The following is a 71,883-nucleotide window of genomic DNA, read 5'->3' on the forward strand; positions in this document are numbered from 1 at the left end:
AAAATTATTTAAACTAGGGACCATGAATTTCTATATGAAGGGTGGATTAGACAAAAAATGGGGAGTGGTCTTCATTCTATTTCTGTCATTTATTCATCTATTATAATATGTATATGTTGTTGCTGAATCCTGATGTGAACTGGTATTTCAAGAATGGCGTTAAATATTAGTTTGTTTTAGATGTAAGTGACACTTTCTATCTATTGGTGATTTGTTTCTAAATTTAAGCCATTGGAGTAAACTACTCTAATTTGTAAATTGACTTTTAGTTATCTTTAAGACATTAAGCTCCAGTTTTTGTGCGCAGCGGTGGTTTGGATCGCGTCGGTATCTCATCTGCTGTATGTTTGCTGTGGTATTGTCGCGACAATGTTTACTGGGCAGGTTTATCTCATCACGTTTTACATATTATATCTACCTTTCAAATTTGAAGGAGCTTGGTACTAACTTTTAAGTACTCTTTTATATGTTTATTTTGATATTTTTTGGGTTAATAATACTATGGATTTACTGAATAGGCTATTCAACTATGGCATTGGAATTCACCTGCTAGAGTCAAATAAAGTCGCAGTGAAAAAAGAGAGATCATATGTCTTTCAACTTACTGCATGATAACAATCAAGGTGACTATGGCTTAAAGTTGGAGAAGCTCGGTGGAAGTATTGCAGTTCAATTTTTTAGAATGGGACCCCTTTATGACAAAAACCCCACGCTGGCTGAAACAAAGGCAAATGGGAAATAAAGTCAACCTACAAAACGTTAAATACCAAGGGTGGAGAGGTTGTATCCATGTAGGCAAACTGATAAAAACAAATTGTAACAGAACCGAAGTAACCACAAGTTAAGTTGGAATTGTGTCAGTGATTGGACAGGTCACTGTATTGATAAGTGAGTAACAGGTCTGAATAACTTTCACCAAGATTAATTGTTGTACTTGCAAAGTATGAAAAGATACAGGAAAACCTTATTTGCATTAGCACGGACCTCGAAGCCAGGCTGTAGGTTACTTTAGAAGTAGGATGTGTTGAATAAAGTCACTGTTATTATGGAAGAAAGTAGTATTTGTAGGATGTGTTGAAGAAAGTTGATATTATTAAGCAAGAAAGTTGATATTACTATTAAGCAAGAAAGTAGTACTTGTCAGGTTTAGAAGTACATTTAAACTGCAAAGCAACTTTTTGATAGTATAAAAATCATAATTTTTAGGTGTATAAGGTACATAAGTAAATCAATAAAGGTACATACATATCAGGTTTAAAAGCTAAAATTGTGAAAGTTAATGTTTGGACTGCACAGGTAAAAGTTGATAGTTTAAAAATTTTAAAAACTTTAAAATTCTGAAATAACTGATATGAAACTGTTGATTTGCTCATAGTTTGAACTGTCATAACTGTGAAAACTTTGGCCGATTTATACTAATGTGAAATAATTGATTTACTTAACTTCCTCTAATGCACTAACTTTAAATTCTGTTATCATGAACCTATTATACCTGTGAATACTTTGACAAATTTTACTAATGTGAAATAATCAATTTAATTAACTTACTCTAATTTTAGCTTTTTTTATTGATACTCCTATTCTCAAGTGCTAACTCTTGCTGTACTATTTTGTTTTATGACTATCTTGGTGTTAGCTTGAACAACTTGGCTATAATTCACAATGATTCTACAATTTTTCCAACTGTCACTTCCACTAATCCTGTTATCATAATCAACTTAATGCAAATGTGAAAGTCTAACACACAAAAAATAGTTGCAAATCAAAGCCTGTTCTATAATATGAGACATGCAAATGTAAAGAACCTAGAATGTTTGGTCCTTGAATTTCTTAGGATATTTAGTAACCATATTTGCTAACTATTTAATTTTTGGTTTTTTATTCTTTTCAGATTACATTAATACAAATGAATATACGGTATACTATTGAAGAGCTTTTGAATATACTATTTGACTATTCCATTACTATTTTAATATTGTCTTTTTTTATCTCTATTGTATTATGCGAACTTTTAAATTTCTTAAAATGACGTTTCTAATACATTATTCATCTTAGGAATTGAGTTACCCGTGCGGACGCACGGGTCTTCTACTAGTAGCTAATATAACTCATTATTCTACTAATGGTCTAATTAAATCAAATTAGCACAAACACCAAATTAAATAATTATCGCACTAAATAATAATTAAATAATTATACCAATGCTAAAATAACCATTAAATAATAAAATATAAAAATTGGGATGTTACAGGAAACATTGAAGGAAGCATCCCTCTAATAGTATATGTAGGGGTGTACATGGGTCGGTTTGGGTTGAATTTATCCAAAATCATAACCCAATCCGTACATGATGTACCGGTGTGGGTGAGTTAAAATAACCACCCACAATATCATTGGGTCGGTTTAGGTAAACCGCAAATTTACGGGTTAAATCAGGTTGGATAGTGGGTTACCCATTTTGTCTTTCTTATATAATTATTAATGATGTGTCACATTTTTTTCTTAATAAATAGTTTAACATATTTACGCTATTTGTTTTAAACATCAAATATCTAAATGCACGATAAAATTCATCATAAACATATTTGCAAACACCAAAGTTACATTGCAGCAATTCTTTAGAATTGCATAAAATACTTGCAACTAATAAGAATTAGCATCAAAATAATCAAAGTGAGACATCCTAAATAAGTTAAAATCATTACTTAAAAAATAAAAAGATGTTCAAAAGATTGAAATTGAAGCAACTAAGATTAAAAACGTCAAAGTTATCACTTATCAAATTACAAAAAAAACCAAAAAGTAGTCATTCAATAACCCATGGGTTTTATGGGTTGGGTGTAGGTTTACCCATAACCCTGTTATTTTAAATGGTTTTGCATTTTTGAAAACCGTTGTAATACCCCAAAATTTGCCCACCATATTTTCATACTTAAACTCACTTGAATATCAAAGTCTAAATACTTGACTGGATGCGCACTCTCCTAAACAACAACTCCCTCACACTAGGGTTTCGATCTTTTCAAAGTAAAATCAACTTCTGATACTTCAAGTGGACTTCATGGTCTCTCATATGCCTCAAAGGATCCTCATGCCAAGTTTCGAGCTCTGATTCCAAAGAATGCTCAGTTGGTCGCTCAGATAGTCAACAGTCAATTGGTTTGACCTAAAAGTCAACTGTGATCAAAGTACAATCAAAATTCTTGATTTTTGGTCAACATCCTCATTTTGAAGTATCATTCATCATTTTATCAAGGATTGATCATGATTCATCAAGGAAAGTTTAGAAATCAACAAAACCAAAAGTTTCTAAATTAGGGTTTTTTGACCTAAAAGTCAACTGAACTTTGACCAGCCATAACTTTCACATGGAACAACAGAAATTTCCCATCCAAATCTCATTTTGAAGGAAATTGAATCCCCTACAATTTTGTCTCACACATGCCAAGGCCAAAAATGCACCATTTGAGAGATATGGATCAAAACATTACAGGTCCTTCTAGGAGATCGCAAAAAGTTGTTTTTTGTCAGGAGCAATATCAGCAAGATAAAATCTCCAAATGAAAAATATGCTCCAAAGTGGCTTTTAGAGGACATCTTGGGCTTTACAAAAAGTCCTAGAACATCTTCATATGACAAATATTGAGAGAGTTATGGCTTGCACAAGTTGGGCGATTTTGAGAAAATGCATGGAACTCAAATGGACAAAATTCATACTTTTGAACATTGGGCTTGGACTTTTGGCTCTCCCACGTGATGTCAAGCATATAAGAGGCCCATAAACTCATTTATCTTTATTTTAAGATTTTTATTTCTTTTATTTTGAGTTTATTCATTTAAATTCAAATAAAACCAAATAAAATCACAAATTAAATGATAAAAGATTATGAGTTTATTTTCAATCTAAAATTATCTTGGGACCCATAATTTAATCTCACATAATTATTTTTTATTTTTATTCTTTTATTTTGAGTTTATTCATTTAAATTCAAAATTAAATCAATAAAATTATAATTTAATTGGAAAAATTCTGTGATTGATTTTATTGATCCTAATTGATTCAATAACACATGAAAGGCAAGATTGGAGAGAGATTGAACAATTTTAGTAAGGTTTCATATTGGTTTTCAATCAAATATTTTCCAAAAATTTTCTCTCATTAATCTCTTGATTTGATTCCAATTTTATTAACCTGATTCAATTCCTATATATACCTAAGTACAATCAAATGCTAGAGGACGAAATTGGGTGAAGAGCATAAGGGTTTGAAGCTTCCAAAATTTCTCAAAAAACTAGGGCGAGGGAAATTTCTTTTCACGGCCAGCATCAATACGCTTCAGCCATTCCATTCCATTCCCAAGGTGGTGAAGAGTAAGTCCATGTCAATGGTTGAGCCCTAAAGCATCCAAAACGTTACATCATGTTGTTCATACTTTCACATATTTTTTGAATTTCGTTTTGTAAGTATTACTATATATTAATGTATTTCGATGATTGTTTTGAGTTTGTGAGACGTTTTAGAGCAGATTCGAACCCTTACTCATGAGCTTTGAAGCCTAACACGAAGAATGCCATTGATAGGGCAAGGAAGGTCTCCTCCTTCGGTTTCAGATATGAAGGCTATTTCAGACGCTACAAACAGCGCCATTGAACTCGGAAGTTTATAATTAGGGGTTCTGGGCGCTTTTTACTGACCACTTAACATGTATCATGTGAGTTTCAGTTTTGCAGGAAATCGAAGGTTTTTCTGCAAGTAAATCCGCAGGAAATTCCCAAGAGGAATCCGCAGGAAATTCGTGGGAGGAGATGACCAACGTGAAGACTGGTTGGCCGCTCCTGATTGGTTGGTCCACACGATGACTTTCTCTCCCTCGTCGTGATTGGTTCACGCTAGCCCAGGGGCCCCACGCGCCATTCATGTTTGACCTTTCCATTTATATTTTGTTTTTTGTATATATATTTTTTATCAAGTATATATTTAACAAATAACAATTGCAGCTCACTTGGCCACATGATGCGCTTTCCACGGTTCGATCCCTGGTGTGTTCCTTTATTTTTAACATACTAATTTCTACACGATCCAGCGCATCCTGGCTTCTCACGCTTACAATGCACCCCCACATCTCGTCCACTGGATACAGCAACCAGCATAACAGACGCACACGATCTTGCAGGCTTACGATACACCCTCAAGGAAGTGCCACACCTAACCAAAGCTGAGTTGTTTTCTTTTTAATCTTTTTTTATTTATTTTTTCTTTAACTACATAAATTCTTTTTATTTCTTTCTTTTATTTATTAAATTTTTATTAAACTATTTTACATCTTATTTTTATAATTGTATAACCATTTATTTATATTTAATCGAGAATTCGATTGTCTTTATTATTCTTTAATTTTAAATTTTTATATACTTAATTAATTAAATGTTAGGTTTTACCCTATAATTATTAATTTCTTGTTTTGGTTTATCTATTTAGTCGAACTGTCGATTTCATTAACCCTTTGGGGTTTCTGTAACATCATTTATTTTTTATTTGCCTTTTTGGGTTAAAAATAGGACTTGTACCAATAGTCAAGGAATCTTTAATGCACTAACATTTCTCTTCTTTGTGCCTAATTTTCAGGATTAATCAAAGATCCTTCAGCCACGCGCCATACCAGTTCAAAAAAGCTAAGTTTCCATTACTTATTCAAAAATCATTTTATTCTTATTTTTATTTCGCCTTTTGAATTAAAATAGGGTTTGCCTCACTAGTTAATGAATCTGTTCTACACTCACCCTATTATTATTTTTCTTTTAATTTTCAGAGTCAATCGAGGGTTCGAGGAAGATCAAAGCGTTCAAAGATGTTTATACTGATTATTGATCCCTCTTATTTTCTGCCTTTACTTTCCGCCTTTTAATTTCCGCATTCCCCTACAGGTTTTTATTGTAATCCCCGTCCCCGCAGGTGTTTATTGTAATAGCATAGGACATTTAAACTGCTTTACTTTTCTGCTGTGGTTAGTAATTTAGGGAGTGATAACCATGAATTGAACGTAGATCACCTAATTACAAGATAAATGTCATCGAAGTTAACCACATGATTGTGCACCCACACACCTTTAGGGTAACCCTTCTTGTTGCTTGTTGCCTTATATTGTTGCCTTGTTGCCTCTAAGTGTACTAAACAGTCAAGTCCCTCGATTCCGAGGATACCTAAAGCAAGGTTGCCTTAAAGAGTCCATCGATGCTGCCTCGGAAAAATAAGATGATTGTCCCAATTGCTAAGGTATCCTCGCATGATGCCTAAAAACATAATGAGTATTATATCCTTCCCTTAACTACCTGCCCTCTTTATGGCAAGGGACAGTCTTACGGCGAACGATATCTCGATAACCCTTCAAACATCCAATTGAAAGACTTCCTGCCTTCTCATGGTATGGATAGACCCTTTCGCCCGAAAGACTAAAAGAACAATTTTTCTAACTTAGGGTAGTTGCTACTAATTGCTCGCTCTAAATTCAAAAATCCTTTTTACACCTCCTTTTCAAATCAAACTCAAAAAGACTACGCTTATTTACAAGCTAAAGTTCTTATTCAAACTTATTCAAAAAAAATTCAAACAAACAAACAAGTGAGCTAAGCAATTAAGAGCCCATGGAAAACCATGGATGCAAAGGGTGCCTTACACCTTCCCTTTGCATAACTTACCCCTCGAACTCAAAATCTTTTTAAAAGGTCTTTTTCTGTTCTTTTAGCCTTTCTTATTGGATAAAATAAAAGTCGGTGGCGACTCTTGCTTACCGCGACATTTCTTTAAAAGTCATTTCACCGTATTACAACCGTATTCACCCAATAACTCGACCCAACCTATTTTTTGGGTCGGTTTGGGTGGGTTTTGTTGGGTTTATTGGGTTTACCCAACCGATGCACACCTCTAAGTATATGAGCCTCCCGAGGATTTCCATAACCAGCTACCAAGATATGACGAGGAAAATGATCCACCAATTCTCATCCAGTAAACACATAAAGGTTTCCACCTTAAGCCTTTTCAATGTCCTCCAAGGCTATTTTGAGTCACTACAGGATTACTTGGCTCACTTCAATGAAGAAACCATCAAGGTTTACCATCCAAATCAAGAGATGTTTATAGGGGCTTTTCAGAATAGCCTTAAGGCTAGACACTTCAACTAGTTTTTAATGCAGAAGCCCTCATCCTCGATGAAGAAGATTACACACAGGTGGAATTTTACATAAAAGGGGAGGATAGTAACATAGAGAAAAAAAACAAGGGACACTAAAAAGAGCAAGGAGTTAGGAAGTATAATCTAGTCGGACAATAAATGCATCAAAATGTAATATCTGCTTGTAAAAAAGTAGTTTTCAAGACCGTACGGAAACCATTAGAGTGTTTCACCCCATTGAAAATGAGAAGGGAGTAGGTCCTACAAGATGTCTAACATGCCAAAATCATCCCCAAGCCCCATGCGCCTAAAGGAGGCTCCATGGATAATGATCTAAATAAATGGTGCAAGTATCATAGGATACGAGGCCACAATACTAACAATTGTCACCATTTGAAGCACGAGATTGAGAAGTTAGTCCAATGAGGTCGCCTGCAAAGGCATGTCCATTGAAATACCCATAATTCAGAGGTGAGGAGTTTGTCACGGAGAGAAAACAAAGAAATAACTCTATATCCTCAAAGAGGACAATATATTGAGAAGGGTCACAAGCTCGACCGAATGCATTATACTTTGAACATAGTTGGAGGAGGGGAGGATTTGTATAGGGTAGAGAATCTAGCTCATCCAGAAAGAAGTATGCCCTACATGTAATGCCCATTGCTAGTGCTCTGCCTTTAGAGAAATGGCTCCAGTACTATAGATCACTTTCTCCCATAGAGATGCATAGGGTATAATCCCCCACAAGGATGATCCAATGGTGATCAACCTTCAAATTCATTATTGGAACGTCAAAAAAGTATCGTTTGACGTTAAAAAGTATTGGTTGACATCCTTTATTGGGATGAAATTCAGCTAGTATCCTCTGTTGGGATGCTTTCAAAGGTCTCAAGATATATTCTGAAATCCTTCAACCTTTCAAGGGCCCATCGGTTGGTTTTTTAGGAGAACGTGTTCAATTTCGAGGATATGTTGCCATTATGACCATATTTGAAAAAGGGGGGCATAAAGACTATAAAAAGTACAATATATGGTGGTGAAGGCTTTGTCCACATACAACATTATCATTGGATGATCAGCTTTCAGTGTATTAGAGGACCTATTGTCAACTATATACCAGATAATGAAGTACCCTTTAAGAAATGGGCGAGTAGGAGTACTAAAAGGTGACCAAGAGTTGGTGAGAAAGTCTTATCGAGAAAGTTTGAAGTTGGAGAAAAAGAGTAATGTGATATCCAGTTATTCATCGAGTTCACACAAGGTCAATCACTTTGATCTAGACCCCATGAGCTGAGCCTTTGGGAGGGCTAGTTGACGCCTATGGAAGAGTTGAATACCATCCAAATAGGTCCTAAAAGTCACCAAACTACATATTGGAATTATGATGTCTGAAGAAGAGGAAGCCAAGGTTGTACAGTTACTACAGAGGAACATAGATTTTTTTGCATGGGCACTAGCTAATATGTCCAGAATAGATCCTAATATTGTATGTCACCATTTGTCTATCAAGCTTAGATTCAAGCGTATCACTCAAATGAAGTGTAAAGAATGATAACAGAAGAGAGCGGTCATATTAGAATAAGTGAAAAAAATTTAGAGGTCAAATTCATTTAAGAGATCGAGTAACATCGTGATGGTAAAAAAGAACTCGAGAAAATGGTGTATGTGTGTGGATTTTACTAACCACAACAAAGCATGTCCCAAAGATCCATACCCACTACCGATCAATGACAGGTTGATTGATGGTGCCTTTAGATTCCAAGTTTTAAGTTTATTGGATGCATGCTCAGGTTACAATCAAACAAGGATGAACCCAAGTGATGAGCCAAAAATAGTGTTAATGATCAATCACAATAATTACTACTATGAGGTCATGTCATTCGGTTTGATGAATGCCAAAGCAATGTATTAAAGTTTAATAAATATTGTCTTTTCCGAAAAGATAGGTTGGAATTTATAAGTATACATTGACGACATTGTCAATAAGACCTTGGATGAAGGGAAACATGATGAAGATTTAAGGGAAACCTTGGCATCTGGGAGAAGATTTAATATGCGAGTGAACTTGAACAAGTGATTTTTCGGGGTTCAGGACGAAATATTTCTAGGATTTATGCTAACAAGGAGAGGAATTGAATTAAATCTGGGTAAATTTCGGGAAATCATAGATATGATGAGCCAGATTTTTGTAAAGGAGGTTCAACAACTGACCATAAGAATTGCACTAGTATCCAGGTTTTTATCTTTGGTTGGAAAAAAATACATCCATTTCTTTGCAACATTAAAGAAATCAGCAAGTTTCCAATAGACGGAAGAATGCGAGAAGGCTTTCTATAAGTTGAAGAACTTTTTGGCAACTCCACCCATACTCACCTTCCGGGAGGAAGGAGTTCTTACGTACCTGTATCTATCAGTTACTACCAACACCATAAGTTTAGTTGTGGTCTAAGAAGAAGAAAGGTCGATCTACTTCGTTAACAATGTATTAAAGGGGGTCGAGCTATGCTATCATAAGTTAGAGTGTTTGGCCTCTAATGGTCATGGTTACTACTTGGAAATTAAGGCATTATTTCCAGGACCACCCAATCATCATAAAATCAAACTACCCAATCAAGCAAGTACTGAAGAAGTTGAACCTAGTTGAAAGAATGATTTCTTGGTCTCTCAAGCTCTCAAAAATGCGATATTTCCTTTGTGTCTCGAAGAAGCATCAAATCCGATGCTTTGTAAAATTTCTTGGTTGAGTTTATCTCATTAGTTGAAACAAAAACCCCACACATACTGACTTTATAGGTAGATGGATCTTTGAATTTAAAAGTAAGAGGAGCCAGGATTGTATTAGAAGGGCCTGTCAAGGTATTGTTAGAACTATCATTATGCTTTGGTGTCCAAGCTACTAACAGTCAAGAAGAGTACAAACCTTTAATTTTAGGAATAATCTTAGTACGAGAAGTATAAGCCACCAACCTCCAAGCGAGGAGTGACTCCCAGTTGGTCAATAACTAGATCAGGGGAGATTAGCAAACCAAAGAATTCATGTCCTCAAAATATTTGTAGAAGGTCTTAGAGATGACCAAGGGTTTATAATCGTTTGATATAGTTCATTCCCCCCCCCCCCCCCCCCGAGAATAAAATATCCATGCCAATCTACTGTTGAAGCTCACAAGTACGAATAAACCCGACCTCACTAAAAGTATAATTCAAGAGAATTTAGAGTATCTTAGCATAGGCCACCCTGATGATGGGGGTAAACATCAATAATAGTTGGATGTCACCCATCATCAATTACTTCACTAATGAAAAACTATAAGAGGACAAGATGGAAGTTTGAAAGATAAGAAGACTTACAACCATATATATCATGGTGGCAGGTAAGCTTTACAAAATAGGACAAGCCTTTACCCATGTTGAGATGCTTAATGGAAGAGGATGTGATTTTTTTTAAGAAAGTACATGAAGGCATTTGTGGAAGTCATATAGAGGGAGGATCGTTGGCGAGTAAGCTTCTAAAATCCGAGTATTATTGAGCGGAGATATTAAGAAACAACATCGATTTTCATTAATCGACGTGACAAATTCCAGAGATTCTCAAACTTCATCTATTCCCTTGATGAGGCCTTACACTCTGTAATATCAATGTGGGCTCTCTATTAGTAGGGGTGGACAAATTATGGCCATCCTGATTCGCCCTTGGAAAACTGAAAGGATCCCCAAGCAGGAACCCACCAGGATATCCTTATATAAAAATAAGACTCCAAAGGAACACCAAGCAGGAACCTGTCAAGCTCTCCTTGCATTAAAACAAGAATCTTCAAAGAGTGCCAAGTAAGAACCCATTTGGATCTCCTTGCATAAAAATAAGACTCCAAAGGAGGACCAAGAAAGAACCCATTATGCTATCGACTCCAAAGAGGCACCAAGAAGGAACCTATTGGGCTCACATTGCATAAAAATAAGACTCTAAAGGAGCATCAAGTAAGAACCCACTAGACTATCCTTTTATAAAAATAAGATTCTTAAAAGAGTGCAAATCAGGAATCCACCAGGCTTTCCTTGCATCAATCTAAGGCTCATAAGGAGCTCTAAGTAGAAATCCATAAGGCTTTTATTTGCATAGACAAATGTCATCAGGTAACTAATTCTTCTTGTACACCTTAAATAGTACATGAAGCTCTCCTATCTTTCGATTTTAATCTTGCTAAGGGAGTGTCGAGATGTAGTTCCCTTAGAGATATCTTCATTTACATTCAGAATGGGATGGTCTTTAATGGTCCTCCATTTATAAAATAGACATTGGTTCTCTAAGTTGACTTCTTCAATTTGAATTTCTCCATTTGGACTTCAGACTTTCTATTGTCTTTGATATTTTTTTCTTTTCCTTGATCATCATTGTAGTAATATATTTGTGATGGCCCCATTTAAGGGCGACATATATTATTCATAGGGTACCCGTCCCATGAATTGTCTTCTAGGGGCGCGACCTTTACTTGGCATGAGGGTTCTCCCTTAAGGAAGACGTGTATACTAACTACTATTATCCACCCACTAACCGCACGAACAAAGTCATACCATGACTCCCTAGGAGATAGGAAGTCAACAGTTACCCCCAATCAAGGGAGAGCTATTACCATCTCTATAAATACCTCAACTTAGGGTTGAGGGGACAAATCATAAAATACTCACAACTACACCTAAACACAGAGCTTCTCACCTCACGTGACCTTGCTCTCTCCATAGCGAAAACACCATCTAACACCACTGTGAGCAAGCCCTACACCAACATCAATTACTAAGGCTTTTGGTTATCCTCTATCCGTGTAAGGATACCACACACTCCTATACTTTTGACAAGTACATTCATCTTCCAAGGATGCTCGTTCAAGGATACTTGCAAAATTAACAACCTCTACTTATACATACTAGGGGTTAGTTCACAAAATGTAATATGTATGAGTTATTCTATTGTCATAGTCTTTTTGAAAAAAGTTAAAAATATTTATATTAACGTTTTTAAAGACCGTACATAAAGAAGAATTAAACATACTCTATTACCTTTGTTACATAACTTAATTAATACTAAGTAACTTATGCAATAAAGTTTTAATCAATTAGAACAACTAAAGAGTAAGATTAGGAATCTTACTAAAAATCAAAGATTTTATGATTTTGTTTTGTTGTTATCATGTAAATAGATTTCTTTTCTTGTAGGAGTGGAACAATAGAACATACTTATCTTTACAATTGTGTGACTTGTAGGACAGTTGTTGATATCAGCATCTGCATCATAATTTAAATTTTCTACCTTTAGTACCCAGATCATTTTAGGTCCTTGGATGTTAATGGAGTAAATATTATGATCAATATTCTTTCTCTTTTTACGTACACATTGCTCTTTATAAAAGTATGAAGGAGGATGTCCTTCTTTACTCTAATGACTTTTCTTAATAAAACATCACATAACAATATGACCATCTTTATTACATCAATTGTATTTTCAGAATTTGCATTTAAATGTTGGATGGGCGTTGCAAATATTACTAAAACTTGTACTATTGTTCTTAGGTTCATAATAAAAACCAGTCATAATTAATGTACGACGTTATTTAGTTTTCTAATAGAAGATTCAAGTTGTCTATTCCTTTAGTGAATTTATCAAGTATGTTTTGAAGATCATCAATTTTAATTTTTAAGATGTCACATTGATCACACTTAATAGATTCATCTAAGACTTCGTGAGAGAAGGAAGAGTTTTGAATTAGATCATCCTGTCTTTCTCAAAGACTTTCTATTTCTTCCAACATTTTTTATTTTTCAATTCAAGGGAAGAGATAATATCCTTGGATGAAGAGATTATTTTTTAAACTTTTTTTTATTCAAAGACATTTCCATTAACAAGGAGAAAAGTATACAATAGATACCTCAGAGGAGGGTTTGCCTAGCCAAGTCCTAGAACCCATTTTGTGGCCAATACCAACAAGATTGTGGGCATCCATGTTACAAGTTCTACTGATATACAAACAAACTGCAGCAGAAAAAGATTCAAGCAATTCTAAGCAATCAACTATTATAGGCTCCAGAACAGCATCGAAAGATATACGGTTAATACAATCCACCACTGACATCGCATCCGAGTGAAAAACAGCTTTAGTGATCTTGAGATCCACGACAGTTTTTAAAGCCCAACAAAGCGCCAAAGCTTCCGCCATAGTAGGATCCACTTCCATCGCTTGCTTCCTTGTAGCTGATAGGAAAACTCCTTTGCTAGCCTCCTTCATCACACACCCCATAGCAATTGTTCCATCTTCAAAACAACCCGTGTCCACATGTACCATCATTGTCTCATTGTTCACACCTTCGAAGCCTTCCACCGTCACTGCCGTTCTGTGCCCTCCTTTTCCAAGATTTGAAGTGTTGTAATCATGGATCCACTCAATTGCTTCATTGACCACTTGTTGTGGGTTGAAAGCCTCCTTATTAAAAACCACCCGGTTCCTCCAGCTCCACATTTTCCACAAAATGACACTAAAAAGTTGGGAGCCGTAGGAGTCCCCAACATTCAGCATCTTGTCAATCCAGTAATCAATCCCGGTAGAGGGAGGTATTCGTAAGCCAAGAGGAGAAAGAAACCAAACCTGCTTGCTGACATTATAGTGAAGGAATAAATGGTCAGAAGTCTCCACCTGATTTTGGCATAAAGGGAAGTCCGGGGCCAATTTAACCTTCTTGCTCAAATTTATTTTTGTAGGGAGAATATCCTTTGAAGCACGCCAAAGAAAGTTTCTAACTCTATTATGAACAGGGGCCTTCCAGATACGCTTCCACAACAAAACGCTTAGCCCGCAGAAGATGGTAGGCAGATTTGACTGAAAATTCTCCATCTTTCTCAGGAATCCAAATTAGCTTATCCTCCATATTGTTCCATGCCAGCGGAATGCTCAGAATTTGGGAGCACACCAAGGGAGATAAACACTCTTTTATGACATCCTGCTTCCAACATCGAAGGTCCTCATCAATAAGGGAACTGACAGTTGCATCTGCGCAAATACCATGGACCGGGCCAAAGACTTTCGAATATGGGGCAGTAGGAATCCACCTGTCACAAAGAATATTAATATGTTCCCTAGAGCCAATTCTCCATCTAGATCCCATTGCAACTAGGTCCTTTGCTCCAAGAATGCTCTGCCATGCATAACTCGGCGCGTAGCCCAACTTTGCATCAACAATAGAAGTGCAAGGATAATACCTACTTTTAAAAACCTTTTCAAACAAAGAGGAGCTACCCACCTGCAATCTCCAGAAATGCTTCCCTAACAAGCTGACATTGAAGTCCTCGATCCCCCTAAAACCCATTCCACCCGCTCCCTTGGCTTTTGTCATCTTTGACCAACTCAACCAATGGATTTTCTTTTCATCCGTCGAGGACCCCCACCAAAACCTGGCCATTAGTGTTTCAATTTTTTACAGCACTCCTCTGGAAGCTTGAAACACCCCATGACATACGTAGGAATAGCTTGGGCCACTGCCTTAATCAAAATCTCCTTCCCCGCTCGAGACATGGTTTTCTCTTTCCACGCTTTCACCTTTTTCCAGACTCTACTAATGACTTGAGAAAAAACCAGCTTTTTCGATCTACCAAACAAAGCTGGCAGCCCTAGGTATCTTGAACGAGCTTCCACAGTCTTAACCCCCATCCTGCTACAGATCATCTGTCTTTCACTTTCTACCATATTTCGACTAAAGGAAACTTCAGATTTATCAAGATTGACCATCTTCCCCAAAGAGGCCTCGTATTTTTTGAGGATGTCCAGAATCTTGGCAACCTCATTACACGAAGCTCTAGCGAAGAGCAAGCTGCCGTCCGCAAATAGGAGATGAGAAATAACCGGAGCCTTCCTAGCCACCTCAATACCATGGATTTTAGAGTCCCGCGTCTCCTTCTTAATCATTCCGGACAGAACATTCACGCATAACACAAATAAATACGGTGAAAGAGGGTCTCCTTGACGGAGCCCCCTCTCTGGTTTGATAATACCCGAGGCCTTACCATTCAGCAGAACTTGGTATGAAACAGTCGATAAGCACCTGGAAATTAGATTCACCAAGTTTACGGGAAAACCCATAGAGAGCAAAACCTCCGCCACAAAACCTCATTCCATCCTATCATAAGCTTTGGACATATCAAGCTTTAGTGCCATCACACCATTCTTTCCTCTCTTTTTCTTCTTCATCCAATGAAAACATTCGAGAGCGATCAAAGCGTTATCGGTAATCAATCTCCCTTTGACAAAAGCACTTTGCTCCTCATTGATGATCTCGGGTAGCACTTGCTTCACTCTATTCGCAATCGTTTTGGTAATCAACTTCATAACCATGTTACACAGGCTTATAGGTCTGAACTCGTTCGGTGATGACGGATTTTTGACTTTTTGGATGAGCAATGAACGTTCTGTTGATCTCCTCAACTGCATGATTATTGTTAAGGACACCCAGTACAAGCTGCTTCACGTCTTTCCCAACCACATGCCAAAAATTTTGATAGAAAATAGCTAGTAAACCATCCGGCCCAGGAGCTTTTAAAGGGTGCATTTGATGAAGAGCCATCTCCACTTCCTCACCTGAAAATTGTTTCGCGCAAAAGGCAGCCTGGTCAGCCTGCAACTTTCCTCCCACAACCTCACAAATAGATTCCCTGTTATCTTGCAGTGAGCTTGTAAAAATGTCGGTGAAATACTCTTTGAGCGGCCGTTCACATGTTTCTCACCACTCCACCACACCTAGGGGTGGCAAAGCGGACGGCCCGCCTCGTTTAGGCCTGCCCCATTTAAGTTCGTCCAAAAGCGGGGTGGGGCGGGACGGGCCTACTTAGGTGTCCGAGCTCAAAAAACATGCCCGCCCCGTTTACTAACGAGTTGGCGGGTTGGCGGGCCGGCCCGTCAATTTTTATTAATTTTTTTATTTTACAATTTGATTTACCACATAATTTACAAAAAAATTGATTATAACCAAAAAGGTCGATAAAACATTTTTTTAGCGACGCACAATAGAACTTTAACATATCTTAAGTCCAAACAGTTCAAAAAATAAAACAAATAAAGATCAATTATAACAAAAAAAACGAAATAAACTCAACCACAATAAAAAAGCGTATCAAAATAAATAAATAAATAATACATATCACTCTAATCCTATTTAAAAACTAACTACTAAGAAACCCAATTAAGAATTTACATAAGACAGACAGTGATAACAATTACACCGCATAATACATCACAATGCATAAAATAGTAGTGCATAAAATATCAACAGTTCAACACCTAACTTTCTCACTAATTACTTCATATAAACTTTTATATTAACCGATTCCTTAATTGTTAAATCCAAAATTTGTCACACTTATAACTCAATAAATCCCTCCTTTTCTTAAAAGCAACATCTATTTCTAAAGAAAACATGTGAGTTAATGTATTAACAACTTAATAATTATGCATGTTATACAACTGTTCTTTTATTTCAAACTTTTCCAATCAACACGTGTATTAGAAAATTATAGAAAGAACGTTATAATTATAATTCAATTTGTATGTATAATAATTTAGAATACAATTCAATCAACATAATTCTAAGAGAAGAGTGTTGTTTTTATAGTTAAAGTTGTTTTAATTCTAAATAAAAAATAAATTTTTTTAACAAAAAGCCCGCGGGCAAAACCCGCCCGCCCCGCCTCGGCCCGCTTTTTTAAGCGGGTTAGGCGGGGCAGGCCAACTTAAGGTACCGAGCTGAAAACCTCAGCCCAGCCCGCCTAAAATGGCGGGTCAAACAGGCCGACCCGGCGGACTTGACCCGTTTTGCCACCCCTAACCTCACCCCTCGGCTATCCTTCAGTTTTTGGATACAATTTGATTTACGCCTTTGAGACGCTTTCCCATGAAAAAACTTAGTGTTCCTGTCGCCGGCATTGAGCCAGACCGCACGACTCCTTTGACGCCATATAATCTCCTCAGTCTTTTGAATAAAATCTCTTTGCTTCTCGAGCACTTTATAGGTCCTTATATCATTGACCCCGGATCCCAAGTGCCAGCTTCTCTAAGTCTCTCTTCAATTCTATTGAGTTCCCTCTTCACCGCCCCCGAACAATACTCTTTGAAAGTCTCTCCCAAGCCTTGGAGAGATTTAATTTTCTGAACGCCACCATTACCCCAATATCCCAACATGATTTGACAGCATTCTCACAAATTTCGTTAGCTACTTATAAATGGGAAATAAATTTTAATAAACAAAATGAGAGGTTACCTCATCGGCTTGATGATTTTTCATGAGATAAATATTTGCTTCTTTCTTATTTGATAATTCCATATCATAGTTATATATATATATATATATATATATATATATATATATATATATATATCTTTTCTTCTCTTTAGAATTTTTTGAACTTTCATTTTAATTCTTACTATAGTTTCGAGGGCAGCTTGATCTCATATACCGTTTCTTTCAACATCGATGATGTGTACGAATTGACAAGAAACTTTCTTTATTTTTATTTAATTTTTGGGGCCTTAAAATTTGTTTTTGTGTACTTAAACGTGTTGAGCCTTTATTACACTAGTACGGAATTACAATAAACTTAACCACAACGATAAACAAAAATAAAAAATAAAAAATCATAAACAAATTAATAATTAGGTGCAAAAGAAAACGTGAATTAGAGAAGAAAAAAAAATCTCACCATCCCAAAACCCAACCCAGAAATTTCTTCAAAATCCGAAGCTATGTGTTGTGGCCAACATCCCTTCTTTCCAAGAGACGCCGGCACCGATCAATCTCCGTCGGCGCTCGAAAACCTCCGCGTCCGCCTCGCCGACACCGAAGCTCGCCTCGCACGCGCCAGAGCGCGTGAAGCCCAGCTCACGCTCCGTCTTCACGAGATGAAGCGTTTTCTATCTGTTATGGAAATTCTTGAAGGCTATCTCAAACGCCGGTACCGTCTTCAACAACAACGTCTCGCTCGCCTCCTTTCTGTTCCGCCTACTGTATAACCGTCACCGTCACCGTCACCGGGAACCCTGTCTATATGATGTTGTTACATAATTGTGGATGTTTGTTGTAAAATTTGGGATGCTTTAGTCTTTAATTTTAGCGGATTCGTGGAAATTCGTTCGGATTCGTTGTTGTTAGGGTTTTTATTGTTTAGGTTCAAGAACTGGTGTTGTTTTTTTTATAGATTTTGTGAATTTGATTGATGATATAAGATGGAAATCGTTACTTTGTTGTTTTTCGTGTTGTTTGTAGATTGAATTGAAGCTGTGATGTGCTATTTTCTCAGGTAATTTGTTGTTGTGTTAGGTTGAAACTTGAAAAGGTGAATTGAATTCATGTTAGGTATATCAATAATTTGATTCATATTCATGTGCAAATAGCTGTTGATGCTTATGTGAATAGTCGTGTCGTGTCAAGATTGCTAAATGTGCCAGAAGTTTAGAAAGGATCAAGTTAGTCAGGATACATTGATTTCACACGATTAGCACATTGATGAGTGTTGGATCATGATCAAACAGTCGGTGTTTTGGATTTTCAGGAAAAAATTAACATCAGCATATTTGGCGAATTGTGCGATCTGAATGCAATAGTTCCGCAGTGCGTTGATTGTGTGAATGCAGGGAATCTGTTTTCATTTAGAAGAGTTTATTAGTTGAGAGTTTTATTACATAGTTGTGTTTGAGTGGTTAGGACTTAGAAGAGGTTATGAAAATAGAATGGCTTATAGAAATAGGTCATGCAGAGTTATCCCTCGATTTTTCTTTGATTGTACAATCTGTTTAATTGCGAACACTTAGATGATAATTGATAAGGGAAGAGGAACCTTTAGTTGGGATATTGTCACATTGCATTGTTACTTTATGCTACTTTGTGGTCTAGTTACCTGCTTAGAATTAGAAAAAGGAAAGTAAGAGGGGTAGAGAAGTTAAGGGGAGAGAACTTAATTTTGTCAAAATATGTTCAGAAAGTTTGTATATTTTAGGAAATAGTTCTTCTCATTCTTATTGTAGGGAAATCTCATTGTTGTTTGGTATCTTTGTCTTATTTAATTTCTTTGTTAACCATTTTGTAGAGATGAGATTTTTTTATAGCCTAATCGGAAGAACATATGTATCACATTTTTTTTGCTTTCTTGCCCTTCCCTTTTGTCCTGCCGTGTGTTGAATCTTCATCCACCCCTTTGCATTTCCTTGCTTTTATCTTTCTAATCAGGTAAGGTGAAATTTCTTGATCATCTATAGTGAATTTGTTATGAAAATTGGGCAGCATGAATTCAGTCATGAGTTGGTGAAACTGTGTTAATGATCACCTTAACCAACAAAAAATGAAAAGGTAATGAATGCATCAAATGCAGTTCATCCATCAGGTGATATATGGCATGCCTTTTGTACTCCAGCAGATCACATATTACTTTGAAGTTTTACTTTGGTAAATTAGCATGGATCAGTGTTTCTATGATCTATCTAATATGAACTGTTTTGTTGTAGAGTGTTTTATGCAATCATGCTTGATTAGCATTACTCAGTTTGGTATTCTGTTGTCTCAGGATTGAACAACATCATGAAAAATGTAGTTGTTCAGAGCATTTTGAATATCATGGTCTGGGTTGATTTTATTTACTTTGATCTTGTCTAAAGGAATACATTATTTGACTGTGGCTGCCATAGAAAACCAGAGTTGATATGGATGGAAGAGCCATTGGTCATAAGATATCACTTTTTTTTTTTTGCATTAGTTGAAAATAATTGAAATGTGGTTTTAGTTCTGTTCCTGTTATAGATGATTATAGAAGACTATAATAATCAGGTAGGCATTACCAAGCTAGCATCATTAACTAATCATGAGCCCTGAAAGAAAATTAGGAAAGTCCATTTGATCATAAGCCAAGGCTTAGACCTTAATTTTGCAGAAGGGTCTTATCAATCTGAGAAGGTTATGTGTAAAATGAAGAGTTATTCTCAGCATTTTTGGCTGGAGTGAGGTTTATCTAAACAGTGAGGAGTTTGCCTAGATGATAATTCATTGATTTGCTTAGTATTTGACTGGTGCTGTCCTTTCTTAAGTTGCATTTTTTCTGCTATTATGTATTGTGCATTTGTTTGTTTGAATTTGAAGTAGATACATTACAATATCTAGTTTATAATATTGGTTTGCTTAATCCTGTTGTAGACCTTATCTTTATTTGATGCTGCCAAAAGTAACGGACAACCACATATACATTACAATTCTTGTTCCGCATTTGCCATTCATCATCTTGGATCAACTTCATTAATTAAAGTGTTTCTTCTTCTTCTAGGTTCAACTTGAAGTTGGTATGTTTGTTAATTTTGTCCAAAAGTTTGTTTAGCCTCTTTAGTCTTTATCTCCTCATTGATTATTCTTGATCTTCTAAGTACTTCATGGAAATTGATTATCTCACGCCCATGTGTTCAACCATCCAACAACGTAATTTGTTACTCCTAACTATGACGGTTCTTTTTATTGATGAATCTCTCTGATGGTTATGATATTAGTTTGTTTGGTTAAATGTTGCATAATAAGGAGAGTTAATTTGTAACAAGCTTAAAGATTAATAAATTGTAACTTCATGGGGAGTGTTAGAATATTATAAATATATTATAATATCTATTATTATTTGTTTGTGCAAAACCAATCTTAAAACTTGTGTGTGAATATAACAATTTATTCCTTTCATTATTTGATCGATGTTTGAATTCAGAGTTCGTATCATTCAGCTTTATTATATTACGGTTTGGTGACTTACAAAAGGGGAAAAAATCATGAAAAGTTTTAAACAATTGAAGAGTGATATCTTATATTATACTCATCTTAACTTGTTATTATGACTATTATTTCCATTTTGATTCTTAAAACTCAAGTCAAGTAACTAATGAAGCACAAAGTAAGTGGTTGTCGACTTGCTCATACCGTCCTTTTGAAAAGATTAGATTCCCATAATCGCACAAATAATTTTTGTTCTAAAAAATAGTTACTAGTTGAAAAAAAGTTTAGAACTCTAACAAATTCAAACGTAATCACAAAGTCATTTGTTTATTTTAAATAAAAAAAAACAGTCATAATTATGGTATGATATGACCGAGGTTAAATGTAGCCTAATAATAAGATTGCGGAATATGAAAAAAATTTTGTCAAATAGTTTAGTGACTGAAGTACATTCTTTGAAGTACATTCTTTAAAGATGAACAAGTAGGATGTCGCTGGTTCGAATCCGCACAATCTAAATCTAATGTCTCTACACAATTACCAATTGAATTGGTTTAACGGGACGAGTCATGAAGTTAGTAAACATATAGTTAGGGAAAACAAATCATGAGCTTAAGTTTTATGTGTAAAATTTGCTAGATAAACATCATCCTTAGACCTTAATTACATTGTGACAAACAAATTAAACTACTTTCTCATTAGAATAAAAACAATGAAACTTCAGTTACAAGTAAAGAGTCCCACGTTGTTGTAGTATCAATTTCCACTTTCCACCAATAAAGAAAACAAAAAACAACAAAATTAAGATTCAGACACTTTCCATCTCATAATTCACCTCCTAAAAATTAGTTTGTTACACTGTCAACATCAAACATGTCAAAAACTCTCACTCACACATCTTATGATAGAAACATGTAAGCTGCATTGAGTTAAACTTGTCGCCATTTCACTGTACCTTTGCTTCTACTCCCTGTCTCTTCATCTGGAGTTTGTTTTTTCCCTTGCTGTAGTGTGAAGCCTCATGCTTCTCTTCTTGTCATTGTAAAGTTACTATCTTTTTTCTTTGCATTATATTGGGTTGAATTTATTCGAGTTTTCAACGGAGTTTTCCAAGGAAAAAGCTAAAATGGAAACTGGGTTAAGCTCGAAAAATTTAGATAAGGGGAGGATTAAGAAGGGTGGCAATAGCAAAAAGAAGGAACTTTCTAGTAATGGTATCAAAATTGAACCTTTTGTTCCTAGAAGAGATCATAATCCTAAAGAGTTGAAGACTTGGGCAAAGAGAACTGGGTTTGTGTCTGATTACTCGGGTGAAGTAGGTACTAGTGCAAGTGGGAATTTTGATAGTGATGTTGTTGATTATGATCATAAAGAAGTAGGAGGGTCTTCTCCTAAGATAGAGATTGATCCGGTTCTCGGGGTAGCGAGGCCAAGCCAGGACGACGAGATTGAGCTGGATTCTGAGTCTAAGCATGGAGGTAGAAGGAGTGAGAAAGATAGGTTTTTGAGGCCAAACTATGCTTTGAATAGGATTATAGGGAACCAAAATCAGAAGAGGAAAAATGGGGCTGAACTTGTTTTGGATTATGGTGAAAAGAAAATTGATTTGAGAGGGAATGGTGAGACTAATGGATCAACGGAGAATTTGATTAGGGATATCAATTGTCATGGACTTGGAGTCTCTGCGGTTGTTCCACTTCCAGAACAAAAGAGGGAAGAGGAAGGTGTAAATGAAGGAGAAGTTAAGGTGAATCTGTATGCTGAAGGAGAGGAACCTGCGGAAAGAGGGTGGGATAGACCTTCTGAAATGAAGTATGGACTTACCGAAAATCCTGGTTTTGGTTAGTTATTAAAACAGTATGGTTGGTTTAACTTGAATTTGTATGGAAAAATTGATATCTTACATTATAGCATCTTTAACTGCAGTACTTCTTATCTACTATGGCCTGCAGCACTACCTATCATTGATTGGCTCATTAGTGTTTATTCCGTTAGTAATGGTTCCGACAATGGGTGGAACAGACGTAAGCATACGTGCTTTTATGTAATGGTTAATGCTTTGATTATGCAAAAGAAAAATTGACAGTTTTCCATACTGATGTGTTCACTTTTGCGTCAATGATTACAGAACGATACTGCTAATGTAATTTCTACGATGCTGTTTCTTTCTGGCGCCACAACGATACTACATTTGTACTTTGGAACTCGACTTCCTTTAGTTCAAGGGAGCTCATTTGTGTATTTGGCTCCGGCATTAGTTATCATAAATTCTGAAGAGTTTCGAAATCTTACACACCATGTAAGTCACATTTAACTTTTGGTTTTTCTTCTTATTGTTTACTGTTTCTGTTTCTGTTTCTGTTTTTTTTTTTTTTATATTAATAATGTATTGTTTTAACTGCAGAAATTTAGACACATAATGAGGGAACTTCAAGGAGCTATAATTGTTGGTTCGATATTCCAATGTATTCTTGGATTTAGTGGTTTGATGTCTATTCTTCTCAGGTAACAAGAAGCTGCATTGCATGTGATATTTTCTTTAATTCCTGGTAGCTTGATAAATTGACGATATTTAATATTTGGTGAATGAAACGATTATAAAAGCGACTGAACTTCATCGAATAAAGTTATCAAGACTTAGCACTCAACTATTTGTGTTCATTCGTTGCAATTTTACTACTAATTTGTTGTAGGGTGATCAACCCAATTGTGGTGGCTCCAACTGTTGCTGCTATAGGTTTAGCATTCTTCAGCTATGGATTTCCACAAGCTGGCACTTGCATCGAAATCAGCATTCCACTAATAGTATTGGTTCTTATATTCACTCTGGTGAGTTCTCGTTACCCGATCGACCACTTCATTTCTTTTTGTCTTTCATTAAACGATTTCATCAGTTGTTTTGAAACTCATATCAATGTTTCCTATTTTTCTTATTTGAAGCATCTTCGCGGAATATCTATCTTTGGACACCACTTGTTTCGAATTTATGCTGTAAGTATATAAAGTAATATGTGACTTGTTTTGTGCCTACGTCTCCGACTGCATAGTGGCTGCATTACCTATATATATATTAACAATTTCTGTCGACACACTTTAATATTTGCAGGTTCCTTTAAGTGTTACGATAACTTGGATATATGCATCGTTTTTAACGGCCGGGGGAGCATATAACTACAAAGGATGCGATCCGAACATCCCTAGTTCAAACATTCTGATCGATGCATGCAAAAAACATGCTTACACAATGAAGCATTGCAGGGCTGATGTATCAAATGCATTGTCAACTTCTTCATGGCTCAGAATTCCATACCCTTTACAATGGGGTTTTCCGATTTTCCATTTTAGGACTTGCATAATCATGGTCATAGTCTCGCTGGTTGCCTCCGTGGATTCTGTAAGTACATAAAGAGAGTAAACATCGATTTCGGTCTTTGAAAAATCACGTTTAAACTTTCAAATGAATTCATGTGAATGGTATGTTCATTTTGTAGATTGGAACATATCATAGTGCGTCTCTGAGAATTAATTTGACGCCTCCAACCTCAGGAGTTGTGAGCCGTGGAATTGCATTGGAGGGTTTCTGTAGTATCTTGGCCGGTCTTTGGGGTTCAGGAACTGGTTCAACTACCTTGACAGAAAATGTTCACACAATCGACATAACAAAGGTGGCGAGTCGGAGGGTAGTGGAACTCGGAGCAGCCTTCATGATCCTCTTCTCATTTATCGGTATAGCAACAAAACTCAAGACATGATATCATAACTTTATGTCAAAATTGTTAAACAAATAATAAGCTCTCTCTCATTGTAGGAAAGATAGGTGCTCTTCTAGCTTCTATTCCACAGGCATTAGCTGCATCAGTACTATGTTTCATATGGGCCCTTATTACCGCATTAGGCCTCTCAACGTTACAGTATGGTCAATCCGGAAACTTTAGGAACCTAACGATAGTTGGAGTTTCGTTGTTCCTTGGTCTATCAATCCCTTCGTATATTCAACAATACCAGCCTCAAACCAGTTTGATATTGCCCTCTTATCTGGTTCCTTATGCAGCCGCTTCTAGCGGACCGTTCCATTCAGGAATTAAACAAGTAAGCACTTATCTATGATGACATCCATTGCATAAAATTTGGATCCCTAAAACTACTAGTTGGTTTCTTTTCTATGAAGCAAAGCTAACTTGTCCTATTTGTGTTAGCTTGATTTTGCAATCAATGCCCTTATGTCCTTAAACACGGTGGTTACAATGTTGGTGGCATTCGTACTGGAAAACACGGTACCAAGAAGTTCTCAAGAACGAGCGGAGTATATATGGACACGACCTCAAGACATTGCGACTGATCCCTCGCTGGCATATGCGTATTCGCTGCCAAAGAAAGTGGCTAGATGTTTCTGTTGGGCAAAATGGTTAGGAGTATGATGACAAAGTTTTCTGTCGATTTCCTCTATTCAGCGTGTGTGCCAACATAGATGGAAAGTAGCGATGTTTTTGCTACAGAAGATATCGAAGCTTATGAACAATAAAAACGTATAGATGGATTGATTTACAGTATACGAAATAGTAAATAGAATGTATAGCACTGATTACTTATACATAATTCTTGTAATTAATAGATAATTCGTTTTTTTGTAGCTGATCTGTTACTATGCCAGTACTGTATTAGAGAACGAAGGTTATGATTAGGGAAAAGTAACGAGTTGTCGAGCCTCAAGCTCTTAGGCGATATTTCATTTCCAGAATCCAACCACTCTTCTATTGCTTCTAGCTCATATGAATATCCATCTGCTGCAATGTGCGGATTCCTCATTATTTTCTGCACCAAAATTATAACCTTATGTTAAACCGTAACCAAAACCGCAATATATCACAATAGAATACATATACATATACATATAAGTTTGATTAGGAGGCTAACCTGAAGGATTGGACAAAGGAAAATGTTGGGAACTTTAATGGAGTCACAACCCTTTCCTTTGATCGCATTGAGTTCTTTCATAACTCTTGTTATGCTCATTTCTTCATTGGAAACGCACCTTATTGCTAAGTCCAAAAGTTCTCTTGCAACATCAAATGGCCATTCATCACCAATCTCATCGAAAAAAGCTTCTGTATCGATTGTCACCCAATTTCCTCTTCCAGTCAATAGATGCAACAACAAAACCCCTATTGCCTTCATATCCGACTCGACATTACATTCTTCGTTGCAGCCATGAAGCTCGAACCCTGCCACCCTTGCAACAAGGTTTTTGTCTAGGAGGATGTTGGATGCAGAAATGTGACAGTGTATGATGGACCTGAGCTGAAGTGTATTGACAAAGCCTATCCCTGAGCAAACTTCTATGGCTATCCTTATGCAATCTTGATAGCTTATGGCCCTTCTTCTCTTGCAAATTAGGGCTTCTTCCAAGGCGCCGTTGTCCATGTATTCGAAAACTAAGCATTTCGGGTCCGAACAGAAGCCCAATACAGCAACCAGATGAGGATGCCGAATATCACCAAGAGAAACCAACTGCAAAAAATAAATTTTAACTTCAGAAAAGATCCCTACAACTTATAAGCATATAATTTGGATACAGTATGAAACAATCACTGAGTAATCCGGAGGATCAATCTCACCGGCCACTAGCAGCAATCCAATTAAAACTAGGGCAAAGTTCTGTCTGGACTGACCAAACACAAGTATTGTTGGCACGGTGATTCGAACTAGAGACCTTGAGAGAAACATATTCTTAGGTCTCAAACCTTGACACAGTAAACCTGAGACCTTGAGAAGAACATACTCATAGGTCTCAAACTTTCACCGACAGGCCAAATCCCGGACTTAACTTCAGATAATTTAATACAAGTAGATATCATATTTTTCTTGTTTGCTTATTTACCTTAGTTAGGAAATCTTGTTGGGACAAGGCAAGAGTAGAATCAATCATCTTGATTGCAACATTAGAATTATTAATGTTTCCTCTATAAACATTACTCCAATCCCTACCAGATTTCAACCTCAAGTATTCCGAAAAATTGTTGGTAGCTATGATGATCTCTTCCTCTGTGTACTCTTCTAAGCAACAACTCTTCTCTTTTAGCTTATTGCATATTCCTTTGTCATCATTTTCTTTGAAAAACATAATCCTTTTGTTCAACACATCTCTTTGTCTACTTAGCTCCTCTATTTCCATTAACATCTTTGTTCTTTCAGCCATTACGTTCTCGAATTCGGTTTCACATTCTGAAATTTCCAATGCGGAATCATGAAGTTTACTTTGAAGCTCCAGTTGTAGCTCTTCCATTGAGCTAAGACTTTGCTCGGTATCTTCAATATTCGTTCTGATTTTTTGAATTTGTTCTTTTTCTGTATTTAGTTCCTTCTTTAGCTCTTCCTTTCTTGCCATTTCTTCACTTATTAGATATTCAAGTTCTTCTTCCTGAAAAGATTCATAGCTTTTGTGATACCGAAATTATTTCACAATTCATTACACACAAAAATAGTCGAATGAGACAACATTTCTGTAAGTCACGATTCTATTCTTAGTAGGATAGTTTCCTCTACAAATACCACAATTTGTAAATCATCAACACATCCTATCAACGAAGCGACTTCTATGCATTTCTTAACGCTCTATGGAGCCATCAATAAACCTACAGTTGAGGGAGGGACAGAGTTCTTCCCTCAGCGCAATCACTTAAAGAAGAGAGAATCGCTATTGAGAATTATTACCCGAAGATTGGATATATAAATAGCCCATTCAGCTTTTGCATGCCTCTCCAAATTCTCCTTTTCTTCTTTTCTCTTCATTTGGATTGTATTATAAGCTTCATTCAGTTTATCTGTCAAGATCTTAAATTTCTCTGCACCACTCTAAGTTTGTACCAAAAATGGCCAATAAGTATAATCTGAAAGTGACATTGAAGATGAGAAAAGAATAATCAGCATTCTAGTTTGAATTACCTTATTATCAGAATTTTTAAGTTGTTGTACAAATGGCTCAATTGGACTAAAGTAAGAATCATCATCATTGTCTTGTCCACAAACTCCTTCGTCCGTGTTTAAGGATAGTAACTCTTGAAAATAATTATCGATTTCTCGGATATAAAATTCCCACTCGTTTTGATCAATCTGAGACTCCGAACTTGTCGATGATCTGCTAGAACTAGAACACCCTTGGTTGGAATCAATAGTTTTATCACAGAAAATTCTCGCTATACAATCTTTAAAATTCATCTTATAATCTCTCATTTTGGCAACCTTGACGCCACTATCGTCCTCCATGGTTATCTCATCGTTTTTCACTCTCGGCGAAACTTGTTTCCCTCCACAGATAATGAACAATTCACAGAAATCCGGCTTGTGCTGATGAACGTAGAACAATCCGTTCATGGCGTCTTTCGATTTCCTATACAACAACGAAAATATAATCGAAATTCGAAACCAAAATCATATTTAACTCATAGAAATATAGATAGAAAGAAATAGGAATACATGGAAGGCCTCATGAATGAAAATCCAATAACCAATTTGGTTATTCCAAGGCCAAGGATCAAATCTATAGTGAGATTTTGCATTGGTTTATCAAATTTCTCAACCTCAAATGTTTCAGCAGGAACCTGCAATATGATATAGAAGCCATTCTTTTAATTATTTGAGTTTGTTAGTTTATAGAAGCACTAAAATTAAAACCAGACTCAGGCCTAAAAATATGCACACGGCAGGTTTCAGGCCAGACTTTATCAGTTTCCTCACTTTGTCACATAAAGCTATATACTTGGAAAGCAAATTGTTGATAATGTTTTGCTCATAGTTCCGTATCCGTTCTAGTTTCTCTTCGCATGCACCTTTTGCAGGGAGTTTTCCAACTGTTACAAAATTACGAAATATAAGCACAGTGGTAAATTATCAGGCCTTTGAAAAGACCAGACTCAGGCCTAAAAATAAGCACATAGCAGGCTTCAGGCCAGACTTACGGAGTGTATAAACATGATCATTGGAAGGGTTGTATTTGACATGTAGGATGATAATAGAAATATTAGGATGAGAATTCCATTTTTTGAGGGCCCAATCCAATGTTTGAAATCCATCTAGAACATCATAGCCAACTGCAACATATATTTTTTCTGTTTGAGTAGCATCCATGACTTAGAGAGTTGTTAAATGTGACAGACAAGTTTATGAAATGGAAAATATAGTTGTGAAAGAAGTTAGGTGAATATTGATGGACGATGTTTACTAAAAGTGTGTTGAATGCTATTATGTTATAACCAAAGAGAAACCTTTGGACTTTTTTGTATTGCTTTCAATACTTGGAAAACATAATGTGCATGTTGTTGGTATATTCTTAAGGATATTACCATGATTTTATTTGTGAAGTTAAATTTATTTACTATGAAACAGTTATGTACAATAGTGATTACCAGGAATCTGAAAAAGCTGTTCTTCTGTTTACATTATAAAATTTCCGGGAATCTAGTAGCAATGCTTTTCTTCTGTTAACATTATAAAATGATAAAGGGTGTATTGGAATATAGGATTTTAAAATATTTTTTTATGATAAATTTTTTTGTGGTATTCAATTAGAATTTTTATAAAACTAAAATAAAAATTTTATAATATTCAATTAGACAATTCTAATTTTTTTTCAACATAATGAAATCTATTATATTTAATTGATATTTCTTGTTACTTATAAAAATATCTATTGATATTCAAAAATTTATAAATTTTAATGGAATTCTATTATGGTTAATCACCATTTTGCCTCGTGTTATATAGGGCGAATTCCAAAAACAACCCTTTAAAAAAAACAGATCTCATTCCTGCCATTTGTAAATTTCTTGTTTTGCCTCTCGTTAAATTTGATCAACAAAAATAATGATGTAATAGTTAGTTTATTTTTTATTTTTATTTTATTATTACATGGATTATCCGCATTGATCTTTTAATTTACTTTTTAGGTTTTTTATTGCCAAATTTGTTGACGTGGAATTTTATTTTTTATTTTAAGTTATTTTTAATTTTACCTAATAATCCTTTATTTATTTATTTTAGTTTTATTAATTTATTATTCTTAAATTGTTAAAATTTAAAATACCTAGAACATCCACTCCTTTCTCCAACATCTTAGCCACCAGGACAATTTGATTTCCTTTTCTATTAGCTTTTATCAATATTTATATATTATATAGCTACTATTTATTTTTCAAACTTGCTTTAAGCCCCTCCAAGCCTGCAAAATATTCGAAAAGTCACCATTCATATTAAATCTAAAGCTTATAGTAGTAATCACTACCATGATCCAGCTAATACACTTTCTAGCTAGCCCAATCTCTTGCAAGATACACTCAAGAGAGTTATAATCTACCATATCATAGACCTTTTGTAAATAATTATATATTTTTAAAAAAAAAATTGGATCTATTTTTTAAATTAGAACATGACCTTCAGTTTGATTGGGGCGGCCCTGCTGAAAAGAATATGGAAGCAAAATCTTAAATTCCTCAAAGTAATAGAACTCCTACCAAACATAAGGAAGAAGAAGGATGGTGTGTTTTTCATATTATATATGCCGCCCTAATTTAAAATTTAAAGGTCAAACTTAGGACCTTTCAAAAGCGTTTAATGGGAGACAACCAATCAAATAAGATTTTATTTCATTAGAAATTTCATGTTATTTCAATTAATTGTTTTTTATTTTATTTTGTAGCATATCATATTAAGAAGCAATATGACAAAGATTTGAGAAAGGGGTGAAAGAAGAAAGAGAGATTAAAAACTCACTATAATCCTAATTTTATCTCTAATCTCTTTAAAGTTTCTAGTGTTGTTGTTGTTGTTGTTTCAGGGAATGAGTCCAAAACAAAGTCACACCTCTCGAGAACCACCATCGAGCAAACAAAGGCAGAGTGGATCAAACAAAACCAATACTTCAACAACACCATGCAAGACGTGCAAGGCTTCTTTCGCTCCAATGACATGTGAATTTGGAATGTCCAGAATTTTTATTATTTTCCTCAATTTCCTTTTACGTCCTACAAGTCAATATCTCAAGTCAATCTAGAGTAGTACCTACAATACTCATTTCTCTTTTGTACCATTTCTCTAATGCTTTACTTAACGAATGAGTTTGTGGTTGTTGTTTCTTTCAGATTTACAAAAATTGCAACTTTAGCAATGAACAAATGAACCAAAAGCAACATCAGATAGAAATTGATCCTCAGGAAAGTTCCTTGCAGATTGAGAGTTGAAGAAGAAAGAAACAACCAACTAATTTGTACTCAATCTCCAGATACCTCGGTTAGTAAGTTTTAAGCCAAAAATTCCTTTGTTTACTTTTCCTTCTTATCAGAGTATCCGTACAATTGCTATTTTCTAGAATTTGCACTATTTCTGATTTAATTTATTGGTTTGATAAATACACACTAAGACATTGTTTATGGTAAACTCTGAGCCTTTTTTAAACTAACTTATATATCATGATTATATCCTTTGCTGACCACTTTGAGCCTAAGCCCTTTCTTTCGGTGACATAGCCACATATAATAGCTAATTCATTTGAAAGATTAAATTTTTCCACCCTCTCTTGGAGTTAGGTAGACAATTTAGTTCCTTGGTCATATGCAATTGAATAAGTTTGGGGTTGCTCTTGGAAGTGAGCAAAGTTTAAGATTGGGGTACTAGAGATATTGGTAAAAAAATTTAAAAATATTGAGGAAAAAACTGAAGAAGTCAAAACAACTTCTTAAAAAAAAAAAGAAGAAGAACAATAATAAGGACCAATAAAAGTATAATCTCTAGTACCTATTACAGAAGCAATAGTAAAATTATAAGGAATATGATAACATAAGGAAATCTAGGTACCTAACTCCAAAGGTTTAAGCCTACTCTCCGAAATCATCCTACCTTAACATAAGTCTCATTACAACCTTAAAAGCCCTCTGAAAGTGTGTGTTTGGATTACTTTAATTGATTTTGTTAGAAATTTTATAAACTTATGGTAAAATACTTTTGTACGTTGATTGTGTGACTACCTTTTCAATGCGTGTGAATTAGTTAGATGAGAGACAGGTTGAGTACTTGTTACATTGGAAGAACTTTTCCAATTTCGCTCGATTGAAATCGGGAACTAGAATGATGATCTTGTAAAACAAGTATTGAATGGTAATGTTCATTTGTTATTGTTGCAGTTTGTTTTTTTGTTTGAAATGTGCAGTTGCAGGCAAGTTACTTGAGGACAAGTTACTTGTCTGTTCAAGGGCTCTGCGAATTTTGACTACAAGTGACGAAATAGAGTACCATAATTGGGATTTGGAGAGCATTGGAAGCCATTGGAGGTCAGATCTTCAAGGATTTTCTTGTGCAACCTTCATCATTATTGTATGGTATTTATTTGTATCAGTATAGGTAGCTAAACACTCATAGGTTATATTTATTTGTTATTGCATGTTTAATCGAATTTATGTTTCTATTTAATGCCTCTTTTCCTTAATTCGTATTATTTGAGATACTCTATTAATAAGATCATGGGCGTATAGAGAATACTGACCCTTAGCCTATGAGTTTGAACTAGGAAAATTATTGTACTTACGCCGGTTGAATAGGGATATGAGACCTCTAGTAGTGGCATTAAAATTAATCATTGTATCATCGTCTAATTGCACTTACGTGAGTTGAATCGGGATATGAGACCTTTTGTAGAAATCAATAAGCTATACACTAAGGGATTGAATATAATGGATTTGTTAATTCGCCGTGGAAACATAACGTCGATCCATTCAAGTAATAAATTAGACTTTAGCAGGGAAGAAATAAGGAATTCGCTGCAAAACCTAATGATTTCTCATTATTTTCAAAACAACTTTTATTTTTCACAATCAAATTTGAAACCCCCAAACTGTTATTTTATAAACGTTGCACAATATTTGTCTTGTTAAATTACAACTTCTGCATATACGATCTTATTTTATTACTTCGACAATATCGATACACTTGTCGAGAAGTTATCAACCCCATATTAGATTAGCTTAATGTTATTATTTTAATTTTATAATTTGTTTATGACCAATTTTGTATTTGTTAATATTACAAACTCATAAGACAACGATAAAATGATTTAGGTATTTGTTCATTTTTTTTTTACTAAATTAAATTAATTAAAAATAAGTTAGCATAAAGTAATTTTTGTTTGATTTATAATAAATTGAATAATAAATATTAAGATAAAAATTACATTAAAATATACTAAAAGCTATGAATTTTGATTTCAAATGAAATCAATTAAAAATCTAATCAATTCTACTTTAATAAAAGTCAAACACATTAAAATCAATTCTACATTTTTAAAATTATTTTTAATTCTTTCAAAATAGAAGCAAAAATTATACTTATCAAATTTTAGAGAATAAATATTTACAATATAAAAAAATACAGCATAGTTAAGTTAAGTATAAGCAATAAAAAATTATAAATATTTTCACATGTCAAAATAAACCATGCTAACCCAAAAAAAAAAAACCCTACGGGCCTAACCGTTTCAACCCAATGCGAGCCTCAACCGAATCCGGTTCAACCTCAAGAACCTTCCGATACACATTCTTCGCTTCTTCTCTCATCTCTTTCCATTCGTAACATTTCCCCAACAAACACAACGCTTCCGAGTTATCACCTTCTTCACCACTCACTCTAATCGCTTCTTCAACATCCTCCATCGCCGATTCAACTCGCCGCTTCCGATTCAACCTAAGTTTCATCTCCGCCCTAAAAACCAGCACATCGGCGCGCTGTTCCGGGGGAAGAAACTTCGCGGCCGGAAGAGAGAGAGCGGTGTCGATGGACTTGATGGCGGAGGTGCCGTGGTTCATGAGGTAGAGTGCTCTGGCGCGGAGAATGTGGACGGAGGGATCCCTTGGGGTTATGGCGAGGGCTTGATCGGCTTCTGAGAGAGCGTTTTTGGCGTGGTGGGTTTTGTTTGTGGTGGATCCGGCCCGGTTCAGGTGGCGGGAGGCTTGGTTCAGGTGGCGGTTTGGTTCGGGTTGGCGGATTTTGTTGCGGGTTCGAGTTTTGGATTGGGTTTTGTGGTTGCGGAGATAATTCATGAGGAAGAGTAATGATAGGGTTAGGGTTAAGATTCCGAATTGAATTATGGCCTCTGTTGAAGCCATTGATTGTTTCTTACTGTGATGGAATTAACTCGATTTTGTGCTTGTTGAACGATAACGGAGTTTATATCGTAAAAAATATGGCTTTTTCTTTTGAAACGATAAAAAATATGATTTTGTATTTATCGATAAATATATGACTTTGTATCACACGATTCTTGAAATGTTTGATGTTAAATTAAAATATATGACTATCAGAACAGAATACTATTGGTTCTTAGGTTTAAATGGTTTAAATGAATTTTTGTAAATGTATGCGATTTTGGATCCCTTTGTTTAAGATTTTTAAAAAGTATATAATTTTTTAAATAATTTATTTCAAACTTAATTTTTATAAAAAAAAATTAATTTTAATAAGATAATATACTCAAAATATTATAACTATAAAAAATAATGTTGCTCCGATCTAGAACTAGGTGAATATAGAAGTTGATGAATCTGATGCCCAAGTTAATTTTAGATTCAAGATGAAAGGAGTGAAAAATGGAGATCAGAAAGTGAACCTTGCATTTTGCGTGGGAAGGCTTTTTAAATTTGATGAGTTGTCCTAAAAAAGGGTGACATTGATGGAGTTGGCCGATGCAATTAAATATAACTGGGTGGGTGTAGAAGTGGTGGAGACCCCATATGTTTTAAATACAAAGACAACTATAGACGCAACTGACATTGTGATCGGCGATCCATCAGATTGGTTGGTCCTTCCTGTGGGTTCAAAAAAGAGCATATGCAATCTCTTTGATGGGTGTTCAATTCGCCTTTATTAGTGTTTGTTCACCAAGGTAGGTTTGCGGCTGTCTTTGTCCACAAGAGGTGGCCATCTTAAAGTACTAGAAAGTTGTCCCTCTCATATTCATTCGGGGTGTTGGGCCTTCATGAAGGTGTTCGAATTTTGGGTTGAGCACATGTCTTAGAAACCTTCTCCACGACTATTCTTCAACCTGTGTTACATTGTGTGCATCTTCTATATGATTAGGGGCATATCAAACTTCACCTGGATTATGCTTGGTTTAGCCTTTTCACTAACAACTAGGGCCACTTCCTGAGGCATTTCATGCTGGTGAAACCCCTTACCCCGGAGACTCGTCTTATTTTTTATTCTAACCCGCCCGAGTCCTCTCGCATTTACAAGAGAAAATTTGTGAAGTATTGGTCTTGGCCTCATTTCTGTTCTACAATCCATTTCTACCATATTGAACTAGATTCCCTCTCCACTAAAAAGGTTATGATGACGGGAGATTTAGATTCTCTATACTAGAGTATTGGCTACACACAAGGTTCGACTCTAGCAAAGTGTCATCTTCGTTGCAGAGGAAGAACAAAATTGATACCCGCACCATTCTTAGTGTGGCCAGTCACACGAAGATGAAAGAGATCTTTAGTGATGGTAGAGTCCCAATTTTTTTGACATGTGTGGTTGTATCTTGTAGATAACATGGACAAATTACAAATGATCTACTCTCTTTTCAACGCTTAAGGCATCAAACTTGGCTTTGTTGGTCGGGACATTACGTCTCCCCTACAACTTATGAACCTTCCTCTACTGTTAAGGCTACTGCGGCTGCCCCTGGGGTTGATTAGCTTACAATTGTTGCTGCCATTTTGTCCATGCAAAATCTGCCATAGTCTTCTCATGCCCGGTGAAGAGGGGTCGGGACCAAGATTAAAATTCTCCATTGGAGGAAGACTCTCCTAAATAGGTTTGTTTGTCTCGGGATGCTGCTTCAAGGTCGCTACTCCTTTCCTCTGCTCGCCAGCCACTCTCTAAGTCTGTGTAGGCTGAATTGAAATGAGTATGATGGGAGAATTTAAATTATTTATGGGAATTCAAATTAATCAAGGTCCAGAAGGAACCTACATTCACAAGAGAAAGTATACAAAAGAACTTCTAAAGAAGTTTGATATGGCTGACAGCAAACCAGCCAAGACTCTAATGCAACTAACTTGCACTCTGGGAAAAGATGAGGAAAGTAAAAAGATAAAACAAAAGGTATACATGGGTATGATTGGTTCTCTCCTATAATTAACTTCTTCTAGACCTAATATCTTGTTCAACGTATGTTTATATGCTAGATTCCAATCAGATCCTAGAGAATCCCATTTAATAGTTGTTACGAGGATTTTTAGATATATGAAAGGTACTACTAACCTCGACTTGGTTTATAATAAATCAAAAGATTACAAGTTAGTAGGTTATTATGATGTTGATTATGCTGGAGTACAATCTAATCTCATGGTCCCAATAAAAGACAATCAACCATTGCATTATCAATAGTTGAAGCTGAGTACATTGCAACAGCTGGTTATAGCACTCAGATTCTCTAGACAAAGAGTCAACTAGAATATTATCAACTAAAAGAGAGTAACATTCCTATCTTCAGTGACAATACTTCTTCTATCTATTTGTTTAGGAATCCCATCTTACACTTTAGGACTAAGCATTTGAGATAAGACAACACTTTATGAAAGACTATGTTTAGAAGGGTATTTTAGACTTAAAATTTATTGATACAGATCATCAATGGGATAATATCTTTACAAAACCCCTTGCTGAAGATAGATTTGTTTTTATTTTGAGAAATTAGAAATGGAAAATTGTCCTGATTAAATGATAAATCTCACCATGTGTAGCCTCTAGATGGTTAAAATGTGATTATGGGAAACTTGACTTCGAACCAGTTAACCCTCAGAATTAGAAGGTTCTCTAGGTTAGAAGATCCTAAGTCAGAATCCCTCAGGGACCTTCTGTTTTTTGAACTCTGAGTTATATTAATGCTTAAAATCAAGTGCTATTGTTGTGGCTTAAAAGTGAGACAGATGTCTTACTATTTCTTTAAACAATAAAAAATGATTTAATGACCTTTGAGAGTTATTTATTTTTGGGTAAAATGAAATCATGTTTTGGTGCCCTGATATCATTAATCCATTCTCTTTTCTAGAATAGCAATGATCTCTTCTATCAAACGTGTCGTGTTGTAAAAGTTATTTTTGTAGGTTTTCAAGACAACTATTGAGTTCACTTTTGTCTCAACTCTGAACCTTAATCCGCTTAAAATATCTTACACTTCCTCTTCTCCATTCTATTTAAACACCATATCCACTACTCACTCCTCATCACCTATTGTTTTTCAAACCTTCTTTAAAAATCCTTATTTTCTCCTTTAATTTAGTTAACAATTTGACATGTTCTATGGACCTATTTACCTCATTCTTGTCAAAGAATTCTGGGTGAATGCATCCATTAAGAAAATCAGCCAAGATGCTTTTAAAATCCATTATGAGGTCTTCGAATTCCCGATTATCATTACTCCATCACATATTGCTAAAGCAATAAAGTGTGAAGATAATAACATTTGCATTGAGCAATTCATAAGAAACAACCCCCTCGTCTCCAATATTCTTGAATGTATTTATGCCAGTCATGAGAAACCTACAAGTGCCTCTACTCTTATTCCCATTGCAAAAATATGGCATCGGTTGCTGGTGGAAAATTTCCTACCAAGAGAAAAGTATCTAGACTTGCTCACTTTTGATGACAAGCATCTCTTATACTTCCTACTAACAAGGGTTAAAGTTAGCCTACCTATCACCATCTTCAACTTCATGAAATCAAAGATCATGGCCTCACGCGAGGAAAAATCTTTCTTCATTCCTTATGGGTGAGTTCTTTCAGAAATTTTCTCTCAAGGAATAGTTAAGAGGTACAAAAAGCAAGCTTAACTGATGATCTTGTGACCTTATAAGGCTTGAAGCTTGATGGCGCTAAAAGCTCTAATGGTCAAAGGTGGAAGTCCAGAAAGATTGCTTTCGGAGTTAGACTCTTTTCCATTAGCCTTTGTTCTTTTTGTCACCACTAATTTCTCCTCTAGAAGATTTTCCCTTCTCGTCTCCTCCAATTTATCCTCTAAACTATCTTTTCTCTTTTTTTTTCTTTTTCAATACAAAAATTGTAATGTTGAATGATTAATGAAGTGTTTCTTTTCATTCTCAATTAATATTAGTAATTTTCGATTTCATCTATCTATTTTTTGATTGATGGCAAATGGGGGGAAACAGTTAACTAGATATGATTTTGATTCATTTTTATCATACGATAAATCCTAAATATTTAACAATTATGTGGATTAATTTACGAGATTATTGTGCTTATTGAATTTTTCTACTAAATCAAAAAAATTTCTAAGTCTTAAACTCAAGGGGAGCTTGCAAACCTCACTTTTTATACTTCAACTAAGAAAATTTTGAAGGTTAAAACCTAGGGGGAGCTTACAAACCTAACTCTGATTAATATTTGATTATCTATTAAGAAAAATTATTCATCAAAATACTTGTGTTTGTCACCATCAAAAAGGGGGATATTAATAGGACAAGTTTGGTTCTACATCTTCAATCCTTAGTTTTGATGATAATAAAGTATAGAGAATAATTGTGTACACTAATAGTTTCGTTAAGTGTGCAGAATCTTAAGATAATGAAAACAGACACTGGACTCTGGACAAAGTAGACTCTGGACTCTGGACAAAGAGACTCTGGACTTTGGACTTCAATCTATTCTAAAATAAAGTTGAAACATGAAGAAGTGTTCATCTGATAGTCAATCATCTAGACAACCGAGACTACGCTTCTGCAACAAATAATCCAGATTTGGACTATGAGGCCAAGAAGATATTGTGCCCAATGGGTTTGAACTATGTCAAAATACATGCATGTCGTAATGATTTCATCTTATATAGGAAAGAGTATGAAAACTTGAAGGAGTGCCCGAGGTGTACGGAGTCACGCTACAAGTAAAAGGACATTGGTGTTGATGACTATGATGGTGTAACTAGATAGGGTGTTCCTGCAAGGTGATATGGTACCTACCGATAATTTTGAGGTTCAAGAGATTTTTTTCTAATGTTAGTGACATGAAGAATACTAGATGGCATGCATATGAAAAATTGTGTGATGGAAAAAATTTCCATGTAGATGATTCAATGCAATGGAAGAAAATTGATACCTTGTTGCCAGATTTTGCCCTTGAACCGAGGAAACTTAGGCTTGGACTTGTCATCGATGCAATGAACCCTTTTAATAATTTGAGTACTAACCATACGCCATGGCATGTACTTCTCATAATTCACAACCTATCTCCATGGTTGTGCATGAAGCAGAAGTATATGTTGCTATCGATGATGATTTAGGGTCCAAAACAACCAAGGAACGCCATAGATTTTATTTAACGTCATTGATTGAAGATTTAAGACTTTTTTGGGAGGAAGGTATTGATGTTCATGATGTGTATGCAGGTGATAACTTTAAGTTGCGTGCCATGTTGTTTTGCACAGTCAATGACCTTCCTGCATACGTTAATTTGTCTGGGTACATCATCAAGGGACATAAAACGTGTCCTATATGTGAAGTTGATACATGTCACTACCAATTACAAAAAGGAAAAAAGACAGTTTATCTTGGGAATCATAACGGCCATATTCATTCAATTTAATCGATTATATCAATCAATTAAATAATTAATGAGGCCCATGGATTCTTTTCTTTCTTGGTGATTCCGACTACTATATAAAGGGAGGCCTCCCTCACTTTAAATCACGCCACTTTCCAATATTTTTATATTTGTTTGGAATTTATCTATTTAAGTTCTCTCATTCTCTCTCTAGACATTTTCTTTCTTTACTTTTGGTTGTCTTAGTGCTTTGGAGTAAAATTTTATTTGTGAGAAGAAATTTTGTAAGTGGTTGTGCTGATCTTTGATAGTCTTAAGGGTACGATACCTTTAAGAAATTAAGTTTTGTTTTCTTTATATCAACCATAGATCTCTGGTGTTGGTTTTGTGAAACATAGCTGGTGAAAAGCTTTGGTATTGGGTGAAAGTCGTCCATAAGTTGAGAACAAGTTTGTTCAAAATTCAAAAGGTCAGATTGTATTAAGGTTTGTGGGCATAACCGATAAAATCTCACAAGTCTATAGTGAAAAATATCAAGAAGAACTCTTGGGGACAAGACTAAGCCAGCATTTGACCAAACCTGAATAACTCTCGGGTGTAATCTTTCTATCCTTATCCTCTTTAATTTTCTGCAATATAATTTATTTACTTTACTTCCGTTATGCTCTATTACTCAAAAACATTACTAACACAGTCCTAATCGAGAAAGGGAAAAATATCCCTACTTTTCTAAAACAACAATTCACCCTCTCTTGTGCTTGAGGTCAATTCACCTTGGTGCTTAGGTCTATCATCATTTACATCATTTATTTTCTTTGAGAAGCTAGAAATTGGGCCAGATTTAGAAACTAGACGCCTAATTCAACACTAGTCATCAACAAGATCAAGAGCCAAGTCTACCTGGATGGAAATAATACAAATGCAGTTTCTTCATCCTCTATGTATGAGTTCCAAATCCTAAAACTTTTCAACATCAAAGTCAATCCACCCAATGCGCCTTAAATCCTTAAATTTTTTGGCAACCTCATCCTCTTCGATGGGTGAAATGCAATTGTGATAGGGCTTTCACCAAAAGCTCCAATACAACCGGTTATGGTGGTGTAGTTAGAGGGAAACATGGTTACTTTCTACTGACTTTCTACTGACTTTCTACTGACTTTTGCTGCTCCTGTTCAGTGGCAATGCAAAAGGGCTGGGATTACTTTTGGGTTGAATATGACTCAAAGCTTGTTACTTCAACATACACTAATCATGCTCTAATTCCATGGCAAGTAAAAAATTATTAGACCATTTGTATCAAATTTTTTGCGCATACGCATATTTATTTTTCTCACATCTTCAGGGAATGAAATACTTGTGCAGACACTTTGGCTAATTTAGATTTAAATGTGACATCTCTAATCATTTTTGAATTTATTCCTCTAATTATTGAGAAAGGACTTTGTAAGTAATAGATTAAGCTTACCTTGTTTCAGATTCATTTCCTATTGATGGTTTGAGATACGTCCTTCCATCTTTTTTGAGGTTTTGAATCTTTTTTTATATTAGCTTTCTTTTTAATATATGAGCTTTTATTAAAAAAACTCTTATAATATATAATGCGTATGAATTTTAAAATTCAGACATTTTTAAAAATTCATAGAATTTAAAAACATTATTAAAAGTGCAATGAGTAAATCCTAAAACTTACATTATACAAATACAATAAACAGTAATCTATACATGTAAATTGTGAGCATTTAACCTGCCACCCCCACACTTATATCTGACACCTCTCTAAAGTGTATGAAAGGACCAAAATAACATTTTTCAAAGTTTTCACCAAAAATTTTAAAATCTCCTTGACGATACTGAATTTTTTTTTAAAAAGTGAGATTTTTATCGAAATTTTTTGAAATTTCCAGGAGATTTTACCAGAAATTTGGAATGTTCTAATATATTTTACAAGAAATTTTAAACTTTCAAGGAGATTTTATTAAAAATTTTGAAATTTCCAATAGATTTTGGCGGAAAATTTGAAATTTCTAGGAGATTTTGCTAGAATTTCGAAATTTACAAAATTTTATCACAAATTTTAAAATTTCCGAAACTAATTATAACTTACCGGAAATTTCGTATATACACCAGAAATTTCAATATTATACCGGAAATTTCGTTCGAAAAAAATTATTTTCATTTTACCAAATATATTTCTAAAATAATAAAAAAATAGAGGGTGTCAGGTATAATTTGGAGTGGCAAGTAAAATCCTTGCGGATTGTGTAACTCTCATTTAAATATATTTCAAACTCATTCTTATTAAATATAAGTTTATTTACAAATATCTGATTTTTAAAAAATAATGATACATTTTGATAATAAATATGTATATAAAATTCACACCCACTAAAATCACATTTAGATATTATTCAAACACATTTAAATAACAATTTAAAATTATTTTTTAATTTGTAAATATGTTAACTTGTAAATATATATTATATGTTAATTTGTAAATATGTTTGGATGATATAAAAAATCAAATTTAAATTACATTGTTTGAGTTCAAACACGTTTTATAGTATTTGAATATATTTGGATATGTTTTGTAAATTATTTAAATGTATGAATTTTATTTTAGGTGTTATTAAAAATTAATTTTAATTTATATAAAATAGTTTTGGAAAATATTTAAATGTGATAAAATTTTGATTTTTTTTCAGCTTTTTTTAATAACTAAATAAAATTAAAATAAATAAATAAGAAAATAAATATTACAAAGATTTATAAATAATTGAAATAAAAAATAATAAATCCAAGTCATCAAAAATAATATATATAATCGTCCAGTCAAGGTTTTAAACAAGAAATAAAAACCGATTTGAGAAAAATATTAAGAGACTAAATTGTCACCGTTAAATTTTGCAAAAAAGTAAATTGAAAATTTTTTTTCTCAATAATTTAAACACTCTAATTTTTGTGAGAGAATAAAATGAATCTTCCCTCTAAAAACTAATCTATACACGCGGGATTGTGCAAATATGTGACTTGTATTCTTCAAATTAAATGATATAGTGCCATCTAATTAAAGATGAATATCTAAAATTGAATGACGGCGTGAATACAAGATAATGTCAAAACAAAACAAAAGAAAAATATAAATATAGTTAAGATTCCAATCACCCTGAGCTGGTTTTGGCCTCCTCTTTCTAAGAATAACCACCATTCAAAGATATACCAATTTTGAATCAAACCTCTCTGTCTCATCCCCTTTGCTCCTCCTCCTTCTCTAACAAACTCTCTTGTTTCATTCCACCAGGAAAATCATGTGAAAGGAATTTTCATCTTGATTATCATATTAAGATTCTAAATCTTAATTAAATCCTTTCACATTTTCCGCCGCCTAGGAATGAACATTAAAACATCTTTTGTATCTTTAGAATAAACCCTTAACCAAGATACACCCTCCCTCCTCAATATGTATCATAAACACAAAGAAACAATAACATAAAAAAAAAAAAAAACACATTTATTCTTACGTAGTTTGAAAACAAAACTAGACTACATACATACATACATGGGTACGAGGTAGTTGTCTTCAAAAAATTTCAAGAGTTTTTGGTTTATTTATTTATATTTTTTTTATTATTAAATATGGAGAGATTAGAGAGAAGGAGCAAGAAGGATCAAGATAAGAAAGAAAAGAGAGTAAGAACTTTTGTCGAATTAATAACCGGTAACAATAACAACAATAACAACAACAGCAGCAACAACAACAACAGCAACGGCGTTAAGAAAGAGATTGTTACTGCAAATGACAACAACAATAATGATATGCCAATGTCAATAGGGTCACCAATACCATCACCAAGAGGAGTATTTGAGGTGCCGATATCGGATTCAGACAGCACGGGGAGTGAAAACTACGGCAATTCACAACGGGCGCAACAGGGAGGAAAGTTATCACCAAGTGCAGCAGGAGGAGGAGATGGACATCAATGGAGGAATATGATTGATGCATTGAGGTTTAAGTCTGTGAGAAGATTTTCTACCATTCCTTTGCTTGCTGCTAGCTATGAAAGTTCTAGGAGAAGTTTGAGGAATAAATTGGCTCGTGCAAGAACCGGTAACGACGATGAGAATGATTTCGATGGTGCTCTTGATCTCGAGGGAATTACTAAGCCTTCTTGGAGAAATTTTAGTTACGAAGATCTTGCTGCTGCAACCGATAATTTCAATCCTGGTAAGGGAGTCAATATATAGACCAGATACATTGATTCAATCGAGGACTATATATATAGACCAGATACATTGATTCAGTCGATCTATCAGGACTATATATATGGACCAGATACATTGATTATTCGTATTGGAATCAAATTTTTGTTTTGGTTTTGTAGAGAACATGATTGGAAAAGGTGGCCATGCAGAAGTGTACAAAGCAAGGTTACCTGATGGACAAGTAGTAGCAGTAAAGAGACTAATGAGGAATGAAAAAGAAGCTGGAGATAAGGCTGGTGATTTCTTATCAGAGCTTGGGATTATTGCTCACATTAACCATCCAAATGCAACAAGACTCATTGGTTTCGGAATCGATCGCGGACTCTACTTTGTTCTACAATTTGCTTCACATGGAAGCCTTTCTTCTATGCTCTTTGGTGCATTGCTTCATCTTTCTCTGAACATGGTTTTAAATTGCAGTTACGGTTACAGTTAAATTTATGTTGTAAGGTTTTACATGGTTAAAGAAAATGGTGTTGGATGTTTTTTCAGGTTCTGAATGTTTGGAATGGAAGAGAAGGTTCAAGGTAGCAGTTGGAGTAGCCAAAGGTTTGCAGTATCTGCATCAAGATTGTCCGAGGAGAATCATTCATAGAGACATCAAAGCCTCAAACATATTACTCAACCATAATGATGAAGCTGAGGTACACAACATGTAAAATTTTGAACTTCAATTAATGATATTTGTATTATTTTTCGACGTTGTAATAAATTTGTTCTGTCATAAATAAATTGCAGATTTCAGATTTTGGATTGGCAAAATGGCTTCCAGATAAATGGGCACACCATGTTGTTTTTCCAATAGAAGGCACATTCGGGTTGGCATTGCTGCATCAAATTTAGTACTTTTTATAAATTTTCTACTCGGCTACGAAGCAATAACACAGACACGACACTGACATATTAACACTGATAATATTTTAAAATATTGGTGATTGATTCATTGCAGGTATTTAGCTCCAGAGTATTTTATGCATGGACTTGTGGATGAAAAGACTGATGTTTTTGCATTTGGGGTATTGTTACTTGAACTCATGACGGGTCGTCGTGCGGTTGATTCCAATAGCAGGCAAAGTCTTGTAATCTGGGTATGTCTTCATAACCTCTTCCCTTATCATGTCTTTAATGCAAATGAGGTCTATATATGTTGCTAATTACTTCATTTTGTTCTGGCCAGGCTAAACCATTATTGGATGCAAAGCAAGTGCAAGAAATAGCAGATCCAAGATTAGAAGAGCAATATGATCCAATTGAAATGAAGATTGCCATGGCAACAGCTTCCATGTGTGTCCACCACATGTCCTCTAAAAGGCCATACATGAATCAGGTAACAAACATGTTTCATGTTTCATGATCACCCCTTTTTTATACATCCGTTAAACTGCAGTTAATTCAGTTGAACAAATGGTCAGTTCAGTTCACGTTGTAAAATATATGGTTAATTCATATAGTTGAAATGAATTAGCCACAATTTTGACTGTGAAATGAAATAACCATCTGCTCAACTGATAAACATATTTTTGTACATAACAAATATATGAAAAAGGAGTGTCCGACTTGAAACATTTTTTTGAAAATAAACATATTTTTCTCACTTTGGTAATTACTTCTATCATGTCCTTATTTTATTTTGTGGAAACAATAGGTTGTGCTACTATTGAAGGGAGAAGAAGTGGCTATGGACCTTACTCAAAAATCAATAGCACCAAGGTCACTCTTGTTAGATGCATGTGATTTAGAAGACTATACTTGTTCAAATTATTTGAATGATCTAAATCGCCACAAGCAATTAATCATGGAGTGATGATGGTGATGATTCATATGTGATATTAGAATTGTGCTCTGTCTGTGGCCTTGTGAGGTTTCATGTTTGTGTATGGTGAAAACTTTATGGTATGATAATTGTTGTATAGTTCTGTGTGTTGTGGATAAAGATGACAAAATTATGTCACAACATAATAAGCTTGTGTCTTTCTTCAAGCTTGATAAGATACATTTAGGCTTGTAAATTGGCATGAACTTGTAATCATCATCATTAGTCAAGAAGCACTCATAGTTTGTTTAATTGAGTGGCATGTTATGTTAAGGACTTTATTCATTTTTCAAAGCTAATTAAACAATCTAACAATGTAGAAATATTGCAGGAGAAAGTGTGTTTGTGTATAAATTTTGTTAAAGTAAATCTAAAAAAATAACATATATTCAAAATAACTAAGTTTTGTTATGCAGCAGTCTCACGTGTTGTGGGTTGTATAGCACTATGGAGACATTAATTCTTGTTGGCCATGGCACAGCTTTTAGAAATACAAAATTAAAAGAGTGAAAACTGTCCCTCACAAAAATTATATATCTAAATTAGTCTCTCCCAATAAAAAAATCCGATTTAATCCCTTATAAAATTTAACCGGACCATATTAATCATTTTATTAATATTTTTTTAAATCGGTTTTTTTCATACTTTTAAACCGTGACTAGAATGTCACGTTGTATTTTATTTTTTAAATACTAAATTAATTTTTAATTTTAATTTAATTTTTAAATAATTTTGATTAAATAAATTTAATTTAATTTTTAAACAATTCTGTTTAACAATATCCAAAAAGCCAAAATTAATTCCTATAAAGAATTGAACCCAAGAGTTTTAAACAATATCTTAAGTATTTGCCACTAATAATATTAAATAATTTTGAATTTAAAAATAAAAATTAAAAAATTTGTACCAATGAGATCTCAAATCTAAGTCCGATAAATGATAATTACTTTACAACTATCCAGATATTTATTTGTTTGTTATTTAAAATAAGTAAATGTTTGTTCTAAATTATTAACTTAAGTTTTCATTATTAAGAATATTAACAATAGAAATTGATTTGTCTAGTTGTAAAGTGACTATCAAGCTTGAATGGACTTGGGTTTAAGACCCCATTTGTACAAATTTTAACTTTTTTGTTTTAAATACAGAATCATTTAATATTACTAAAAACTATAGAAGGAATTATTTGCCATGAATGTACATTGGACTAGTTGTAAAGACTTAAGATATCAGTTAAAGGTTCTGGGTTCAATTTCAAATAATTTTGGTTTTTTTATATTATTAATTCATAATTGTTTAAAAATAAAATTATAATTAAAAATTAATTTAGTATTTAAAAAATGAAAAATAAAAAATAATTTATAATTGTTTAAAATAAAATTATAATTAAGAATTAATTTAGTATTTAAAAATGAAAAATAAAAATTAATTTAGTATTTAAAAAATAAAAAATAAAAAATAAAAGCCAATGTGGCAGTCCAATCACGGTTTAAAAGTATGAAAAAAATCGGTTTAAAAAATATTAACATAAGGACTAATATGGTCCGGTTAAATTTTATAAGGGATTAAATCGGGTTCTTTTTATAGTGAGGGACTAATTTGGATTGTCTAATTTTTGTGAGGGACCAAAATGGGTCTTCACTCAAATTAAAAATTATAAAAAATAAATTTATTAAATAAAATATATATTTAAAAAATATATATTTAAAATAAATAAATTTTATTATGCGACAGAGAAGAAAATTTAATTTTGATTTAATTGGTTTCATAAAATTAGATTTCTATGTATATTTTAACTGAATTTATCAAATAATTTATTTTTTAATATCTTCACAGAAAATAAATGATTTGAATGAAATGTCTTATTGAGTTATTGTGTCAAAATTTGCTTTATGTATATCAATAACGAAAATGGATTTCAAAATTATTAATTGTGTTTCTAAAGGTTGTGCCATGGCCCTACAATTATTGTCTCCAATCTATATTGCTATACAACCCTGAACCCACAAGTCAAGAGGAAGAAGTGTAATAAAATCCAATAAATGATTTTCTTACCCTTGTAGGCAGTGTCAATCTCAATAGGAGGTAGGGTACCCGCAAATGCCAACCTAAGTCATGTCTATTCTCATTAAATCTTTACGAAAGATTACAAGGACCAGCATCTACATTTTGTCAAGAAGAATTTACAAACGAAGGGAATAACATGTCTTCATTCACATTATTGAAAAACTTTTCTAGTTAATTTGTTTTATATTTTTTAGTGTTATGTCACGGCCCTCCAATTATTATTTCCTCCATACATGCATAGTACATATGACACAACCCACCAAGTCGTGGGACACGAGGAAAGACGTGTAATGAAACACAATAAAAGTAAATGACTATCCGACTATAGTAGGCAGTGATAATAGTAGGCTGCCCCACCAAGAATTTAATGAATTCAATTTTTTTTTATAAATAATTTTATTAGCAACTTCTTTCGTTTCCCATTATTAAAACATGTTTAATATGTTTGTAGAAAAATGGAAGAAATCGTATGAGTATCAAAATTTTATCTTCGGTGTCATTTTTTTTTCTTTCGCACCGGTTCTGATCTACATAGTAGATCGACTAATCCGGCTCGTGCTACGGAGGCACGTGCACTGGCCAAGCATTGTTTCTGCCAGAAATCGAACTCGGTATTTTCATTAATAACACTTAGATGATTGAAAACTTACGTATCTTTATCCATATACAATCTATAAAATTGCTCATTCAACAACAACCGATTTGATATACTTTTTCTTGATATAATCCTTCAATTTTCTTCCAACACTCTTTGGCTCACGACGTACCAAAAACATTCGCAAGAATATTCTTAGCCAAAGACATGTGGATTGTACGCGAAGCTCTCAAATCTAGTTCCTCTCACTTCTCGTGGTCTATGTTAGAAATATTTCCTTTCAACGCCTAGTATAATCCTAATTATATCAAAACATCTTTGGCAAAATTGATTCTTCCATCAATTTTTTCTAAGTCAATCTTCATTGCATTTAAAAAAATTGGCATTGCAGCCAAAACATTTCCTACAGCAAAAAAATTTTGCCAACCAATATAGAGTATAAAATTTCATTTTTGATGTGGAAACAAAACTGCAACCACATTTATACTCAACCAAACCAATTTTCACTTTCTTGAACAAATCTTAACAATCTTCCGTCAAGTGTAAGTTCATCCATTATTTTTTTCATCAAGCACAAGTCCTCTAACTTATAAATATTTATGTTATTTAATTAATTATTCTTTTTATAGAAAACACATAAATACTAAAAAACGTAAAAGACAATTAATAATAAAAACTTGTAACAACTAGCCGATAACCTTTTCTTAAAAACTCATTAGAAACAAAACATAACAAGTCCTCTAAGCACTCCTCTAAAACATAACAAATCATAATCAAGGAAAGAAACAGTAGCATCACAATCAACACGATCATCAATGTTTCAAAACACATCTAAGATGTTTCAACAAACTATCAACATATCTCTCTTGTCTTCTAGCATTAACAAACAAGTCCTTCATCTCTTTAATATTTTCTCTATAGATCTCTCCCTCTTCTTCCACCATAACCAACCTAACCGAGTCAGCCACAGACTCACTCCTAAACGACCCATCTTCCTCATTCCTCGGCACGGAGTACCCCATCTTCTTCTCCTCCAACACCCTCGCATTTATTCCCTGATCTGCAAGAAATGTCAACAACACAAGTGGCTTCTCGTTCTGAATCGCTTCCACAACTGATGTCCAACCTGCATGAGTCAAGAACCCACCAACTGCTTCATGACCCATTATCTTCATCTGTGGAGCCCAACTAGTACACACCACTCCCAACCCTTTGGTTCTCTCCTCAAACCCTTCTGGTAATTCCAACACTTCTTTATCTGTAGATCCACGTTGAACTCTGAGAACCCAAAAGAATGGAAGCTTTGATTTCTCCAAACCTAACGCTATCTTAGTCACTTCTTCTTGACTTGGTTTTGCTTCACTACCGAATGCTACATATACTACTGTGCCATATGGTTGCTTGTCCAACCACTCTTTCATCCACCACCATGTGTCATCTTCATTGAACACCGTTGTGGGGAGTTGGCCGGCGGGGAGAACTGGTTTGTCGTGAATGTTTTGGATAACTTGAAACCATTCAGGTTCAAACTCGACGCAACCTCGAATCAAAATGGTGTCGCAGTTTTGCAAACAACAACCAGCACGATACACGTCGGAAAATCCTGAGCCACTACCAGAGACCATATCTGCAATCTTCATTATTTCAAAGTAACGGTAAGCCACAGTGGTCTGAAACGGAATCCACGGCGGAGCAACTGTAAAATCCTCAGGCTTTGTTCGGCCAGGGTCATCACCCTTGAGAACTGAGACGGGTCCCATGAAACCTATAAGCGGTGGAGTGAAAATGGAAAAGAATACAGATTTTACACCCAGTTTGGATGCCATAGGAGCCAACCAAAAGTGAGTAAAATCATGAAAAATCCAATCAGGTTTACAAGATTTAAGGAAATGAGTCAGAGGTTGTTCAAGTTTGTCATGTGCAATTTTGAGGTGTTGGACGACATCATAAGAGACATCTGTGGTGGCTTCTGCGTTTTCTGGAAGGTTGTCAACTTTTGGCATGGGAAGGCTTACAAATTTGATGAGAGGGGATATGTGTGGTGGGAGTTTAGGGAGGCGATGTATGTTTCTTGGGGTAGAAACGTAGCTTACTTGGTGACCCTTTTGTGCTATGAGTTTGGCTAACTCAAGGTATGGAATCATGTGACCAAAGGCTAGCCATGGAAACATTACTATATGTAGTGGTTTTTCTTCATCTCTATGTGTATCCATGGTAGAGCAAGCTAGCTATACTATGGCACAATGTGGTTGCTATGTATGTTATATATAAACTCACAAATAATAATTTTGGTAAGGTGAGAACTCAAATACTCTTTAAATTTGGCTTGGAATGGTAGGTATCAATCATCAAATCCAATAATGATAGTCATTGCCACGTCATTTTATTTATTTTATTTTATTTTAAAAATATATATAAAATTTTAAATAAATTTATACTAATAATATATCATAATTCAACTCAAACTCAAGGTAGCAAAAAATTTATCAATCTTTCATAACTCAGACAACATAAATAATTAATTGAATTTTATATATATTGTTTTGTAGTAGAATAAGAGTTGATCGATAAATAAGAAGGCGGAGTTTACTGTAATGGTCTTGAGCTTTTGATGGGGCGGGGAGAGGGTTGACCAGTAAGATTATCACTTCAATGCTTAAGTTACTAAGATAGTAAAAAGTGGAATGTGAGTGAGAGTGAATTTGAATACCTGAAGAATGATGCACTTCATTTGTTTAAATAGGAGAAGTGGTTGGCAACTGAAAGGTTGGAGTGAGGCATAGGTCGCGACCAACCGTAAGATTGATCTGGGCGGCTAGTAAACCTCCCTTGGGCAGAATTGTCTGCTTCTAGAGAGGACAAGGTCCACTTGTTCTACACTTCAGCTTTATTCTCGGGCCTTTCGTCTTTGGGCTTTGCAAACGGCCAATAACAATTGCCCCCAAACCTTTGTTGTTGCTTTTGCAGGACGAGGGTTTGTGATACGTGTTTAGGCCCAGCTTTTGGATCGGGGATGTGAAGGTATTGATGGGATGTTAATGTCACTATGAATAGACGATTTAAATGTTTTTCTTGTAAGAGGTAATGTTTCATTTTAAACGAGTGACATGTGACCCTACGCTAGTTAGCACGATGTTTCCTTTCCCTTATAACACTTGAGTATTTCAAACAGTTTTCGAGGAAATTTCAACCGTTAGAGGAATGCAACTAATCATACAGTCCTTAGTGAATGAACAACTTATAATAAGCTCCTGAAGGGTCATTTGACCATGTTTTCCATTATTGGTCAGCAAAAGAATTCTTTCTGCTTTCCTTGTCATTTTTCTTATGAGCTCTCCTGCTTCAGCATTTGGTCAAGTTCGTACAATGTTGTTCATTGGTATTCGACCTGCATGATTGATCATTCCATCTTTCCTAAGATAAACCTAACATTTTTCTTTACTTTTGCTCCTTTTTCTAGGGTTTTTGGAATAATGGATTTTTAATATCTCTGTTTCTTTCTCGAGAGATTAATTTGTTGTTGGCATTTTCTACTAAGAATGCTTGTGTCTAAATTTGCTTATTTTGTATATTTTGTTTGTATTTGGCTTTTCTTCATAGTATTATTAAGCATGGAGATTGCATCAACTTCGACTAGGAAGACAAGAAGGGATATCTCAGACGATTGGTGGACTAAAAAATACTGGGGACCATTTTTGCTTTTGTTTGTGAATGTGCCTTAGACTGTGCTTTGATTGATGTGGGTCCTTTTTCGGATTGGGGGGTGATTCCCCTAGATGGAGATAAGAGAATGTGCAGCCAATATAATGGGTATGTCATCCCCTTTCATGAGTGCTTGTTCTCTCTCATAGGTTTTTGTCTTTCTTTTGGTGAATTTGAAATTAGTGTTATGAAACACTTGATGATCACCCCTTCACAATTGCATCCGGTTAGCTAGGCGTTTGTCGAGGTTTTCCAACATTGATGTGAGTACAAAGCGGTAAGCTGAATGTGACGTCGTTCTTCCATTTCTTCAAGACTCAAAACAGTCCAAATTATATGCACGATTCAAGCTTACATTCTTTGAGGTAGAATACCAAATTTTTCTAGACCTATTCCAACATCATAAAGAATTTCAAGGATCGCTTCTTTCTGGTTACCCCCTTACATAGGAGGCTCATCCGAAGATCTGTAACCTAGAACCTAGGCCTTCATCTATGTGCATGTATTTATTCCATAAGTACTAGAGTTTGAGCCACTTATTGACAGAGGTTGGATCTTAAGTTTACGAGGAAGAAGACCTGTCTAATGAAGAATTGTACTTGAAGAATCAATTGATGGCCTTCTGCAAGGAACTTGGCTAATTGGTTGGATCATTCCGCCTGATGTGGAGTCAAGAAAATAGTTGAATAGGTTCATCCATACCCACTAGCTAGTAGATGTTACATCAGAGAGGGAGAGGAAGACCATTTTGTTAATTGAAAAAAGAAATCTCATTCATATTGATTATTTGCTTGAGAGGTTTTTCTTTCACTTAAAAGGTATGTAGTGATTTATTTTAGAGGACCCATAAGGGGCGAAGGGATTGTAGCGCCCACAAGGGGTGACAACATTACATCCCCCACGAGGGGACAATATCACATGCGACACACCCCACTCGTTCAGGATAGGAAAAATATGGGAATTGACATATTGGTCAGGGATAATGTAGAAAATGAGTCAAGGGAATAACCCATGTCTCCCTTGGAAATAGGATTCAACGGTCCACTACCATTATTGGGGTGGGCGGTCGCTATTTCTAAGAAACTCTAAATTCAGACCCATAGGCCTATATAAATACCTCAACTTTAGTATTGAGAAAGGATCAATATGTTATTCACCAAAGAATACCCTTGTAACAGAGCTTCTCACCCTCATGAGCTTGCTCTAACCATACATAAAACACCCCTAAAATAGGACTTCAAACCCTTGCGAGTTGTCCCTAACACCTATAAATACTAAAGTCTCTGGCCACCCATACTAGAATAAGAGTGTCGCGCATATATACTTTTTTGAGCAAGTACAGTGGAGCCCACCGTGAAACCCCAATAAAACTGACTTTGGTCACACCTTTATTATTACTACCACTTTCACAACTTTCTCTCGAAAATGGCCAAGAAAGATCCAAACTCCATGGTAAACACCATTGTCATAGGTTTCTCCGGCGGATGTAATATGATATGCAGTTGTTAAATGGGAATGTAATATCCCCTGTCCTCTCTAAAGCAATACGGAGAGAACCTTGGTCCAGAATCGTTCTTTCTAACAATGACGTCATCGCATTCTACCCTCATGACAACGACCCCATGGTCATCACTAAGCATTATTATAACTAGGATATTAAGCGAGTCTTGATATATTCAGGAAGCTCAACAAACATCTTATTCTGGAGCACCTCCCAGAAGCTCCAACTCGATCTCGACAACATTAAAGCATTCTAGGGCTCGCTAGTAGGTTTGTTAAGTGAGCAAATGCAAGTAAGGGGTCACATAACCTTGGAAATGACCTACGGTGCAGAAGCATATTCCAAGATGATTGAAGTCAATTACCTCGTGGTGGACACATTATCACCATATAACATCATATTTGGTAGACTGGCCATCAATTTGTTAAGCGCTATTATATCCACCCAGTACCTAATCCTAAAATACCCCTTATCCAACGACAGAGTCAAAATAGTATGAGGGGACTAGGTAAGCACCTAGGAATGTTATCAGAGTAGCCTACCCATCTTTCCGAGGCCCGGGACACAAATAGGACAAGTTGGGATCCTAAACTATGCATGGAGAATGAGAGACTCATGCCTAGAGAATATTTGAAGGAGGTTTAGATATGTACTTTGGGTCCTTATCTCAATACATCCTGGTCAAAGGATCCCTATCCCTTGCCAATTATTGATCGCCTGATTGATGGGGCCCTCAGGATACCGAACGCTGAGTTTCATGGACGCCTACTCGGGGTACAATTAAATTAAAATGGATCCCTATATGCACCCAAGACGGAGTTCAAGTTAACTACTATTAAACTCAGCATTTACTCGAGGTACAACCAGATTAAAATGGATCCCCTAGATGCGCACAAGACGTCATTCAAGTCAAACCACGATAACTACTATTATAATGTTATGCCCTTTGGCCTTATAAATACAGGTGCTACCTACCAACGACTTATGGATGCAGTATTCTCCCAACAGATAGGGCTAAATCAGCATAAACCTCATAGGGATATAGTCATGCAGCGAACTTAGAGGACATTCGGGGATTAGTCAGGAAGTATAAAATGTGTTTGAACCTCGCCAAGTGCTCCTCCGAGGTGCAAGTGGAAAAGTTCCTTTCTTTCATGTTAACAAATAAGGGCATTAAAGTGAACCCAAATAAGTGTCATACCATCATTGACATGAGAAGCCCCACCAATGTTTCAGAGATCCAGCAACTAACAGGTCGCCTCGCTGCTTTATCTCGTTTGCTCTCATGGCAGGTGATAAGGCCTTTCTTTTCTTTATCTCCATGAAAAATAAGGAGAAGTTTGAATGCACCGGGGAATGAGAAGAGGCATTATCAATAATAAAAACTTTCCCTAAGAGCAGGGCCGCCAATGCTCATTTACCTTTTAGTCACATATCAGGCGATGAGTTCAGTATTCGTCTAAGAGGCAGACAAAGCATAACGACATGTGTATTTCGTAAGCAAAGTGTTTAAATGCGCTAAGGCCCTTTATTAGAAGATCAATAAATTAACTTTGGGTGTCATCGTCATGACGAGGAAGCACCGACCCTATTTCCAAGACCTTAAAGTATTCGTAAAAACCAACTATACTATCAGGCATGTCCTCAAGAAGCCGGATCTAGAATGAAGAATGGTGTCTTGAGCGGTAGAGCTATCGGAGTATGACATCCAATATGTTCCAAGAGGAAGCATAAAATCCGAAGTTGTGGCATATTATTGGTGGAATTTAGCTCATCGGAAGACGAGGAAGTGCCCCCTAGAATGGATGCTATCAGTCGATGGCACCTCAAACATCAAGGGGAGCGGCATCGGGATAACACTCGAAGGACCGGGTAACATTCTAATCGAACAAATTGAAATTTGAATTCAGGGCCAACAACAACCAGGCCGAGTACAAAGCTCTCATAGCCAGTATGGTCCTCGCCTTAGAAATGGATACTTTAAGACTAAAGGAGAAAAGAGATTTTCATCGCGTAGCTATTCAAGTCGCTAGGGAATACCAAGAAAAAGAGTCTCAACTCATAAAATATCTCCATAAGATGCCAGATTTATTACAAGCTTCGGGTCTTTTAAAGTAAAGTATGTACCCAGAGAGAAAAATATTAGATTAGACCTTTTGTCCAAACTCGTCAACACGGACACATTGGAGTATAATCAAACACTAATACAGTATAAGATGGGAATGGCCTCCCTCATACTACGTTTCCTAGTGAAGCACGAAACCTCCTTAGACCTTTGTGAGGTTCATCTAAGAGCATGCAGTAGCCACATTAGCAGCAGAGCTCTCGCCCACAAACTTCTGAAGGCAGGCTACAATTTCCCCCAACTTTATGAAAGACAATATAGAGTTCATCAAGAAATGTGACTGATGCCAGAAACACGCAAATCTGCATCACGTCCCATCCTAGCTCTTCCACTCTATGACGCCATCCTGGTCTTTTATCAGGGGACGTAGACATTCTGGATCCATTCCTTCTAGCGCTTGGACAATTGAAATTCTTGATTGTAGGAGTCGGCTACTTTACAAAGTGGATATAAGCAGAGGCTGTTGCCAAAATTACAGCAAAAAGAATTCTCCATTTCTACTAAAAGAAAATCATGTGCAGGTTCGGGCTACCAAATATCATCATATCGGATAACGAAACCTAATTCGCCAGTACCACACTTACTAATTTTTGTTGCAAACTAGGAGTACAAGCAAAGTTTGTCTCTATCGTCCATCCACAAGTCAATGGACAAGCAGAGCCAGCTAGGTGATCTTAAAAAGGATCAAGAAGAAATTGGACAACACCAAAGGACTGTGGGTTGAATTACTCCATGAGATATTGTGGTCGTATCATACCACCCCTCATTCAACTACCAAGAAGACTATTTTCACCATGGTATACGGGGCAGATGTTATGCTACCCATAGAGATTGAGACGCCCTCATGGTGGCATTCTCAATCTAGCCAGGAGGTGAATGATTCAGGGTTGAGGTGCACTGCTGATTTAATTGATGAAGTAAGATATGTTACCCACATCCGGGAGTTTCCCGCCAAACAGAGGGCGGCTAGAAGATACAACTTTCAAGTAATGCCCAGGAAAATTCAGGAAGGCGACTTGGTGGTAAGACAAGTGGTTCTGCCTGCTCAATCCTAACACCCTCGTAACTTTGCCCTAACACCCAGAAATACTAAAACCTTTTACCACTGATACGAGCATAAGGATGCCACGCATCTCTACTTGTTTTTAATAAATACAAGATAAAATTCGATCTACTTTAATGACTATGAGAAAATTGACGTTATCATGTTTAATATATTTGTTAGTGAATCTCCGTTTACATCTTGATTTGAAGCAAATAAAATTTTTCCACAACCTAAAAACCTGGTGTATAGCCAATTTGTTTTTGAGATTGTCTATGTTAGAGGAAAATGTGGTTTGAAACTTGGGGAAAAAAAGTTATGCCACAGGGAAGCGGATTTATTGTTTTATTTAAGGTTGATGCTCATAGTTGTCAAAGGACCAAAATACTATGACGATATCAAAACAATAGAAGACTATTTGTTCCTAACTTATTTAAAAGCATGTTATGCAATGTGATTTCTTGAAGATGATGATCAAGAATATATTTAAGCCATCAAAGCAGACAGGTGGGGATTAGAAAAATTCATGTATAAGTTACGTGTTACAACAATGTTGCTTTTTGGAACAATGAATAAGCTGCATCATGCATGGAATAAATCATGGCGTTGACTAAGTGAGGGATCTATTTGTATAAAGTAATTTATAAAATAATAGAGGTATCATTATCTAAGTTCGTTCATTTCTTAATTTGTCATTGTTTAGTTCTTGTCAACTATGTAATGAGAAGTACTAGTACTAGTGTTTTGACAGTTTAATGGTTATTTGCAACATTGCAAGCAACTATAATCAAATAACTTCTACAAATCATGAATCAAATAGTAAAAATAACATAAATACTAATCAATATCTTAACTACTACGGTTCAGGAGGCTCACTGAAATATCTGTTACCCTTCGAAGAAGAATATTTACGAACCATGGCAGCGTTTTTCGGTAGGAATAACAAAATATAATCTTTCAGTTGGTTGATGGTAAACAATTGCTTCATTGCGTAGAGTTTACTATTTTTTTCACGACATAAGCTCCTATTTTGGACAAATCTGGAACCCAAAATGACAGCTCAGACGACCCGGTTGCAAACATAAGACTCCCGGGAGCCCATTTTACAACAGGAGCTCCAGTATCAGAAGTTGCACTCCTCCAACTTGCAACCTAGAAAGAATAGATAAACATTAACATTGCAATGGCAAGAACTATTGACACTTTAATTTCACAAAGTGGAAGAAGTTATACAATGCCGTTAAAAAAAGAAGTTTTTAATGCCAACCCTTCAAAGACAATTTTTTTTCAATCACAAGTTTCTGGCATAATGATCTGCTAGAAAATTATAATTAGATATTTGGGTATATATCGGATGTCTTAGTTCAACATTAAGTAGCATGGGATGCTCGGTAGAGTATTTAAGTGCATTGGTTCTTCTTATTTGATGATAAACTTTTAAGGGAGGGTTTCCAAATTGCTTACATACTAATAAAGATGCAGCGATATGAGGTTCAATCGTCAGACCTCTCGCATGTTTCAATTAAAATTTGACATACAACTTCACATGCACGCGCCATAACATTCTGTTTTCTGCTATTTTCTAGGTAATCAAACAGATAAAGGAGAAAAAAGATAGACAAAGTGAAAACTATTTCCAGAAAAACAATGCCCACTGCTGGCTCCCATCCCATCAAATGTAATGACAACTGTTATAGCACAGCTGGAAAGTGTAAAAGAGAGTGGCAGGACAGAACACACATTCAAGAAGAATACCGTAGAACAGCCCTAGAAACCACTACTTATAAGTATTTTTTTCATACCATACGATTCTCATCCAATGTGTAACTCTTACCTAACCCACATCCTTCACTTCCAGGTTTAGACATCTAGAGTATGACCCAAGCACTCTTGGATAGACTCTGATACCATCTTAGAATTTGGATTAGATTGAACTTAACCCTATAAAACTTGCTTGCAAGGTATGGGATATCTCCTATTTATAAGTATTGTTAGGTCATATCTCATCTAATGTAGGACTTTTACTTGGATATGCATACAGACATGGCTATGAAACTAACCCGTCAACAACTGGTGGTTGGATAAAATCCTTCCAAGAGTGGTTTACTCTAGAACTTGAATCCTTTACATTGCTAGTAAAGTTCCTTCATAATCAATCACATTCACCACCATTAGGTTAGTGATGTTTTCTACTTAAATATATGCAAGGAAAGGACTATTTTCAGTCAACTAACTATACACAATTTGCAATTTAGATATTCACAATGAAAGAATGAGGCATTCATGAAAATTTCTCAGTAAAAAAACGGAAAAAAACACAAGCATGAAAAGCTGAACATATAAAAGTGTCCCAGCTTAACCATATGATCCTAACTGGAGAATAACTATATTAAGCTACAAATAAAGTAAAACAAAAATATGAAGAAAAACAACAGTGATGAAATGCAGAAAATAGCAAGAAGATAGCTTATCATACTTCTTTGCCACTTCGAACATTCCATGCATATATGCTACCATCCCCAGAACCTGCAAAATTCAGGCTTACAAATTTAGCATAACAACCTGGATGAAAGTGAACAGAAGCCAACAGGTTTACACATGAATGATGATTGACAGATTGAAAATACTACTAGTGAAGCCTAAATTTTGGAAAATAATCATAATGATTGTAAGGTTTTCTTCCAAAACATATTTTATAAGTCGTGAAATACTAGGGTAATAGTTCCACATTTCATGTGCAAAAAATAGATTATGTGATTAATGAATTTACAAATGCATAATGAATAGAAAAGTGTTGGGTAAACCAAAATATCTTACTCGATATTACAAACGTTCCCTCGGGGCTGAAAGAAGCTTCTAAAGTAGAATTGCATGAGACAGGCGTGACATTATGTGTGGATAACTGTGGACGTGTGATAAAAGGAGAGCGGTCAGATAGAAAGCCTTTTAAAGCAGATATAAATCAATTGAAAGAAGTTTCTGGGCTGAGTAAAGTAGGGAAGAAGATACAGACAAGTGTACCACGGAATGAGTCAAGAACATGGACATGCCCATCTGCAGTTGTTAAGAGAATGAGTCTCCCATCGTTACTAAACTTTACAACATTTGCATCAGAAGTATCTCCCCCAACAGAAAATATCTCGAAGGGACCCTATAGAATGAATTTCACCATAATAGATTATTAGGCTATCACAACCTCTATAGCACCGATACCTCTGAAAAAAGGTATGTCCATGTCAGTTTTGTTGTTTGAAACCGACACTGACACTTATGAATACGTTGAATTTATTCATTTTTTCAAATTATTACCAGTATCGGTGTCTGTGATTCATAGATCACAACTAACATTTCAAATTTACAAACAAACAATTAATATGTTATGAGTTAAATGCATATTTTTATGAGAAATTTGCAAACCTTTTCATACTTCCGTGCATCAAACATTCTTATGTATCCTCCAAAGGCTACTGCAAAGACAAGCCCTTGATCATCATACGATATAGCAGGCCTTCCTTGTACATGTAAAAGTCCCTATTTAGTTTTTAAAGAAAGTAAGAAGCTCCTAGAAAAGTTATCTGATTTATTAGATACAAAAGGATATAGAAATACACAAGCACTCCTACCTGGCACTTCTCGGCCCTTTGATCCCATAGTAAAACAGTTCGATCTAAGGATCCAGATATAAAGCAATCTTTCCGAGAGCACAAGCTAAGTGAAACAACCCTAAGAAAAAGAACAAATATGCATTTTGTTATATGACCAAGCGGAGATGTACATGAACGCTGCAGCATATACAATTTAAGATTGTTGTATATAACAAACCTGTCATGATGACCTTTGAAATATCTCAAGTACTTGTTATCATGCAATGATAGAAGCCGCAAAGATTCTGAATTAATCGATCATATTAGTAATGAATATACAAAAAAAATCACGTACATACAGATTAATGACGATGATAACAGGTATATATAACACATACCATCCCAACCATTCTTAGAAGAGTAAATAACAGTTGTAGGATGAGATGTGAAGCAAACCAAATCAACCCCATACTTCTTGCTGTTAATTGTCTTCAAACATCTGGTAGTAACAAATAAGAAATCTCAAAACTTCATATTGATTAATAAATAAATATACTATGAAGCATGGACTCTGACAAGGATACGGACATCAGGACACGACACGAACACAGACACTCCGACGCTGATAAAATAAAAAAATATTAGGACACGGACACCGCTACATATATGATTTAGGGGCTTACGTTCCAGCAGCAACATCATATAGACGAATGGATTCATCATCACTGGCGGTAACTAGATAACTTGACGCCCTATGAAAATCCATCGAACTAATTCTACCATTCTGAAACAAGAAAAAAATAATAATAATAATAACTAAACCCAATTACAAAAACCCTAATATTCATTTGGGTTAAACAACAACAACAACAACAACAACAAAAGAATAGTAGAAATCACTAACGTAGTCTTTGAAGGACATTCCAACTTCCATACTCTGAAGAATTTCTTCACTAAGCTCCAAAGACACTTTCTCTTCTCTCTCCACTTGTGTTCCCATTTTAGAGCCAAATTTCGTGTTGATGTCAGAAATGCTCATGAAGGTTGAGTGGATTTGAGTGAGTGAGTGAGAAGAAACGTTGATTCAACTATTGATGCCTTTCAATTGCACAAAAATTTGAGATAAAAAAGGCTTCAGCTTGAACAAGTCGCAAAAACATGTACACTAGTTTGGGTTCAATTTTTTTGGTACTAACGTTGTTCGATGGTTTTTGTTTTTGTTCGGTTCATTAAAAAATATATTTTATAAAGAAAAATTTATCTATCCTCGTCATTTTTTTTTCTTTTTAATTTTGATTTTTTTTAAAGCCAATACAAATTTATATATAAAAAAGAATTATACAAAAAAAAAAAGGACAAAAAATCAAAACTCTTATAGCTAACAAAATCTAAATGTCGCAGCTCGTCAAAAATACTCACGCGTTCGCACGCTCGAAATACAAATAGAGTTGCCACCAAATTTTATTTATTATAAAGGAAAGGAAAAATATCGATAAAACTTACAAAAAGAAAATTAATAAGATGGTCGTCGTAACCAAATTAGGGTTCGGGAGTTGGTTATGCAACAGGAAGGTATTAGCATCCCTCACATTCATCGTACTTGATGGGACCCATTTAGTTAGTCTTGTGATCGATGTTAGCTGATATTTACTTGCGTTCTAATTTATTATGTGAAGAAAAGATTTTTGGATTTTTTTATTATTGTGCTCGTCAAGACATTTGCATCTTATGCCTACGTATTCCCTCGTACAATGGGAAAGTCAGAGCGTCGTAGTTCGGGATACAAATTAGTGTAATGGTGCATTGATGTAATATGCACAAAAAAGTATTCTTTTTGTTTTTTTATTTTACTGATAAAATGTGAATGATAAATATGTAATGACAAATTGTAAGGAATATGCAATCAAAAAGCTTTTTTTTTTAATTTTATTGTTTTTTTTTGATGTTTTTGAATTAAAACAAATTAACAATAAAAATGCATAAGATTAAAAAGACTTAAGTAATTTTTTTTTAAAATTCTTGTACTAAAGTGATAAGAATTGCATTTAAAGTATCAAGATACTAACTCTATATATTTTTTTTTTGAAATAAAGTCTCAAATGATAAAAATGCGACATACCCGAATGAGTGAGAATTCATTGGACAAAAATTGGGGTATGACAGGTGCCCCTATTTAATTATCTTTAGCTAGATAGCATGAAAGACTCCAGTCTTCATGGTTTCAATGGCGGAAGATAATTAAATACATAAGGATCCAAATTTTTGTCCTTCCTATGCAAATGAAGTGCAATGCATGGTTTTTTGTTTTTTTATTGGTATATAATTTGAGAGACTCTAAACTCTGTGGGGAATAACAACATAAAAAGGTAACAAACTCCAACGAAAGAAATACCTGGGGAAAAGGTGGTGATCATCGGAGATATTTAGAAAAACATTGAATGAATTTTGGAATTAACATCCAAATCATCCAAGATAAAACATGAATGAAACTAGAAAGGAAAACAAATTAACAAAGACACCCACAAGAAACGGTGGATGAAACTTGAAATCATATCAAAGAAATTCAAGAGTAAAACATGAATGAATTTACAAAGGAATATAAACGACAAAGGCAATCAAGATAAAACATGATTGAACTTTGAGAAGGAAATATCAGAGACGTTCAAGATAAAGCATGAACGAAACAACATCAAAGGCAATCAAGATAAAACATGATTGAACTTTGAGAAGAAATTATCAGAGACGTTCAAGATAAAGCATGAACAAAACAACATCAAAGGAAATCAAGATAAAACATGATTGAACTTTGAGAAGGAAATATTAGAGATGTTCAAGATAAAGCATGAACAAAACAATATCAAAGGCAATCAAGATAAAACATGATAGAACTTTGAGAAGGAAATATCATAAACGCTCAAGATAAAGCATGAACGAAATAACATCATAGGCAATCAAGATAAAACATGATTGAACTTTAAGAAGGGAATATTATAGACGTTCAAGATAAAGCATGAACGAAACAACATAAAAGGCAATCAAGGTAAAACAAGATTGAGTTACATTAAAGGCAATCATGATAAAGCATGATTGAACTTTGAGAAGAAAAAATCAGAGACGTTTAAGATAAAGCATGAACGAAACAACATAAAAGAGCAATCAAGATAAAACATAACTTAACAACATCAAAGGCAATCAAGATAAAACATGATTGAACTTTGAACACCTTCCTAAAGACATTCAAGAATAAAACATGAATAAATTTGGAAGGAGTATAAGCAACATGTTTCGAAAGAATAACAGAACAACAGATAGATAAGAATTGCAAGGATGAACAAAATTTTGATAAATGCCAAGTAAGTTGGACTTACACCACAAGGAAAGATGTTGAAAACAACAAGACCTGGGAAAATGCATATGAGTATGCATGGTATATGAATTTTTCTATGCATGATATATGAATGCTCTATGCAATGTTGATGTTAACACAAATTGGTTAGACTCTCTTGTGAGGCAAGATTGGAGTTCTGATTCCTCAACACGGAGAGCACGGTCAACTCTGAAGTCAGAAAATGCCTTGAACAAACTTTTATCACATCTGTCACACTTTCTCCAACATGAGTATTGAAACAGAACTTTTGATAAATTTGCAAGAGAAACAGTCACTGATAAACAAATCCTGGAATAAGTTCCAACAGGACCTGAAAGATACTTGCCCCTGATTAAAACATAGACCAAGTTTCTTGACACTTTGAAAATTCCTTGACGAGGAAAACATGTTTGCAAATAAAATTGTTCATTCAAAAATGGTAATTTTAAAGCAAAGCTCATGCAAAAGATCAAAATCACTATTGGAAAGACATCATTAACGAAAGAGAAAATAATTCACAGGCTAAAACACAGTGGTTTAAACATTTAAAGTAAAATATAAACCAAAGGATCACTAGTTAAAGTACAACGTTTAAAGGAAACTTGGGAGTCAAGTTAATGCAACCTTGCTGTAGTATGCTTTCAAAATAAACCTGGCCTTAATTAGGACTTTTGAAGGTTGTAATGTGGCCTGATTTACGGTTTTAGAAACAAATGATATTAGGCTCAAAATGTATTGGTGCCCACCTCTTCTTCGTGATGAACTCCAATCCTACATTCAGTTAATTCATCCTATGTATTCAGGTTCCAATAGGTTTTGGAATTGCATCACTGTTTGACAATAATGATTCAGAAGCCAAGGGATCTGAGATGACAGTCACTTCTTCCTTACAACATTTTGTTGTTTTTTGTTGAGGACTTTTGTCTATTTTCTTTTCCTTTAAGTGTTGATTTTTCTTCTTTTATTATCCCTAAATTTTTCCTGAACTATTTTATTTAGAGGTTATAGCCAGCGGGATGCCCCAGTTTTTTTTGCCTAAGTCTCTTTAATAGGTCTTGACTTAGCGGGCTTTTTTTATATTTTCTTTCATTGTTTTTTTTGAAAAGATAGTGACTTTCTGGCATAATGATCACGGTGAACCATCATTGACTTTTGATTTGAAAGGCATCTTCGACACGTCTTTGATGTGTGCGAAGGAACGCTTGTAGTTATAACCTTTATTGAAGAGGTGGATAGAATAATTCCCTAAAAATTGAATGCACAATCAAATTAACTGAGAACTACCCTTCCCCAGGTTAAGATTATGGGTTTTTTGTTAATAAAAGAAACACTAACTTCTAGGCTCAAAGGGTCTGACAATGGATTAACTTCCTTATTTCTCTAGTGTTTGGGAATTGAAACAATGCCTGTACATCATCAACAAAGTTTTATTTGAAAGCATACCGAACAACAATTATGGGTATTTCATTTTCATCATCCTCCCTCCAATCTTTGCATAAACAAAAGTTTAATAAAGAAAGTAAAACAAGAGATATATAAAAACAACAATTGAAACCAAAAATTGATTCAAAGATGCAAAATGCTCATTTCATTAAAATTGTCAAAAACAACAAACCTACAACTTTAAAAGGCAAACAGTTTAACACATTCGAATGGAAAGTATAAACAGAAATGAAACAAAGTCTATTGCAATAATCAAAAGCAGGATGAGTTGTCCTCGTTGAAACATTTGCTAAGGAGAAACTGACCTGAACCAACTGGAGCTTCACTTAGTATGGCCTGGCAAAGGATTGTTGACAACATTGGGATTGATATCCCTAAAAGAAAGAATCTTCAATTTAACCAATTCTTGAACTCTTGCCTTCAGAGGGAAACACTTTCCAAATCATGGCCTGCTGCACCTTAATGGAAAGGACATCGAAGATCAAATCTGAAACCTTCTAGGAGAGGATTTAGAGGAGGAGGCATAGCTCTAGTTATAATCAACCCTCTATGGACCAAAGATGGATACAACTCAGTATAAGTCATGGGAATAGGATCAAAGTCAATCCTGTTGCGGTTCTGGTTTTGTCTAGCAACTTGACGTTGAGGAACTTGAACTGGTTGAGCATTGACAATAGGAGCAACAACAGCTACAAATGGTTGATCATAGTATTGAGGCCTTTGACGAGGTCTTCTGCCTTCATTTGAAACAAAATTTGTTTCTCCATCCTTTTTCTTATGAAAGTTTCCATAAGGTTTCCTTGCCCCACTAGAGGATTCAGCAGTATTGACAACTTCGCCATTCTTAATCCCTTCCTCTAGCCTTTGACCAATGGTTACCAAGCCTGTAAAGTTGGAGGACACGCTTCTAATCATCTTCTCTCAATAGAAAGGTGAGAGAGTATCCATAAACATTCCAGTTAACTCTTTCTCAGCTAAGGGTGGCTCTACTTGAGAAGCTAGCTCTCTCCAGCGTTGAGCATACTCCTTGAAGGACTCTTTCTCTTTTTGATACATGTTTTGGAGTTGAAGACGGTCAAGATCCATGTCCAGATTATACTTGTATTGTTTCATGAAAGCATCAGTCAAGTCTTGGAAACAATGGATACAGTTCTTCTCTAATCCCATATACCATTTCAGGGAAGCACCAGTCGGGCTATCTTGAAAGAAGTGGATAAGCAGTTTATCATTCTTGGTATGAGCAACCATCTTTCGGTAGTACATGATCAAGTGGCTTATAGGTCAAGTGTACCTTTTATACTTTTCGAACTCAGGAGTTTTAAATTTGGCAAGTATAACCAAATCTGAAACTAAGCACATGTTTTCAGCAGCAACCCCAAAATAATCATTTCCTTCCATGGCTCTTAGTCTCTTCTCTAGAGTTTGGTACTGTTCTTTGACTTCTTTGATATCACTAGCTTCTTCTTGACTTTCATTTTGATGATCTGCAGCATGGTACTCAAAAAAAGGATTTCCATAAGCGGTTTGGGCAGTAGTGTGCACAATTGGTTGAGATTCAGTGATGATTGGAGCTTGGAATATTGGTTGTGAAGATTGACCTACCATAGCAGCAGTGGCGCGAGGTGGAGAATAATTCGGAGGTAGACCAAACTCAGGCCATGTGGTGGCTGGATATGGTATAGGCTGGGGATCAATAACAACATCAGCAACCTCTAAGATAACAGTCCTTTGAGGTGGCTCCCCTTTGGCAATCAAAACTTGCAACATCTCAGTGAGCTTGGTCATTCCTGACTTCAAGTCATCAATTTCCATTCTGACTTCAGCATTGTATTATTCTTGGTCTTCCATTCTTCGTCTGACGTTGGCTCTAGTCTCGTACTCGTGTGGAGGAACCAGCTTAACGGTGAACAGAAAACTGTTGAAGATGAAGACAGATGATATGAGTTGACAACTCGTATGAATATGGATGCATAAATTTTTTGTTTTTTATGCAAAAATGAATACCATGTCATGTACGATTCATAGGTAATGGATTTCAAATCATATGAATACAGAAAGATTTTGATTTCTTGACACAAAGTAGCTCACAACAAGATAGTTCTAAGGCTCTTTTTTTCTTGAAAAGGTTCTAGACACGGATCTCAGAGTTATGGACACCTTTTAAAACCTCAATCATCTAGAAAATAACTTGCCATCCAATATCGTTTTCAAATGGATCCTATTCTGAGTGTGGTTTTCTCACTAACCCACAATAATAGTTACGTTATACAAATTGAGTGCGAAACTACCATCTCCTAAAAGTCATGGTTTTAGGGTTTTTCTAAAAGGTCCTTGAGTCGACAATCCAAATTGAAAACATCATCGCTCAAGTAAATAACTTATTCAATCGAAGACGTCTTCTCAAAGGACCTACTCCAAACGGGGTTATTAGTACCTCCCACTTGACTCTATGTTAAGCAAGTTTAATACTAAACCATCAACTTATCTTATGTGTCACTCATGCTCGGGTGTAGAGCTTTTTTATCACAAAGTGTCAAAGATAGATTCCAACCATAATAATAAAAGAAATAAAGAAGCAAGTAAATAAAGCTAACAACATCACAATAAAAACTAAACTAGGGTTGATTCTCTTTTAAGGATATCCCCAACAGAGTCACCAGCTGTCGCGGCCGGCCAAAAATACTCGCGTGTTCGCACACTCGAAATACAAACAGAGTCGCCACCAAATTTTATTTATTCCCAAGAAAAGGGAAAATATCGATAAAACCCACAAAGAAAGAAAATGAATAAGATGTTCTTCGTAACCAAATTAGGATTCGGGAGTTGGTTATGCAAGGGGAAGGTATTAGCATCGTTCACATCTATCGTACTCAATGGGACCCAGTTAGTTAGTCTTGTGATCAATGTTAGCTGATATTTACTTGCGTTCTAATTTATTATGTGAGGAAAAAAGAAAATATTTTTGGATTTTTTTATTATTGTGATCGCCAAGACATTTGCATCTTGTGCCTACGTATTCTCTCGTGCAACGGGAAAGTCAGAGCGTCGTAGTTTGGGGTACGAATTAGTGTAATGGTGCATTGATGTAATATGCACAAAAATGTATTCTTTTTGTTTTTTATTTTACTGATAAAATGTGAATGATAAATGTAATAACAAATTGTAAAGAATATGCAATCAAAAAGCTTTTTTTTTTTAATTTTATTGTTTTTTTAATGTTTTTAAATTAAAATAAATTAACAATAAAAATGCAGAAGATTAAAAAGACTAATAAGACTTAAGTAATATTTTTTTTTTTGAAATTCTTGTATTAAAGTGATAAGAATTGCATTTAAAGTATCAAGATGCTAACTCTATATTTTGTGATTTTTTGAAATAAAGTCTCAAATGATAAAAATGAGACATACCCGGATGAGTGAGAACGGATTGGGCAAAAATTGGGGTATGACACTAAAGTAAGGGAGACCGAGTCGATTACGAACCAAATTGTCAAAAACAAACACAGGAGCTTCATTCCACCAACACAAAGCCTTAAATGGATAGGCCTAATGAAGTTAATTTGTCTGCGTAATGGTTCCCTTTACCTCAAGATGTGCGATAAGATAAAGTTCATGTTGTTAGTTCTATAACTACAATTGAGCCAACGATTTTTCAGATGCCAAAGAACAATGTTAAGATTGCTGAAAGCCTGAGTCACCAGCTTAGAGTTTGTTTCCACCTATAAGTGCCTTCAGTTTCTATCTGCAGCCAACTCGATTGCTCTCGTTACTTTGATAAATTCTGCGTTTAGAGCAAAATTCTGTCCAAGGTTTTCAACAAAACATCCTATAAGATTTGCGGAGTGATCCCCGAAGATGCCTCCACAAGCGGCATGACCAGGGACTCCGAGAGACGCACCGTCTGTGTTGCATTTAACCTAAGAATGAATGGGAGGTTGCCAAATCACTTCAAGAGTTCTTGAAGTTTTAGGTGGATAAGAGGAGACTCTAAAGGCCTTCAGGATTTTAAAATCGAGGATGTTACTTGAGGTGGTGGCTTTAGTGAGGTTTCCAGTTAAACTAACACTAGCAATGACCAGGTTTAGAGCACATTTCCAAATAATATTTTTGTTCTGAAACTTTTTCTGATTTCTGCAATACCAGATTGTGTACAGGACATTTATAACGGTCGACAAAATAACCTCTTCACACTGTTTTAAGCCAGCACAATTGCAAATCTCCTAAATATAAAAAAGATCCAATTTAACCACATGTTGGGTTTGAGTGGAAAACCAGTCCCACAGCCTTTGAGCAAAGGAACAGAACAAGAAGAGGTGTTCAATACTTTCCTCATGGCAGCCACACGGAACACAAATGGAAATATTTTGAGTCTATCTATGTGATTTGTTTATATTGATAAATTCAAATATATTAAAAAATAATATTATATAATTTTTTTATTACTTCTCACTTTAATATGCAAATGTGTCAGTCATTTTATTTTGTGACTGGATTAATTATGCAAAATTCGGTCATTAAAAAATGTCTTTTGAGTTTTTAGTGACAATTTTTTTAGGAGAAAAGAGGTGGTGCACTATCAGTTTAAAAGAATTTTACATTAACTACCAATAGCCAACCTCCATGATGCCAAATCACTAAAATAAATTAAATAATTTATATGACATAACACAACTATGTTGGTTTATTGAATGACAGTGACTGTCAGTACACTACCATTAAACCCATTTTTAACCACTATATTAATTACATTGATTTTATAAGCATAAATCCATTTTTAAAACTTTTTTTTACACAATCCATTTTTAAAACTTAAAAACACATTTTTAACAAAAGGGTTTCAAACATAACAATCCGTACCAAATAACCAATATTAATTCCCTTTCAAATCTGATCACTAATAAATGGGGGGAAATGCTTCAAGCAATCATCAACCCCAAATTTACCATCACTATAATCATCCAAACTGATATCAAATCCTCAAAATTCTCTTTTCAAACTATTACTATATTTGTTGACTAAGTGATTTCAAAAATAAGAAAGATAGTGAATTGTGTTGTTTGAAAAATGTTGTTGAATTATAAAAATTTGTTTCAATAAAAAAAATTTGGATTGATTTTATTTTCAAAAAGAGTTTGAGCAGCAGAATAAAAGACGAAAAATGCAGAATAAGAGAAAGAAATAAAATGTAAATAAAATAAATCAATTAAAAATAAAGAGATAATGGAAAGAGAGCATGCACTAAAGCTTTATATAGTTTCGACCTACTCACTTATCCTACTCCTATTCCCAAGAGTTTTCTCTTAGAGTTCTACTAAAGATGTGTGTTTTTCACAGCCTATGTCCATGAACCATCTTACAACAAGTTGAGGTTTAAACCAGCTAATCTCACAAATCAAACGAGAGATTTTAACAAGCTAATCTTCAAATTAATTGGAGCTTTTAACTAATTGAGCTTACAAACTAAAATAGAGATGTTAACCGACTAATCTCAAGAACCAAACAAAGATATTTAACTAGTTAATCTCAATAACCAAACAAAGATTTTTAACTTGTTGATCTCAAGGAACCAAGCATAAAATTCCTTCAAAGATTTTACAAAAGAGATAAAACCATTTTTAATAAATTATAATAATTTCACTACACTAGAACTATCACAAATAAATTTCACTCTCAAAACACTAAGACAACCTTGTGAAGAAATTAAAAAAGGGATGAAGTAAGAGAAAGTAAAATGAGAGAGAAAAGCTATAGATTCAATTTTTGGTATAAAAACAAAATGAAGAAAATCCTTCTATTTATATGAGAAAAGTTTGGCTTAAAAAGGAAAATGATTCGTGATTTTTTTTTAATGACTTAATCAATTAAGTACTAGGGTTAATCGATTAAGAGCTTCAAAAAGATGGCGACCATAATCCCAAAATGGAAACAATACAATTGTTATGTGTCTTAATTGACTAGGAGTGTTTTTAATCGATTAAGGAACCTTTTTTCTTGCTCTGATTGATTGGAATAAGTCCTTAATCGATTAGGTAGAATATAAATGTTTCTCAAATGATTAGGAACAATCTTAGTCAATTTCATATGCACTTTGATAGTTTTTCCATACTATTTAAGATTTTTAGTAAATTTTGAGAGGTTTAATGTAACACCCCATAATTTCAGTTTATTAATTTAATTTGGACTAAATTAAATAATTGGAATTTTAGTATTTTATTTGGATTTAATTAGAAATTGATGGAATAAGAGCTATTGGGCTTATGGTGTGATGTTAGTAAAAGAGGGGTGCTATTTGGTTAGGCCTTTTTACTAAATGGTGTTCATTTTATTTTATTTTTCATAAAATAAGAAAAGGAACCATTAGGGGAGAGAAAGGAAGAACACGTGAAAAGGTCAAGAGAAGAGAAAGAGGCAAGAGCGTGAAACCGGAAGGAAAGCATTCAAGAAATTCATCGAGGTAGGGGGGACTCTTCCTTTTAGTATCTCTTATGTGGTCTTAGGTAATAGGTAGATTGATGTATGGTTTGATTCAATTAGACATTGGGATTGTTAGGTTAGGGTGTTATAATTTGGATTGAATTGATGATAATTGTGTGAACTATTTGGTTAATAATGAGTTTAAATGATGTTTTGTGGTGTATGATTGAATGTTTGATGATTATATGCCTGTATGTGATGTCTGGGGTCGATTTTGGACTGAAACTAGGTGGAATCGTAGGGTCTGTCGCAGACTTGAGAATTTCTGAAATCGCAGGTCCGCTAAGCGAAGGTCCCAACGTAGTTCACTTCTGTCTAACGTCGCTAGAGGTCCGCTGAGCAGAGGTCTGAAGGAATTCGCTTCTGCCTTGCGTCGCTGAGCGAACCTTGCTGTGC

At 34.9% G+C, this 71,883-nt stretch overlaps 7 protein-coding genes and 1 long non-coding RNA gene across 22 annotated transcripts in view; 3 read left to right on the top strand and 5 right to left on the bottom strand.

The window, feature by feature from the left end:
• The window catches only part of LOC131649391 (uncharacterized), a 5,924-nt gene extending 4,671 nt beyond the window's left edge, over positions 1-1,253 (top strand). For all 15 annotated transcript variants that reach the window (XR_009298208.1, XR_009298219.1, XR_009298218.1 and 12 more), the window contains 2 exons: positions 308-384; positions 519-1,253. This is a non-coding gene — a long non-coding RNA (uncharacterized LOC131649391). The remainder of the gene's footprint in view (positions 1-307; positions 385-518) is intronic.
• An 11,804-nt stretch (positions 1,254-13,057) lies between these two features.
• Positions 13,058-14,047, bottom strand: LOC131648640 (uncharacterized). The gene has a single exon (XM_058918380.1). The coding sequence runs from the start codon at positions 14,045-14,047 to the stop codon at positions 13,058-13,060; it is 990 nt and encodes a 329-aa protein (XP_058774363.1).
• A 7,324-nt stretch (positions 14,048-21,371) lies between these two features.
• Positions 21,372-25,775, top strand: LOC131649393 (nucleobase-ascorbate transporter 11-like). Its single transcript, XM_058919155.1, has 10 exons — positions 21,372-22,774; positions 22,860-22,957; positions 23,062-23,232; positions 23,338-23,438; positions 23,627-23,762; positions 23,874-23,924; positions 24,040-24,327; positions 24,425-24,659; positions 24,742-25,022; positions 25,130-25,775. The coding sequence occupies exons 1-10, from the start codon at positions 22,060-22,062 to the stop codon at positions 25,349-25,351; spliced, it is 2,298 nt and encodes a 765-aa protein (XP_058775138.1). The 5' UTR covers positions 21,372-22,059; the 3' UTR covers positions 25,352-25,775.
• LOC131649392 (putative U-box domain-containing protein 50) lies at positions 25,475-29,146 on the bottom strand. Its single transcript, XM_058919154.1, has 8 exons — positions 28,889-29,146; positions 28,668-28,780; positions 28,407-28,531; positions 27,876-28,320; positions 27,645-27,785; positions 26,812-27,351; positions 25,848-26,441; positions 25,475-25,745 (listed from the first exon to the last, which is right to left on the bottom strand). The coding sequence occupies exons 1-8, from the start codon at positions 29,055-29,057 to the stop codon at positions 25,539-25,541; spliced, it is 2,334 nt and encodes a 777-aa protein (XP_058775137.1). The 5' UTR covers positions 29,058-29,146; the 3' UTR covers positions 25,475-25,538.
• A 4,287-nt stretch (positions 29,147-33,433) lies between these two features.
• Positions 33,434-34,078, bottom strand: LOC131648641 (uncharacterized). Its single transcript, XM_058918381.1, has one exon. The coding sequence runs from the start codon at positions 34,076-34,078 to the stop codon at positions 33,434-33,436; it is 645 nt and encodes a 214-aa protein (XP_058774364.1).
• An 8,667-nt stretch (positions 34,079-42,745) lies between these two features.
• Positions 42,746-45,840, top strand: LOC131645956 (receptor-like cytosolic serine/threonine-protein kinase RBK1). The gene is made up of 7 exons (XM_058916145.1): positions 42,746-43,737; positions 43,895-44,152; positions 44,268-44,419; positions 44,514-44,593; positions 44,725-44,863; positions 44,953-45,102; positions 45,421-45,840. The coding sequence occupies exons 1-7, from the start codon at positions 43,149-43,151 to the stop codon at positions 45,577-45,579; spliced, it is 1,527 nt and encodes a 508-aa protein (XP_058772128.1). The 5' UTR covers positions 42,746-43,148; the 3' UTR covers positions 45,580-45,840.
• A 3,109-nt stretch (positions 45,841-48,949) lies between these two features.
• Positions 48,950-50,517, bottom strand: LOC131645957 (UDP-glycosyltransferase 91A1-like). Its single transcript, XM_058916146.1, has one exon. It carries the CDS (start codon positions 50,461-50,463, stop codon positions 49,063-49,065), a length of 1,401 nt encoding a protein of 466 aa, XP_058772129.1. The 5' UTR covers positions 50,464-50,517; the 3' UTR covers positions 48,950-49,062.
• A 6,256-nt stretch (positions 50,518-56,773) lies between these two features.
• LOC131649394 (protein ANTHESIS POMOTING FACTOR 1-like) lies at positions 56,774-61,405 on the bottom strand. The gene is made up of 10 exons (XM_058919156.1): positions 61,109-61,405; positions 60,888-60,988; positions 60,603-60,703; positions 60,443-60,509; positions 60,244-60,343; positions 60,038-60,151; positions 59,634-59,771; positions 59,438-59,522; positions 59,097-59,146; positions 56,774-57,772 (listed from the first exon to the last, which is right to left on the bottom strand). Exons 1-10 carry the CDS (start codon positions 61,241-61,243, stop codon positions 57,605-57,607), a joined length of 1,059 nt encoding a protein of 352 aa, XP_058775139.1. The 5' UTR covers positions 61,244-61,405; the 3' UTR covers positions 56,774-57,604.
• Between the last annotated feature and the right edge of the window lie 10,478 nt (positions 61,406-71,883).

Source organism: Vicia villosa, linkage group LG2 (assembly GCF_029867415.1).
Source record: "Vicia villosa cultivar HV-30 ecotype Madison, WI linkage group LG2, Vvil1.0, whole genome shotgun sequence".
Lineage (NCBI taxonomy): Eukaryota > Viridiplantae > Streptophyta > Magnoliopsida > Fabales > Fabaceae > Vicia > Vicia villosa.

Coding starts and splice junctions, on each gene's coding strand:
- LOC131648640 (XM_058918380.1), bottom strand. CDS start 14,047: ATGGAGAATTTTCAGTCAAATCTGCCTACCATCTTCTGCGGGCTAAGC.
- LOC131649393 (XM_058919155.1), top strand. CDS start 22,060: ATGGAAACTGGGTTAAGCTCGAAAAATTTAGATAAGGGGAGGATTAAG. Junction 23,763..23,873: donor TGGTTCTTATATTCACTCTG/GTGAGTTCTCGT, acceptor TCTTATTTGAAG/CATCTTCGCGGAATATCTAT. Junction 24,660..24,741: donor GATCCTCTTCTCATTTATCG/GTATAGCAACAA, acceptor CTCTCATTGTAG/GAAAGATAGGTGCTCTTCTA.
- LOC131649392 (XM_058919154.1), bottom strand. CDS start 29,057: ATGGATGCTACTCAAACAGAAAAAATATATGTTGCAGTTGGCTATGAT. Junction 27,352..27,644: donor TTTATATATCCAATCTTCGG/GTAATAATTCTC, acceptor GAATCTTTTCAG/GAAGAAGAACTTGAATATCT. Junction 26,442..26,811: donor AACAAGATTTCCTAACTAAG/GTAAATAAGCAA, acceptor TATTTTTTGCAG/TTGGTTTCTCTTGGTGATAT.
- LOC131648641 (XM_058918381.1), bottom strand. CDS start 34,078: ATGGCTTCAACAGAGGCCATAATTCAATTCGGAATCTTAACCCTAACC.
- LOC131645956 (XM_058916145.1), top strand. CDS start 43,149: ATGGAGAGATTAGAGAGAAGGAGCAAGAAGGATCAAGATAAGAAAGAA. Junction 44,594..44,724: donor CCAATAGAAGGCACATTCGG/GTTGGCATTGCT, acceptor GATTCATTGCAG/GTATTTAGCTCCAGAGTATT. Junction 45,103..45,420: donor AAAGGCCATACATGAATCAG/GTAACAAACATG, acceptor TGGAAACAATAG/GTTGTGCTACTATTGAAGGG.
- LOC131645957 (XM_058916146.1), bottom strand. CDS start 50,463: ATGGATACACATAGAGATGAAGAAAAACCACTACATATAGTAATGTTT.
- LOC131649394 (XM_058919156.1), bottom strand. CDS start 61,243: ATGAGCATTTCTGACATCAACACGAAATTTGGCTCTAAAATGGGAACA. Junction 60,152..60,243: donor AAAGGGCCGAGAAGTGCCAG/GTAGGAGTGCTT, acceptor AAAACTAAATAG/GGACTTTTACATGTACAAGG. Junction 59,772..60,037: donor ATGCACGGAAGTATGAAAAG/GTTTGCAAATTT, acceptor TTCATTCTATAG/GGTCCCTTCGAGATATTTTC.